At 38.5% G+C, this 72,089-nt stretch overlaps 2 protein-coding genes across 2 annotated transcripts; both read left to right on the forward strand.

The window, feature by feature from the left end:
- Positions 1 to 250: 250 nt before the first annotated feature.
- On the forward strand, positions 251 to 49,786 carry LOC149796583 (uncharacterized). The gene is made up of 3 exons (XM_089961301.1): positions 251 to 292; positions 39,824 to 39,907; positions 45,654 to 49,786. The coding sequence occupies exon 3, from the start codon at positions 45,678 to 45,680 to the stop codon at positions 47,370 to 47,372; it is 1,695 nt and encodes a 564-aa protein (XP_089817427.1). The 5' UTR covers positions 251 to 292; positions 39,824 to 39,907; positions 45,654 to 45,677; the 3' UTR covers positions 47,373 to 49,786.
- On the forward strand, positions 6,656 to 13,109 carry LOC149796584 (uncharacterized). Its single transcript, XM_089961302.1, has 2 exons — positions 6,656 to 10,589; positions 11,253 to 13,109. Exon 1 carries the CDS (start codon positions 8,052 to 8,054, stop codon positions 9,672 to 9,674), a length of 1,623 nt encoding a protein of 540 aa, XP_089817428.1. The 5' UTR covers positions 6,656 to 8,051; the 3' UTR covers positions 9,675 to 10,589; positions 11,253 to 13,109.
- Positions 49,787 to 72,089: the final 22,303 nt, after the last annotated feature.

Below are 72,089 nucleotides of genomic sequence, written 5' to 3' on the forward strand. Positions count from 1 at the left end.
TAAGTCAGCATAAACTACACTCGCTAAATTGTATAAGTTGCTGTATTGCGAAAGCCTAAAATTCCTGACTAAGCTAAAAGCTCCGTGGTAGAATTCTCTGTCTGATGACCTACATAGACCTAGACGATAGTCTGTAAGAAACTATGAAGCCTCACTTTGAGATTCTGGTTTACACAAGAGCTAGGCACATGTTCATATTTGGCTTTGTCCTAAGAAACTGATATAAATAGCCCCAGCCCAAGAGCAATCCAGTTTATTCGCCACAAACTCAAACTGTCTCCTGTCTTTACAGGTAAGATTATCGTCTATGTACAATTTTTCATATAGTATAAGGATTTTAGTGTTATAAGAATTTTTAGTGTTATAAGGACTTATAGTGTTAAGATGTTAATCTAACATCAGTATGTTTAAACATTAGATTATTTAAATATTTCTTTACTATTCTTTAATATAATATATTGGAAAGTTTAATTGTTTGAAGAACTTACATTTACTTGTAATTATATTATCGATAATAGTAAAAAGCAACGTTCGCTACCAACTTCATACTCAGTAATAATTAATTTAGAAATAAAATCCTCTTTAAATAATAGCGTTTAATATGTTGACATTTTAGAATAAATTCAGTAAAATATATTTCAATTACGGTATTAGTCTAAAATATTGAATTTTAGATTCTTTAGCTATCCTGAAATTATTCGATATTTCATTATATTCTAAAAGGCAGAAATTATACAATGTATGATGTTGGTAAGTGAAAGAATATTGTAGTTTTATATGTATCTCTTACTTCCGCAATTTAAGCTTATGTAGACTGATATTGAAATGTAATTTTATATGTTGAGTATTTCAATAAAGTTTGTTCGCCAGAAACTCGAACAGGCTTCTGTCTTTACAGCATCCCGTACTCTCGCAAGCCAAAGATTGTCCAAGCTGTAGTTGTATTTACACCGTTATGAGTAGCACCCTCTTTCCAGAGACCCCATAACTCTTTTCTTCTCTCTCTCTCTCTCTCTCTCTCTCTCTCTCTCTCTCTCTCTCTCTCTCTCTCCATAGGCAAAGACATTTCTTAAATGATGATCATTATACATAACACGTCATGGACGAATATCATGAATAAAGGTGTCACTCCGCATAATGATGCTTGACTCGCACCAAAGCCTTTGCGACCATCAGACGTCACGCCGCCCTGCTACGCTACATCAACTCCGGAACGACTGGACAACTCTTCTGTGATTTTCGTACTTTTCGCACACAAGAAGGGACTGTTCTGACTCATCAGCGCCAGAAACATTACAAAGGCAACGAACATATTACAAGTATACTAAGTATACATCGCCGATGAGAATTCATCTTGCAGTAACACCTGAAATTCCAGACATGTCGAATGCATTCGATACTTAGTCCAGCCCCGAATTCGAGCTACCTGCAATCCAGGCTAGATACATCTTTCCATGCCATAAACAGAGATTTCCATGGGTCCAACAGCGACATCTCCGCCTAGTCCCAAGTCAACGACAGAGGCAACGACAGTTTCCTTTCCAGTGATACTGACTTTAACTTTTACAATTTGAACTCTTTCTATATTAAAGACAATACGTGTATTGTTTACTATTCATTTAATATACAATTCGTTTCATAAAGAGAATATTTCTGGACCGTGGTAATTCTCACACAGGTATGTTTTTGCTGTACCATATTTTGTATCTTGAATTACAAAAAATACAAGGTTAGTGCGTTAATTTCAAAATATTTCCAAACAAAATGATCTAATTTATGCTGTATTTAATTTCTTATTTAGTAACAATAACTTTTTATATACCTACTTCAGTAACATTCATCGCGCTAGCTAAGGTTTCCACTACAGAGAGTGAATGAACCTACCGCCTTTAACTTGCTTTCCAGACTAAGCGTTTACGTCAAACCTGTTCGAACTGAAGTCTGAAACCACCCCATACATGTTTCGCAGCCTACACATATAACAATGTCATACCGTATTCGCCTATCTTAGGGAGAATTGTAATTTCCGCCTAGCTGTCTTGAACATATTGATGCAGATGTTTATTTTCTCAACCCAATGGGGTTCGATAATGTTACTGAGAGTTTTCTCTTATGTTTTCATACGAATCGTATGAATGTATACCTTATGGTATTGTGTCACGGCGATAACGCCATAGAAACGGCTCTAATGCCTTCAAATCAGTCAGAAGAGGTGCTACCTTCCCTGGTTTGGCAACATCGATTGATGTTGTCGTGTTGTTCATATATATATATATATATATATATATATATATATATATATATATATATATATATATATATATATATATATATATGCTAAAATGCTAAATTAGTCAAAGTGTCGGCGCGATTACTCGAAACCGAGTTTTCCGCGTTGCTGGTCTCACTGGATAGTTTCGTATTTTGACACCCCCCTAATTTTTAAGGTAGAAGGCATGAACCTAATTATCACAAGCCTAGCATTTATAAATTCGCACATAAGCTAAATCTATAATGTGGTTCAGATTTACTTTGAGTTAGGCTTGGAAATAGGTTGGCTTGTTGGTGACTGCCTGTCACAGTTAGATTTGCATTGGAGATCAAATGCGTAACTTGGGCTGCAAATGAGCTGTCGACTTGGCTTACGTATTTATGTGTGTCTGCTACAGAGGTAAATATCTAAAAATCTAGATGGTTGAGGGGTGATGAAAAGTATGCTAATTTGTTATAGTACTAGTGAACTTTATTCATGCATAAGGCACATACTGATTCTTTTAGCTGCCTTGTCACAGAAAAATATTCAAAATAGCTATTTCTTGTCAAAAATGAATGTAAAATTTAGGGGTTGGTGGCAGTGTTGGTTCAGTATAAAAACCACCAGTTGCATCAGGAATTAACCTGATTACTGCAGTCAAAATCTCACATGTATGCTTTCTACAAAAATCATTAGTTTGTTTTTATTTGTATCTTCAGTGTAAAATTATTCTCATTTTTCTGTAATTGGTCATCGTCGGATGAAAATTCACCAGATAAACTGTCCAGTGAGACCATAGCTCTCATAAGACATGAGCAGCTATTGGCCTACATACGGCCAACTTCTTCGTCTACTTTGTTTCAGACGATAACGGCGATACATTCTCTTGCTACGTCACATGTAAATTCGGTAATACACGCCCATTTCAAAGTTGTACTAGACCACACCAAAACAGTTTACGATTATAATCATATTTTCACTTTTGCTCTTACGCTAGATGCGATTTCTATTTCATACATAGGCAGTTCAAGGTTTGATTGAAAGTGAATAGACGTTATGTTTATAATGTAGGACATAACACAACACTAAAATTGTTATTTTCCTTACTCTTGGTTAATACCAAATTCTTACGACATTATATTCGCAACCATTTTTACTTCATTGTTGCTGGTATTTCTTTGTTGATATTATCTATGCAATAGGAACATACACTCAGTATCGGCTCACTAGTACTATCCATAAGAACGGGAATTCTTTTCACGACACTTGGCTGAATCAAAATAATAACCGTAGTCATCCATACATGTTATGCTGATGTTATACAAAATACATTTTAAAAAAATAAAAAAAGAGTAAAATAACATACAAAAAGGAAAAATAAAGATAACAAGAACTACATGCTAATATTAGTGTTATACTTATTTCACAAGCCTAGTCGAAGAAGTAGACTGCGTATATATATATGACACCGCTCCGGTGGTCTAGTGGTTAGAGCTTCAGCCTCGGATGCTGGAGGTCGTGGGTTCGATCCCCGGCCGAGTCATACCAATGACTTGCAAAAATGGTACTAACAGCTGCCTCGCTTGGCGCTCAGCATTAGGAGGTTAGTGTTAGGACTGGTCGGCCCGGTGTCAGGATAATGTGACTGGGTGGGACATCATGCTACATGTCTGCGGCATGATGCCCCATTGCTATACATCACTATAAACTGCCACATTGCAGACATCGTAGCGATATGACTGAAATTTTTTTTAAAGCTACGTTAAAAATCCAAATTACATCACATGACACAGACTGCGTATAATTCTACTGAGTATTTTTCAGTGCTTTTTCTCATTGTATTTTTTTTCAATCTTACTGAGTACCTTGCAGTGATTTTTCTCATTGTATTTTCTGTATTTTACTGATTATTTGGCAGTGTTTTTTCTCATTGTACCTTTGATATTTTACTGAATACTTGCATTGTTTTTCTCATTGTATATTTTGTATTTTACTCTGTATTTGCAGTGTTTTTCTTATGTATTTTTCAACTTACAATATGTCTCACAATGTTTTATTATTGTATTTTTTTTATCTTTCACCTTTTACTTTCTTTTTATGAATGTTCTTTTTTTCTCTCGAGCCTCAAGGACTCGGCTCAAATGACCCGGATGGTATTATTAGGACAGAATTTTTTAGTATAAGTAATACGATTGAAATTTTCTCTGAATTATGTTAAAAGTAAGTTTTGATTAAATTATATTAAAAGTAATTTTCTATTAAAATATATTGAGATTAAATCCCTTTGTTTCTTTAGTACAATTATATACTATTTAATAAAGATTGCGCCCCTATGAGCAGAAAGGCAAAACCCTTTTGTACATACATTTCTCCTAGGACAGGCCCCAGGTCTGAATATCTCTAGATTTTGATGCTTGCTTGCCAGTGTTTGCTTTTTTTGTCATTACCTTGTTATCAGCAAGTGTGAATTTCACTCATGTCAAATATAATTGCTTTTAGACTCCCAGCTAACTGTCCAGTTATAATGCCCCTGTTTCAGTTCCCTGTGTTTGAAAGCTATCTTTAAATATGGAATTTCTATATTGTATTGGGCATAATAGATGGTAGGTCTATATTTTGTACCAAAATAAGATTAACTGACAGTTGTTGTGATGTATTTGATTGACAGATGCTTCAAATACATTGTCTAAATAGTTTTGTGACTTTTTACAAGAATACTTACAGTTTTATCTTGAAGACACAGAGTATGTAATATCATCAAGAATTTGAAGAGGAAGAAATGGTAAGAATTCTATATTACTTGCATTCAGTAATTTGTATTATCACTTAGTGTATCACATATATACACTTTCTATTGTGAGTTTCTATTTGAGATACTTATATATATATATATATATATATATATATATATATATATATATATATATATATATATATATATATACAATTTCATATATATATTTCATATATATATATATATATATATATATATATATATATATATATATATATATATATATATATATATATATATATATATATATATATATATATATATATATATATGGAATTGTAGAAATATAATAGCTTTATACCACAGTCGTTTGCAAATGTTTATAGAATTAATGTATCAATTCAGTTTAAGTTCATTGACAGTTCAATAACAATAAGTTAAGTTCAATAAAAGTGCTCTCTCCAAAATCCACAAATCAAGAAACCCAGAGTTCATGTCGCTTTAATTCTCATGTTGGTCGTTTATTTGTCTAATTTCAGCAAGAAGTAATTAAGGCATAACATTGTCTATGTCGGTATATTGGAAGTGTATCATCATTAGATAGTAGTACTTTTTTGCCCAATATATATTATAAGTAGCATAGATAGAGACTATGGTAATTAGCATATATGTTTGTAAATGAACATGGAAGTTTATAAAGCATTTAATCATACATTGGATCATAACTGACACCAGCCTTGTGTAAATAGCATTCAGGCAACAAATTGAAGCAATTGATATAATGGTCATATGTGTTTGTAGTTTATATTTCTATCCATCTCTCATATCATTGATCAGTCATACTTGTAATCTTTTATCTTCCAATACATAAAATCTAGTACCAAAATTCTGACTTTATATTTTATTATCTAGTTTGACAGAATTGTTGACATCAGATAGTTAAATAATTTCATTCTTCAACAGGTTTCCATCTGTATACCATCACTCGAGTCTCTACCTTTCAATAAAATCGAAGATGGAACTTTCATAGCCATAGATGATCTTGTAAAGTTCCTTAAATCTAACCATTCGATTCATGACAAGAAAAAAATTGTGAAGAAAGAAAACATTGTACAAGAATTACAGAGACATGATACTGGGATAATCCAAAGAGAAGAAAAGAATTTGGTTTCGTTGTCGTCTTTCTTTCGATATATGTTCCATCATTATGATGACTTCCAGGTTTGCAAAGTGGTATGTGATGAACTCTTAGAAAAACAAACACAGTCTATATCTTCAAACAAATGGAATAAATCAAGTTGGAACCTTTATCAACAACTAGCGTCTGTTGAAATTTTAAGTTTGGGTCTGTATGAAGAAACAATTAACAAGCTACAACTTGAAGGGCTGCAGATTCCATCTTTAATTATTGATTATAAAACACAGTTCACCGACAGCGAATGGAATAAAATTCAATTGTTTGAATGGCATTATAGTTCCTTTTGTAAGAAAGAAGCGTCAGACTATGAAGATGAGCAGGAAAGTAAATGGGATTTCTTTAGATTATGTAAAGAGTTGGCAGAAAAAGGACAAGAACTCAATCAGTTGTGCTTGAAGGTATGTCAATGGAATGTTGCTCGAAAGTTTGCTGCTGATGCAATAAATGGAATCACTATCCATCTTCAGAGTATCCATCGACCTAAGAAAATAGAAACCGACACAGAAAATGCTCTTAGAGACATACCTCTTCCTCAGTTTCAAAATATCATTTGTTTTCAGTGCACAAATGTGTGTGCACATAAAGCAGGAGTACACATTGGTATCGAATTGCAGGAATTCCAACATAATGTTGAAATGTATGATGATATGTCTCTGATAGTTCGTACCTCTCTGAAGAAAAGTCACAATGTTTATGTGCCTGTCATACTCTTCTTTCCCAAAGGCTGCCTTCCGCCTGGTGAGCGTTTTCTTGCAAGAAGTCATCTAAAATCTGGAAAACTCCAACCCCATTATGTGTCCCTTTCATCTTGTCTGGATGACCAAGATCTCCCAGAGGAATGTAGAATTCTTGACTCCTTTTGCTTCCAATGTTTTTAAGAGGAGAAACATTGGCTTGCTGACCCTTTAGATATGAACCACTTTCAAATAATGAGAGAATGGCGCTTGCACGTTCCTTTACCATTCCAGTGTTTATTAGAACAAACACTACTGAACAAAAACAGCCTCAGGCGTCGATCATCAGATGATTTCTACACATCAAAACTATCCTCTTTATATTGACATTTCGATTCATCACTGAACATACTTAACACAAATTACAGTGGTCTCATACAAGATATTGTCACAGAAGAGTTGTTCATCAACTACTATAAGATCACATCTGTTTTTCCATCACATCAGCTACCAATATGAGTCAAAGTCTGCGAAATGGAGACATATGTCTTAAGAAAGCTGCAGATCCAGAACTTTGTCACTTTAAAACGTATCTGAAACCATATCCACTTTGCTATATAAAAGCATGTGATGTCTCATCTTCTGAACATTTGGTTTGACTGCCATCTTATATTTTTCATGGACAATCTGGTCCAGCTCACCATGAAAACTGACCCACAACCTGGTGAAAGGAGAATAAATCAACTATGCACCCTGCCCATTACAATCAAAGGTATTCCAAAGGATTCAAACGATGTATTAACATGGCATCTTCCACTGTGTGAAGAAAAAGAAAATTATGCATGCAAGGAAGCACCACCGCTGCAAAAAGAAGATCTAGAATGGGTTCTACTAAAGATGACCTCTGATGAAGAGTATGCTTTTGAACGTTTTCAGCAGCAAGCCAAATGGGGCCTGAAATACATATGGACAAGACTTACATCCTTACAGCCCTTCACAAACATTCTAGGCAAAGCGGCTTCGATGGAAAATTCGGAATTTCAGGAAGAAAACATGGATCTAGATGAAAGCTTTATCTCGGTTATCATCACGTTCATCAACTCGCTACCACATTCACATGCAGAGGAGCTGGAAAAAAAATTGTGTGATCAGGAGTTATCCGTCAGCCAGCTTGAATTGAGATGAGGACAAATGTTGAAAGAATTCATTAAGAAAACATCCACTGAGAATAAAACGTTTTCCCTGCATATTGATATAATGAGGCATTGTGACGAAATTGTAGCCATCGCCGTTGCTGAAAGACTAGGAGGAAAAGATGGATACAACTTACTACTGACCGGTGTGAAGTCTTCACTTCCGTTCTCATTCTTAAATGGAGCTTCTAGTTATACTGGATTTTGCACACAGCTTTTGATAGAACATTACAAATCAAGTCACTTTCACAGACAAATGAAACATGCTCTATTCAGTACCTCTCACAATGGTAGTATTGTCAGGTTTGGATTAGACACTGCTCGAGAGATTGACCACAGAGATGCAAAGAAATGTATTCGACCGGGGGCCACACTAAGCAATGTAATGATAAGGATGTCCACAGTAGACAACCAGAGACAAGTCCATAAAATAATCCAGTCTGTCATCACAGGAGAGGATGCTTCGAAAATTAAGCACGATGAGACAAAAGACGAAGAGATAGCATCCAAAATTTCAGAAAGGTACATGGGAAGAAAGGCCAGTGATAATGACTTGGGCCATATTGTAAGAACAGTTGGTCTGATACATCGAAGAAAGGGAATGTCATCAAGTTTTGATCCCATTCTAAGAAATGTATATCACAAGGAGAATCCAGAGGTTCAGCAAGAGATGTTAGATTCAACCACAGAAGAGATAGGAACATTCATGATTCACAGATATGCAGCAAGAGAGTGTCTATTGGGTATGACACTTAGTGATTGTCCTAACATTGAATTGATAAACGGACCCAAACATCTCATTAACAGAATAAAAAGATCAAAAGGGTCAACAATCAAGAGGGCTAAAGGCGTACCAAAAAATACATCATGTAAGAGCATAAAAGAAAAAAGCGAGGAGAAAAGAAAAAGGACCGTAAAGAAGATGACAACGATTTTGGACTGTCTAAGCTCTTCTATGAATATTTGTCAGTCAATCTTTAAGCCAGATGGGACAAAATCATCCACTAATAAATCAGCTGGTGTGAAAAGAGCTCTTCTCGAGTTGATAAAGAAAATATCTGATACTAAAGCTACAAGTGAGCAAAAGGAAGATTTGCCAGACTTAGATGAGTTCATCCTAACAGATTTCAAAGCTGTTCCACAGACCATAAAGGAACAAACGAAAGCTTCAGTTGTAGAATTTGCCGGTGTGAAGTTCAAGACATCAGCTTCGACTGGAGACCAGTACTTAGAGTACATATCAAAGGCAATTCTTCACAAGCTGATAGGACACCTTCCAAATTTACGTCACATTGTTATATGTGAGGAAAAATATTCCTTCACACCAGACACACTAAAAGCATATACAAGAAAAAGGCGGGATTCTAAAGGAAAAATATCTATCTTACATTTGAAGGAAGCAAAAGAGGTGATCAGTGAAGATAAATTTCACAAGCCCTCTGTCGTGGGAACAGCGACTGGCAAGAAACTTGTAAGTTCCTATTTAGGCAATCACATTGATCAGCTTCTTCTTAAGCAACATATTATACTGGATATAGACAGTGAAGAGCTGCTGACAGCATGTCATTGCCATGAGGTCCCCTGCACATGTTGTCCTTTCACAACACCAATGAGAGTTTGATTTACTTCCGAATCAGGAATTGTTGGTACGGAGAAGCTGTCTAACATCAGGCAGAAAAAGGGAGAAGCAGAAATGGCTCAACTTGATTGGATGAAGGAGCTTGATGCTGAGTTGTCTGATGGAGATTCTGTTGTCAACTTTGTATCATCAGCTGATATCGACACAGTTCTAATTCACCTCTTTGGTATCAGTCTCCACTAGAAAAGAAACCAAACTGGAACCTTTACACGCCCTGTTTATGTTTGGTTACAGAAACAAAAGCCTGAGCTGTACAACATCTCCAAAATCATTTTGTGCATGGAAGGAAATGACTTTTTACCACAACAGTATGGAATTTCACACGAAAAGATTTTAATGAAAGCCATTGACAATCAAGGTCTTGAGCTTTTCAAACTCTTTCACATGGAAATCCATGAGACAGATGAGTCAGTTTCATCCATAATGCTAAATATTGATGCATACATTTCCTTTTTAAAGGATTTGTACTGTCCAAATATCTACAATGCAGCTGCATTGTCCTTTGAAGAAGTAAGGCAAATGACGATCAAAATGCCTGGGAAAGAATTCCGACATCCACAAACATGGATGCCCCCGGAAAGTGCCCTGAGGAATTTAGGAAGCATTATTTAAGTTCAGATAGATTATTTATTGACTATATGGTGTCACGAGGTTGCCGGATCTTCTTCGATACTGTTGTATTTCCATGTGTCCAGACGGTGAAGTTTATTACAGTTTTGGAGATGATGTTCATGTATCTGACAAAGAACAATTATTAGCAATACCAGAGGTGCTACTCCAGGAGAAAATTAATTGTGCGAAACAAACTAGAGTATGAACATCAAAGAAACGTGCCTTGCATGATACACCATGCAAACAGAATCCGAGAAAACGACAGCCTCTAATGTCAACTCCAAGGTAAGCATACAAACATTTTTAACTCAACAAATTTCTTTTTTTTCTCTTTCTTTTTGGGTTCTCTATGAACAAGCTGTGCAGCTGAATTTGAATTGTAGTTAAGCGCACCACACATACATACATGTACATTGCCGTTATACACAGTTTAAATTATTCTATTTGATCAAAAAATGCTTCAGTAAGATTTATCATATAGATATTCATAAAATAAACAAAATTATTTTTAGACGATTTTAAATGTATAGCTACTTCTCATAGATTTTTGCTTCTCATTTTTCCTGGCAACATCTTTGAAAGAAAAACTGTTAACTTAGCAGCTAAATATGGGGAAAATTTGTACTGGACTGTTTTGGTCAAACGTCACATATCAAATGGCCAATTGTAGATCAATTTACATTTTGTCAACATCAGTACTTATTTTCCTCAGTAGTTCCGTACTGGTGATTTCCTTGATAAGATACATTCTTCTTGGGACAAAAACTTTGCATGCATCTATGTGTTAATTATCCGCATTAAACTGATTTATATACCTTACCTTGGTGCATCTATATATACATTTTTTGAGGAACCCATAAATCGCATTCCATCAATATCTATTTTTGATCTAAGTTTCATTGTTTACCATATAGCAGTGTACATGGATGAATTTGTGTTCTTTTCCAGAAAGATGTTTTCCTAGTGATCAGCAACCAGACGGTGTAAAACACAACCAATAATATACTACAGGACTTAGAAAGGAATGATGAAAATATTGAATGGCCATTAAAGTCCAGTGCAATTCAGATAGGATAACGACTCGTACCTTCAAAATGAATTCATTTGAAATGGAAATACCACACAATGTGGACAGTGCTCCCTATAGGGCAGCATTTGGAACAGTTGTAAATACTATGCTCAAATAATTCTAGGATCTTGTAATAAGCATGGATAGACGCATAGTTGATATTTTACCATAGATGTTACCTCTGATGTGTTCCGGTTCGGATGTACGAAATGTTTATGTAAACATTGACAATACTTTTAATTTACATATCATCATTTGGAAAATAAACATCAAGTTCGTTCACTGGACTTTATAAATTTACAGTGCAGTCTGCAATAGATGTTTAACATATTTTGCACAAAAGTGTTACAGTGGAAGAGTCATATGTAAAAATGGGGCGTAGCAAATAATTTTTTCATAAGTTCATGTGTTTAACATCTTAGAATTTCTAAAAGTATTATGTGATATTTTTTTTGTTTTTAAAATGCACATTCATTGAAATTAAAAAAGCAGGTGCATTATTCTTTGAGACCAACAAATTACAATGTGGGATGTATCAACATTTTTATGGACTATTCATAAAACTATATAGAATGTTTCTATGTGGCTGGAAGAAAAAAACATATAAAGTAATAAGCCTTTATAGTAATGAAATGCATATAAAACGACACTCATTATATTGTCCAAACACTTGCTTCAATTGCAATATTTGGAGGTTCTGTGAACTAATAACCGGGTGCATACAGTAGTTTACACCAGCCTGGAAGAACTCATCAGGCTTACACAGGCATGGGCTTGGGATGTTAATAGCAGAGGGCCATTCGGCTGGGTTGTCATATTACCTCGGATAGAAACTATCCAAATTTTTGGGGCCTGTCCTATGAGTATTGTTTCATAGAGTCAGCAAAAACTACGCTCGCTAAGTTGTGTAAGTTACCGCATTGCGGAAGCCTAAAATTCCTGACTAAGCTAAAAGCTCCGTGGTAGAATTCTCTGTCTAATGACCTACACAGACCTAGACGATAGTCTGTAAGAACCTATGAAGCCTTACTTTGAGATTCTGGTTTACACAAGAGCTAGGCACATGTCCATATTTGGCTTTGTCCTAAGAAACTGATATAAATAGCCCCAGCCCAAGAGCAATCCAGTTTATTCGCCACAAACTCAAACAGACTTCTGTCTTTACAGGTAAGATTATCGTCTATGTACAATTTTTCATATAGTATAAGGATTTTAGTGTTATAAGAATTTTTAGTGTTAAGATGTTAATCTAACATCAGTATGTTTAAACATTAGATTATTTAAGTATTTCTTTGCTATTCTTTAATATAATATATTGGAAAGTTTAATTGTTTGAAGAACTTACATTTACTTGTAATTATATTATCGATAATAGTAAAAAGCAACGTTCGCTACCAACTTCATACTCAGTAATAATTAATTTAGAAATAAAATCCTCTTTAAATAATAGCGTTTAATATGTTGACATTTTAGAATAAATTCAGTAAAATATAATTCAATTACGGTATTAGTCTAAAATATTGAATTTTAGATTCTTTAGCTATCCTGAAATTATTCAATATTTCATTATATTCTAAAAGGCAGAAATTATACAATGTATGATGTTGGTAAGTGAAAGAATATTGTAGTTATATATGTATCTCTTATATCAGCAATTTAAGCTTATGTAGATTGATATTAAAATGTAATTTTATATGTTGAGTATTTCAATAAAGTTTGTTCGCCAGAAACTCAAACAGTCTTCTGTCTTTACAGCTCGATCCCGTATCTCTCGCAAGCCAAAGATTCTCCAAGATGTAGCTGTATTTACACCGTTATGAGTGGCGTCCTCTTTCAAGACAGCCCATAACTCTTTTCTTCTCTCTCTCTCTCTCTCTCTCTCTCTCTCTCTCTCTCTCTCTCTCTCGCCATGGGCAAATACATTTCTTAAATGATGATCAATTCCTTCTCATAGCAAGAAATGAGAAGAAGGTTATGATAAACAATCATTATACATAACACATAGATACACTATTGTAATTACAGGTCGGTAATGAAATTATTACCTTGGTTACACTATTGTAATTACAAGTGGGAAATGAGTAAGTATCTAGATGACAGTATTGTAACTACAGTATTTAATGAAATGAGTACATTATTATACTATTGTAATTACAGGTCCGTAATGAAACTAGTACATAGATTACACTATTGCAATTACAGGTCGGTAATGGAACTGGTACCTAGATTACAATATTGCAAGTTACAGGTAGGTAATGAAATGAGTACCTGGATTACTCGATTGCAGTTACGGCAAGTAATGAAATCAATTGATTGATTACTCTATTGTAAGTATATGTAGGTAACAATCTTTAATAATCATCTGTTACTCTAAAAGTTCACTAGAAAATGGTATTTGAAAAGATTTTTAAACAAGTTTGAAACAACTCCATGCATGAGAGCACACGCACGTGTCTCTTCATAGAGTGTTAATCCATTCAAACCACATAAGTTACGCTTTACAACTACATTGATACCATATTTAGGAAGTTAATGCGAAATTGAACGTGAATCTTTTGTTGTTATTGTTGTTGTTGTTATAGGGTTTAACGCCATTTTTCAGCACAAGATAGGCTATACATGGCGGCCAGTATAAATGGTGGAGGAAGAACCCGGGAAAACCCCGGAAAGAACCACCGACCCACGAGAAGCTCCTGGCAAGCTTTCTCACATATCCACATTGGCCGAGCCCGAGACTCGAACCTACGCAGACAGAGGTGAGATGGCAGTGATCCGTGACGGAGAGCGCTGTAGACCACTCGGCCACTCGGGGCCCTGAATCTTTTGGACTGTCAGATTCCGGTATTGCTCTGAAAAGTAGACAATTAAATTTGTAGTGTATTATCTATTTATGCCTACTCGTAATTACAATAATATATGCTGGGTACTCCAACTGGTTAAATTTAATTATAATATATAGTTTCTAAAGTGCTCTTTTGAATTCATATGGCCAAAATATAGTCTTGAGACCATGACACTTGCATAAGGGACCGACCATTTAATAAAATAATATGCCAATGCCATTGATCCCTATAAGGTCAGATGATATAAAGATATTGTGCTTGGAAAAGCTAAAGAGAATTTAAGACAAAGTTAACTAATGTAAACATTTATTTGTATTGTATTAAGCAATATTTTGCATCAATATTTAATAAAGCAAATATGGCATGGTATCTTTTTTATAAACCAGATATTAGTAGATCTGAAACACAGATAATCAACTCCAACAGCTGCATAATATATAACATCAACGTGGTAGGTAATAAAAATGAAACTAATTAGCAAAAATTAACTTCCCGAAATTGAATACATTTTACCCAAACATGGACATAAAGAGAAATAAATTAAATTATTATAATAAATGTTTATTAATAACAAGATATAAATGGATTAATATATTCTGAAATAAGCTAAGCATTAATGCCTACTCAGCATTATCACTTTGAAACGCTGCATTGCAATTGGCAAACAATGAAACGAGATCCACTGGAAAGGAGTTGAAATTAACAAAAATATAACGAATTTTAACAGCAAAAACGAATTGAATAGGAACAGAAAATGCAGTCACGTGGGACATGTAAAGGTATGCTATTACAGGAAATAAGAATTAAAGTTTAACTAGATTTATTAGGATAATACTTTTTATGTTTTTCTTTGAATGACGTACTAGGAAATATCAAATGTGAGCAAACTATTATGGTTATGTAGTTTGATATCAAGCAAGCTTTTTTACGTAGGGGATCAGTTGGTCTTTTTGTTGATGTTTTATTTGGGGGGAGGAATGCTGAAAATGCAAATCATATTGCATACAGCATCGACCTCATCCCAGCTGCCTCTGGGCGATCACAGTTGGTGTATAACTAATCGCTGTCTAAATACATGTTTCCAAATGTTTTCAGGATAACTACGTCTACTGTCTCAACAAGGTTCCACCATTTTAGAATGCTAACTTACAAAAACAGCTTCAATAACATATAATTATATTCATTAACAAACTTTATTGACTGTTCTGCAGTATCCTCCAGGATATCCGTATTGAGCAGACTGTCTTCGTATCTGACACAATCTTTGACACATTGTGAATATTATTAATTATGATTATATCAGTGTGTAATGCAATTGATATTAATTAGATAATTAAACTCCAAAGAATGTGTAGTTTTTTTCATAATTTCCCGTTTGTTTATACACCCCCCTTTCAAAAATCAAAATATTTAATATGATAAAAAATACAGAGAACTTAGTTATTTGATTCACTGATTTATAATTCCTTAACCTGACTGTGACCAGAGTGGCCGTAACACTGGCTTCGTCTGCGCGTTTCATGCTGAACGGAGTTTTTGTACTAACACGGCGCCATATTGCGTAAACTATGGGCGAGTCTATTTTACTAAGACAACAGATTGATGTAGTTAATCCTGTTCAATAACTCAATTCTGTCTGGTTCATCTCAATATCCGCTCCAGAAATTTCAAAAAGTTCAAAACACAGCTGCTCGGATCATACTTAGAGTACCACAATCAAAGCACACCTCCCCGCTGCTCTGTACCTTACATTGGCTATCCATTCGATCCAGAATCAAACACAAAATTTGTTTTCTGTGCTACGTTTCACTGTCGGACTCTAGTCCAACATACCTATTCGACCTCACCCACGTGTACACACCAGCAATATACTTACGCTCCTCTTCTGTCAATCGTATACTCATTTTTCCCACTATGAAAACAAAGTCAAATGGACAGCGTTCTTTTGCATACCAAGGCCCAGTATCGTGGAATGAATTGCCCACTGAACTTATACACAAAGACACAGTGATCACATTCAGGAGAGCTCTCAAAACTCACTTATTTTGACTGCAAGAACAAACTTAAAGACCTAATCCATTATGTTTTTTTTTTTTTTTTTTTTTTTTTTTTTTTTTTTTTTTATCTTATAGGTGTTGTCTAATGTTGTAAAGCGCTTAGAGCTTCTAAAGATTAGGCGCTATACAAAGTCCTCATTATTATTATTATTGATATTATTAACATTTGCGTGTTTTTCATACCCGGTACCCTCCCCCCATGCGCCCCTTATTTTGCTGTTTTCGTAACAACTTCATAGCTGCACTGTTTCTCCTTATTCCCATTTCCGCAAAGTATCTGTAGTATTTGACGCCTTGAAAATATGCAACTCAATCACCTATACAGGCAGGGCCGGCACTACCATATAGGCAAACTAGGCAGCCGCCTAAGGCGCTGATTTCAGGGGGCGCATTTGTAAATTTTTTTTTATTGTTTATAAATTTGGAAATTGATATTTTCCGGGGAGGGGGGGGGTCCAGAATCTAACCTTGCCTAGGGCGCCAGATAGTCTGGCTGGGTCTAGCGCCGGCCCTGTATACAGGGAACTATTTTACCTGCGCTACCTCAGGCCATTCAAATCATGCTTTTAAGCCTAGTGTCGCCTATAACCTTCCACCAAATTTACCATTATAACAACAACACAAGACGTCTCCAGACAACGGAACCGTCCCTTCTGAATTACTCTATTGCACAATTTACCATTCACCCATCACGAATGCTGCACATGCCCACACATAATCGTTACATATGTTTAGGTTTTAATACGGCCTACTCATCTCCAGGGACACTTATGGTACTCTGACATGAACTCACTATAAAACTGAACCATCCATCCTGGAATATCATCAACACTGCAATGTTTTGCCCTAGCAATTGGCTAATTAGTCGGGCTGAGGACACTGACTTCCCAAAACTATCCAAGTGATCACTTAAATCTATGAAATCCTTAAAATGGAGAGCTATATGCAAATGGCTGATACTCCAAATTTATTACATTATCAGGGATGGGTCTGTGTAAAAACTGTATAAAGAGGAGACGTATTAACTCAAATGTAAACGTAATATATAGTTTTTCGTCGTGTGTTGTGCTCGACTGACTTTATCTTGGCGAGAATTTCTCGAAATTGGCTCGATGTGTTTTCTTCCAGTTTTGCTTTTTGTTATTTACACAATATCCAAGAGGCGTTGTAATCAAAATCATCTTAGTAGAGGTTCAGTTAGCGCAAAAGTTTGTTACAATCTATGAACATTTTGGTGTTTTTCATAGCCGGTACCCATCGTTGTTTTCTAAGATATTCGTCAAGACTTCCTTCGTGGCTGGACTCTGTCGCACAGAGATAAAATGTCAAGGAAGGTCCATTGTCAGAACTCTCTAAAGAGGAGACGAAGAGGCCCAACTATATACGTAAGGTATAATATTCAGATCGCATGTGTTGTGCTCGACTTCTTTTATTTAACCGCGAATTCGTTGAAATCGTCTCAACTAATCTTCTTCTAAGGTTTCGTACTCTTGGAATTGGTTACTCTTTACCGACTGTCAAAGGTTGAAATAAAAAAGATACTCATAGTAAGGGTTCTAGCATCGCAAAGTTTGGCTGCAGTCTGTTCATAGAGTATAACTGTTTTAAATACTGCTGGTATCCGTAAAGACCCTCTTACGTTTTCCGCTTGCATTAAACAAACATTGTCAAAAATCCTTTTTGAGTCAAATATATCTCTGTTAAGAAGATGTCGTACAATAATAAATGCCAAGATCATTTTGGTGGTGAACTGTAGGAACCATATATGGACTGAAAAGGTAATCTACTAACAGACTTTGTTACAACTATAATTTATTTATCTCCGGATTCCAAGAAATCGGGTCGACGAATGTTTTTTAAACTTTTCCTGCAGTTGGAAAAGATCCCTAACTAGATATTATCAGAGACGCGTTGAAATCGATATATTCAAGTTAGGGGTTCAATAATAACAATCTATTCAATCGATCCAAATTGTGCGTCTTTTTCATACCCGGTGCCCATAGGTTGCCCCTTCTTTCCCGGATTCCTCTCGATGAGATTCATCAGGACTTCTTTCATGGCTCGACACTACCACCTAGAGATAAAATGTCAGTGAAAAGTCCATGTCAAAACCCTTTAAAGAGGAAACGTATTGGCCCACCTGTATGAGTAAGATATTATCTTCTTGCCGCATATGCTGTACCCCCATCCCCTTTTATGTAGCTCCAATTTCTGGAAATCGGTTAAACAAATTCTTTCAATGACTTTGGCTTATGTTGGAACAGATTCCTAAATATAAACTGTCCATAGAAGTTGCAATCGAAATTGTTTAGGTACGGGTTTAATTCGCACTAAATAGTATTAGATTTGACTCGCACTGAGTGTGTTTCATACACCTACCCGTATGCAAGTTTACCCAGATCCTAGGACTTCAAGACAAGAATCGATGTCAACCGAGGGCTTCCTAAACGCGTAGATACTTGAAATAATTCTTCTCTAAGCACATTATGACCACATAAGAGAAATCTTCAATTTCACACTTGTATGTTGTTGTTTTTTTTTTGTGTGTGGCTTCACGTTTATTTGAGCCATTAGTAAGCTTTTCGAACACAAATACTAATATTTCGCGCCATGCACAACAGGACGCAACCCCAACATCTAACACAACTAATTAATCCTATTTCAAATTACTAATTATGTATACCCACCAATATCCTAACCCCTTCCTCCACATAGTATGTGATTTCTCTCTAGTCAGCTATATATAATAGTTGGCACCAAAGAACACTTATTTCTCTAACTGGGTTAGAATAACACCAATGCATGCCCTGAAGGGCTTTTAATCTTCAATAAGTAAGTTATAACCAATTACTTATGGAACTGTGAATAAAGAATGAATACACAACTGGATGTCAATAAAAAATCAGTAACCAAATGTATGTAGAAATAGTTGAATCGGGAATAAGTAACTGATTACTTATTCCTTATTCAACTGGTAACTGGTTACTTATTCCTTATTCAATTGGGAATAAGGAATAAGTAACCAACTTTACGTCAATCCTTATGTGGCGTGATGACATAAATCTGATGACTATCTCAATAACAAAAAAATTCGCCAAACAAGAGCACAGTTTACTTATGCTCGTAGATTATGTATAATGGAAGAAATAAAACATACCGCAGACTCGCTAGTCCAAAAATTTGAAAAGTTTGACCAACATGAATTATGGCAGAGTTAAAGAAAATATTACAACTTCCAATAGGCTACCAATTTGTATTGATGGGAACCATGGTCAAAATGACATGCAACATGCGGAAAAATCATTTTGAAGTCAATAGCGTTAGAAACAAATCAAATAAGAAGTGTGTTCTTTGAACCTTGTATACCCCTTATACTTGTATTAGTGTAATCGAACTGTTTGAGATCCAACGTGCAATAGCAAGAAAAAGAGGCGGTAAATGACCAGGAACATTTTACATTTTCCGGTGTAACATGCAATAGAATACCCCCAGTCCAGAATATACCTGGGGTTAAAGCGTCCTAGGCTAGATTATACCCGGGTATATTATGGCCTGGGCCAATTTATACCCCTGGGGTATATTATGGCCTAGGCCAATTCATACCCCTCAGGCCAAATTATACCCCCATGATATCAATAGTGTTGAGCGATATACACAAGAATTACTTAATTTTTCAACATTTCATTGAGGATTCAGCTTTGTCAGGTAAGTTAAGTGACATGTTTCAGTCGTACGCGTAGTCTGTCAAGGTATATACATACAAGATAAGATATACATACATACTCTTCATGTCCAGAGACAGTGTTAATCATGTGGTAAACTATCGTGGTAGTGTCAATGCACAACATTTCGAGCTTTTTGTGGAAAACTTGAAGAAGGAATCAAGAATCATGATACAATATATACCTCACATTCTTCTAGTCCAATTGTATTGATTAACTATTATATTTCCAACACTCCCATCAATATGTTCTAGTTTTTAAATCACAATGATATTCTTATTTCTTTAAGCTGAAGCTAAAACATACCTCAATAAACTCAGAAAAGGCGGTGATGATTGTTGTTCATGTTTTCCTGCTACAAGCAAAGACCAGAACGATAAGTAAATATTCATTTAACATACAAGTGGGGCATATTTCGGCCTGAAGGGGTATGGTCTGGCCCAGGCTATTTTACACCCTGGGCATAGTTTAGCCTCGGACACTTTATCCCCCGGAGTATACTCTGGCCTGTGCCAAACTATACACGGGTTTAATCTGGGCAGGGGTTAATTTGGCCTGCTACGCGGGGATCTGTAATTAACTTCTCTAGCAGCAGAGGGGCTGTACAGACCGAAACTTTTTGCACAATAAACCCCTCCAGGAAACTATTCCTCGATAGAGGGCTTATTTCGACGAAATAAACCCTTCTATTCAGAATACAGGACAAAAAAAAATGTCCCCCGAAAACTCGAAGAGTTTCCAGGGACAAACTCGTTGAGTTTGCACTGACAACTTGGGTTACTTCAATAAATCTGAAACAGTTTCCGTGGCGGGGTCGTTATTGAAAAATCCATGGGTCGGGTCCATCCCCTCTGCTGCTCTGGGAAATGAGTTTCCAAGGAAAAACATTTTTATGTTGCAAATAGTGTATCAAGTCCAATACGGTATCTTGTTCTGGGATCGTGTAAATTTATTGTCACAAATCCGTGAGGTTTTCTTTGAGCATGACTGAAGAAATTTTTAAATTTATTTAAATCCATATCGCCACCACACCAGGTTTGATGAATATTTCTCAGTGTATGTGTATCAACTCCATTGAATATCGCAAGAAGATTACAATTATCCCTGATTACTTTAGGAATTTGTGTATAACGCTGAGTAACATAAATCACATCAGTGTTTTTGTGACGTCCCCGGGAAAATATTCTTGCGGGATTTTTTTGCTTGTCCAACATAACATCATCATACACTACTAGGTTGTTAATTGATTCATCAAGATCCTCGACGCTGGGGGCTTCTTCGATATCAGTGATAAATTCAACAACATCCTCACCGTCTTTACTCAGCGCGCTTGCACTCTCATTAAAATCTTTTATAACGTTATAGCATCGTTGATCATCTACAGATGGAGCTATCAAATACAGTTTATCCCATTTCATCCACTTCATTATCAAGTTCAGCAACAGCTGTGTTTTACCTGAACCGGATGGCCCAATTATAATCGCGCGGATAGAGTTTGGTAGCACTGAATTATGCTTAACTGGCTCTTTCTTTTTTGTCGCAGAAAAATCTGTAATTTCCATTTGTATATAAAGAATAATAATTATGGATCTATATTGTGTGAAGTGTAAGGCACGAACCCCTACGAATGATCTAACAACCATTACAACAAAAAATAACAGACAAGCACTTTCTGGTAAGTGTACGCGATGTGGCACAAAAAAATTTAGATTTCAAAAAAAAAGCGAGAATTTAGCGGAGGTGACATTGCAGCCAAACTTGGAAAGCTCCCCGGAACTCCCTGGGCAAAGTATCCCGGAGAAAAACATCTCCCAGGATACAATTACTGCGGTCCAGGGACCCGACTAGATATCAGACTTGATGAACAATCTAAACCAAAACCGGGAGAGTATCCGATAAACGCTATCGACGCAGCGTGTCACATACATGATGTTGCTTATCGAAGTAAAGATCTACAAGACAGGCATATCGCGGATGTGAAATTAATTCATGCACTAAGCGCCATAAAAAATAAATCATTTAAGGAGTCACTCGCTAATTGGTTAGTAAGATCAGCGATGAAATCTAAATTAGTATTAGGCGCTGGATAATTAAATAAAAATGCAAGCGATTTATTATTCCCCAATCGGATACTGGAGAGGTAACTCAGCAATTAATAAACTCGCCAACGCGGCATCAGTAACACGCGAGGTTGCCAAAAATTGGCTATCAAAACAAGCAATATGGCAAATCTACTTACCACCACCTCGACAAATCAACTTTGCACATTTTGATGTTAGTGTGCCCAATGAAGTTCATCAGGCTGACATACTATTCCTGCCTCATGATACTGTCCGTAGAAAAATATACAAATACGCGCTAACAGTAGTTGATGTTGCCAGTAGATACAAAGAAGCAGAACCGTTAGCGACTAAAACAGCGTCCGAAGTCGCCTCTGCGTTTAAACGAATTTATCAACGAGGACCTCTAAACTGGCCACGATTATTACAAGTTGATCCTGGCAAGGAATTTCAGGGCGCGGTGTCATCACTGACAAAGCAGCATAACGTTACCATACGACGAGGACATACTGAAATTCATCGGGATCAGGCAATTGTTGAGCGATTTAATAGAACACTCGCTGAGAGATTATTCGGATACCAGTACGCGAGGGAATTCATTTACGATACGAGATCTCGTGAATGGGTTGCAAGACTGCCAAACGTGATAGCCGCACTGAATAATGAAATTACCAGAACAACAAACATGAGACCTGTAAATGCAATCACAAAAAAATATATACCCCGCGTCAGTGAACGCGGACAACAGCAACAAAATGTTTCAACGCAGCCAGGGACGCTAGCGTCCCCACTGCTGGGTAATGTCACCGTTAGGTATTTATACGAACCAGGCGAACTAGAAGGAGGAAAAAAAAGAGCAACCGATCCCACATGGAGTGTTACTACACATAAGATATCCAGCATAACCAGATCAACTGGGAGAAACGCAATCTACAGATTAGATTCGACTGCTCCTCAACGCGGATTTAAACGCGAGCAACTTCAGGTGATTCCCGAGGATACACAATTACCACCCCGATCACTAAAGTGATCCGCACTGAAGTGATTCAATCATGCAGTTATTTAAACTGCAGCAACACCTCTGCGTCGGTTACACTCAAGACAGGTCAACATCACATTTTCACGTGTATGACCGCGACTGCTATCTATTCTATCTACGGTGAATTGCCTTGGGTCGTTTTTCGAATACTGCCACAGCAATAAACAATTACAACTCGCACAGTGATTATTCTGCTGTTGTTGTAATTGTATTACAAATTCAACATCCAAACTTTGTTTGGGATCAAACTCTCTACCATTTTTTTTGTCGCTCTGTTTGTAACCGGCTAATTTCTTTCTTATTGTGTCATCAGCGATTGAGCTGTCGTTGACAACATCATCTAATACAATTCTTCGTAACTGACCTATCCTTCTTACTCTTGACACGGCTAAATAAACTAAATTTGACCACTCGATGCGATCATCAACAATCCAAACTGTTGTATCTGAAATAGTTAGTCCCTGCGAACTGTGGATGGTCATAGCGTATCCTAGCGTCCACGGGGATTTGCTCATTTTCAGTGCCTGTTCAACAGCATCAACATCAACTGTGACAATATCATTTAATACTAAATTCTGTTTCTCCGGACCCGACGCAGTCAGGCGCCCTGGAATATCAACATCAATATTCTGCAATCGCGTATCAGCTGGTCTATAACACAACGGCACTGGCAACATGGGAAATTTCTTCTGATGTAACTGAAATAACCGCTGCTGAAGTGTGTCCCTGACTATCTTTCTACTTGCCACAATTAAATCACCTGGTTTCCACGTTTCCCAAAAGTCGCTCAGCGAAGTCTCTGGAATTATTTCACGCATTATCTCACACTGGACTTTATTGGTTTGTAGCCTGATCAGTGTCTTAAACTCTTTCAGCGTTTCATCGAGTGCTCTGTGATCGTTAGTTATTTCCTCATAATAATCTACAAAAGTTTTCAGCCACTCGTGTGGAGATTCACCTGTAAATGGCGGTGGTTGACCATGATCGCCGCACATCACCACTGCGGTATTTTTCTTTAGCAACCAATCCAGAAACTGTTTTAATATATCTAACGGCACAGTGTCTATCTCATCCCAGATTATTTTCTCGGGAATATATTTCTTACCCATTCGTTCAGGTGTCCACGTGCCGCCGCTGTATTTGAAAAAACTGTGATACGTGCAAGCGTTAACATCCCGTTGTCTCATCTCCCTGGCAAGTCTGTGTGTGGGAGTCAGCACGACCAAGTCAGAACCGCGAAATAATTCAATCGCCCGAGTTGTCTTACCAGAACCACCAGGGCCGTTCAGATAAACTGTTTTGTGTCTTGTAACAGGATCGTGCACCGGCGGAGACAACGAAACCGTCGAAGACATTTCTGCGCTGCGATACTCATCCTTAATTTCAACGTCAGCTGATTCACAATATCCTTGTAACATTTCATTCTTTATTCTCCACGAGCCCCACGATGGATCATCCGATATAACATTATCCAACAGCGCTGAGTGTTTTTTATCAATATAAAATGAATCCGTTGCAACTCTCACTGCGACAACAGGGAATCTATTAATCATCGACAACAAATTTATGGATACATAAGCTAGCATCGAAGATCTCAAATGTGTGTACTGAGATGATTCTCCGTCGATATAACTAAAAACAGTCCCTAGTTTTTCCCCGTTTGACAGAAACACATCTTCGCGGTTACAGAACATGTTGTTCGTGGCTGCATCAGCGACAACAAGATCCAATTCAGTCTTGTCCATGATTAATCGACTGTGATGTTGTTTATGATCATACGCTCCACCTTGAGTGAATTTCCCTATTATTCTTCGTCCTAGATCTTTTGCTGTACTTTCGTCATTTCTGAGTTTGTTTTTAAGTACTTCAGGAGCTTTCTTGATGATAGCGTCGATAGAAGTTTCTGGATATTCTCGTGACCAATCTTCGATGACTTCTTCTAACGTAACCGGCGTTGGAGTTGGCAACCAAACTTCGGTTTGACGACAATAACATATAATCGCTTCGCTGACCGTCAGCGACAACAGTATTCGACTGTCAAGCATGTATCGCAATAACACTATCGGTGCCCATCGCTTCTCAACGAAATGTCTGCCAAACCAAACATAACACACAGGATGTAAATCCTTAGCGAATTTAAACGACGACACACAAGCAAATCCGGTCAAGTCAAAATCGGGTAAAACACCGTTGACAGCTACTCTTGTCATGGTATTGCCAGCGTGGCCAAACCGTTTAAAATATTCGCTGCATTCTCCACGCCCAAGGAAACTTCCTGGATAACACGCCGTCATGTCCACGGATATCATACCGCGGTGATCATACTGAGTATTCCACAAACCGCCGTGTCCGTATTCGACACAGCTCTGCTGGATATCAGCAAGAAAACTTTTCGGAGTTGGTCTCCATGAATTTCGTTCCCGGGCTACATGCGCGACAACACCCGGGACAGTAAAACAGTGTGTCAGTAACGTATCAGTGTTGCCAGCATGATATTTTTCTGCGAGTTTTTTCATTTCCTGCTGTAACGCCATTGTTCTGTATATTTCCCCGTTGGGTCTCACAAACTGATCATATTCTCCATCTTCGCTACTTCTGAATAACCACACAGACACTGGATCGGTTTTACTTATCTGATAAATAAAATCAAACATGCTCCCAGAATTGCTTTGCAATTCCGGATAATACTTCACAACACGGTCTTGCGGAAATATCCTAACCGAGTCAGTCCAGGCGTGACTGTTATGATCGATAATAGTTATTGGTGTTCCACGGGAATTGTATTTACACTCATACAATACCTCACCGGTTAACGATGAAACCGTTATAGGAAATTTTAGTAATCGCTCTAGCTCAGCAACATCATTTATTGACGCTCCTTTATCCGCTACTCGTGTCGCCCACGCTGTTATTTTAGTTTGTCTTAGCGGTGTTAGGCCGTTTCCTCGCATTGCATTTTTAAAATGTTCCATTACTCGCTCAGCTACACAATTCAACACCGACACCTTCATCGGTTTGAGTTTATCAACGCGTGGTTTCTTCATCGGATAAATTCCATAAACAACTGCGGTCACAGGATACGCTCTGGCATAATATGGTATATCAATCCCAACAAGTACTCCCGGTTTTGAGTCTTTACTTAACAGAACGGTTTTTCCACGAACGCCTCTGGCATCAAGAACAGGGTCTAGTTTGTCTCTGATAATCCACGTTCCCTCGCCGACTCCAACAATAAATTTTATCTGTACGAAATATCTTCTATCGTCGAGATACCCAATTATGTTACGCGCGATTGTATCGTTCATGGTAGCATCAATGATACGGTCACGAGAAATGCTTTGCATTTCCCGAGAAACGCTCGCGTTTCCGAGGATAATTTTATACGAAGACCACGTGTGTGCGGCACCATCACGACGAAACTCTTCTTTGGCATTCTTGATAACACCAATTACCTCTGCTAACTCTCTTCGTCGTGGATCAGCGGTTAACCGGTCAAGATCGAATCTAGAACCTGATATGGGTTTTATTCTGGATAGTCTTTCAAAACCCATTATTATAATTAAGACAAATATTTAAATAGACAAATATATTATATGATGAACCAATGCAAGTGGATCAAACTAAATTCATCAGCGCCGTGTAGCAAACCCTGCAGAGGCGAATACTGTGGACAACATGCTCAACAGGTCCGCGGTGGGAGTCTAGGACCGATACCGTGTATCAGATGCGGCATTGGAGTACGAGGAAAAACGCAATTATGTTCAGTGTGTGGTGGAAAACGCTATCGAGAACTAAAACGGTATTATGATAAAAAAAATCCAGACTGTGATAACGCTCTCAAATGCGAGCGTGATTACATAAATAAGTTTTCAGACAAATTATGAATTAGACAATGATTTGCTTATAGTATAATGAATCAAGAATTCGTCCGACATCCAACTATTCCAAATTATGAGGCAAACCGAGATGGCATAGTGAGAAACTACAGGCTGAGGAAACAAGTTGGTACAGTTGATAATGCTGGTTATTTAAGATTTACTGTTAGGAAAGGGAGGTATTTATGTCATCGTTTCGTCTATGAGGTTTTTAACGGAGAGATCCCTAAAGGCCTTGTCATTGATCATATTAACGGGAACAGACTTGATAACAGTATTGAAAACCTTCAAGCGATCACTCAGAGCAAGAATACCATACGAGGAAGAGTTAAATGTAAAACAGCTATAAGAAGAGCAGTGAAATCTGTGAATGTTGAGACTCGTGAAGAAATAATATTTCAATCAATGAGCGCAGCCGGTAGGTATTTCGGTATTTGTCCACCTTCTGTACAGCATGTCGCAGATGGGATCTACAAAACAGCATTTTCAAAGAAGCTCAAACAGAAGATTTCATTCTGTTATATAACTCTTATCGTTGACACAAACGACGATAACTCCTCCGAGAGTGTGTAACGCTTTGCAGAGTTGTCGTTGCTGGTCAGAGGATTTGCTCCCCCTAAGAAAGCCACCTTGATAAAATATTTTATCGAGTTCATAACATGTAATCATTTATTTACCGTAGAATATATATTTTTTTTACAAACAATATCCTCGTTTTACTGAATATATCCGACTGTTTTGCTCTTCTGTGCTTGTTATATGACCGCGCTTAAGAAAACATACAATTAAAATATTTTAAACAAGTCCCGCCCACTGCTAGAGCGAATTTCCAACTCGCAAGTAACAGTTGGGTTATATACGAAATCGCTCCCTAAGACCTTTGGGTCGATCGAAAGTCAGCACGCGCAAGCAAAACCATAAATTTAATCCGCCAATGGCGGGTGTCTTTTGTGCACCATCCAATGGTCGATTCAATGGATGGTTTTGCTCTGCTGCTGACCGTAGAAAATGACCCACCTGTGTATGTTTGTGTCGTCATAGGATAAGGTCTTAGGATAAGTTAGGATAAGATTACATGTTCATTGTGCCTTTACTTGCTGTCATACTCGAATCAGAGGTTAAAGGTTGTCTGTTCTGTACCGTCTCTTAGGATAAGATTACATGTTCATTGTACCTTTGCTTGCTGTGATACTCGAATCAGAGGTAAAGGTTGTCTGTTCTGTACCGTCTCTTAGGATAAGATTACATGTTCATTGTACCTTTGCTTGCTGTGATACTCGAATCAGAGGTAAAGGTTGTTTGTGTTGTCAAATAAATGTTTGCCGGGCCTGCTAGAGAACTCGATCCTAGAAGCCAGGGCTGTCTCGTCTTGTAAATAAATGTGCCTCTGAGTCACTTGGCAGTCAGAGGGGTCCGTCCTTAGGATAAGTTACGTGTTATATGTTTGTCCTTGTCAATTCACTAAACACGTCCTCTTGAGCCTATAGAACGTTATTTGACGATCTAGAGGCTCTTGCAGGGGATAAAGTGTTTCGTGTTACATGTTGTATTGTCATGTCGGAAGCAGTCCTCGTGGGGTTCTAGAACGTTATTTGACGATCTAGGCCCTTGCAGGGGATAAATGTTTCCGACTGTCTCGTTTTGTTTTGGAAAGCTAGCGTTTCTCATGCAAAGTGTTTCTATTAAAAATATAAAAATATATAATAATATGAATCACGAAAATATAAATACCATACTTGTTGAAATTAAAGAATTACAACAGCGAGGTTTTAATATTTTACTAGACACTGAAACAATTATGTCAGATTTTGAATCCTTGAATGAGCTATCACGCTTGGGGAAGAACAATCTCCCTGCTCGTTATAGGTTCATTAAGGGTTTGCAAGATCGTGTTTACAGATCACTTGCCGGGATAACTGAAAATCAGGTATCTGAATTTATTCCACTGTGCCGTGCAGTTGAGAAGATTCGTCTTGGATTGTCACAAGAGTATGAGACTCGAAAATTAATTAGCACCAGGGTGAGACGGTTAAAAGGTTATATAAAGAATCTAGACACGGAAATGCCTTGCATTTCTGACAAAAATACTAGTGTTTCTGACTACGAGGCCGACAAGGAAGTATAAACCGCATAGCGTGTGACTCACAGCACAAAGTGAAAGTAGAACCTGAGAACGCTAGCGCCCCCCCCCCCGCTTGGAGTGTAAAGCACATTTCCACGGGTAAAAAAAAAAGTGTATTATTTTTTTTGCCCTTGGAAACTCAAAGAGTTTCTCAAGTGAAGGGCGCTTTCAGATTTTCAGGATTTGCTTAAGCGTTTCAACATCAATACAGGAATGAGAATAGTTCATAATCTGTTCTCGTTGACACCAAACTATGATCATATGATTTTGCTGTAGCTCTGTTAATTGTGACGGAGTTAACAAGAAGTCTTCGTCACCATACACGTCAATAACTATTTTAACGGGGAAATACTGTTCTGGGAATGTCTGTATTTGAAATGCGGTTTTTATTGCCTCGTAAAGAATTTGCTTATCATGAATATGAACTCGTGCATGAATGTACTCGGGTTGATACATTATACACAACCGTTTTTTTTTAAATGCGTGCTAGCACTTTCAACGATAACTTATGCTGGTTTTGATAGGGTATTTGCACGATAAAATGACGAAAATGGATCAGTGCAGAAAAAAAAACTATTATAAATATTATGGATCCCTTGACTTAGGACTTCACCAGTAAGTTTATACTAACAGTCTCGTCACGCAGGTCCAACAAATTCCCCCTCTGGTCGGTGAGTTTGAAATTTATCGTTGACAACCACGGGTTATGACACCGTAGATAGACCGGATTGATTGGTTCTTGCACAATCAGAAAACCAGGGGGGTCTCTTGGTGTGAACGTATACAGGATAAACCCCTGTTGTGCCGTCGTAGTATCTGATGCGCTGTAACTGCCATCGATGACGTCACATACAAGATTGACCGCAATAACATCTGATATTTACGATCCCGGGTGAGATGTGTCTGCCATCGGATGCTGTACTGTTGTCGTGCTTGAGAATAACAGGTTGTGGTTTTATTCGTTCGTACGCGGCAAGAATATCTTCGAAAGATTGATCGATGAGATCAGAGACTGATTTTCTCAGCTCGGGCACGTTATATCCAGGAAATTTAAAATCTGAAATATCATTCACTTGAATACCATATTTAATTGCAAAATCTGCTCTGGCTATCTGTCTATAATTATCATCGATATAGTCTTTAAGATCCAGTAAAGCCTGAATTATTCTTAGATTTATAGTTTCCATGGCCGATGCGAGTTTGTTTAGTTTTTCTATGGTTGTGATAATATTATCACGCGGACTTGTTAAATCAGAAATATAATCTTGGAAATATACTCGCAGGAGTTGTAGCTGTTGTTTATGTACTAGATTGATCGGAATAAATAATTCAGATTCTATATCATCTAGACGGTAAACACGGAGCTCCTGCCCCCCCTTAACACGTGGAGCTTCTATACTCCAAGTATCGGGCATTAAAGTACTTTTTCTTGCTAGTAATTGATCTGCAAGGAGTAAATAATAATTGTACTCGAGGTCGTGTAGTGCTTCTTTATAGGTCATAAAATCCGATTTTTCAGGTTTTGGTGGACGAGGTTTAACCTCGGGGGCCTTTGGCCATCCTAATAATGTTCGGATTGAGCTGTTATAAATATCCACGGCGTATCCTGGCGTTGAGATTTCAATGACCGCAGACAGCGTTGGTTCATGAGCTGTTATAGATATTTTGGCTTCCTTGCCGGTGATTCGTTTTATTTGGCGTTGTATCTCATTCTTGATTTCTTCGATCTGATAACTCCCAGTGGGAAGTGTAATTGTATTCCAGTCAAGTTCACCCTGTTCGCCGGAGTCGGCTTTGCTTTTCCCGAACACGAATGAATTATTTGGCTGCAGACCACCAAATGATGCCGACCTAACATTGGGCCAGCTGTGATACACACTGAGCTTTGCTAACGCGATTTCACTCACTGGAATTGGAGTTCGAAAATTAATACCGAATTCTGGTGTCGTCGAGGACACTGAGATCATTGTGGTCCTTACCGGTGTTGTGTTTGTGACTATTTGTTGAAGCAGTTCTATTGACATTATTTATTTGTTTAGTTTTCAAATAGTCATTGTACGCATCTGACATTAGTTTGAATTCAGAATCTGATATCGTAGCGTCGCTACTTTGCACGTCTAACGATGATGATATCAGCGATGATAATTTCTGATATGCGGTCGTGGCTGTATTTAATTTTGTCGTGTAATCGTGTAATTTTGTGTTAGCACATGATGATATTTTTTTTGCTATGATGCCGAAAACTCCAGCTGTTGTTGTGGCCGCGGAAACACAGATCGTGGCGGCGACTGCTGCAGTTACCGGAGTGACCGCTGATAGTATTGCTCCGGCAGATGCAACAACGGCAGATACTGAATAAACCATAATATCCAGCACTGTTATGCGGCGCTTGTATTTTTTTACTTTTTGACTAGTTACTTCGATGACAGTTTTTAACTCAGATTGCCACTCACGGACTTGATTGTATCGATATTGTTGAGCATCTGGCGTCGTTGACATTATTCAATTACGCGGTAACCAATTGAGGCGTTGCAGCGACGAATTCCAAACAAAACCAGTAAGATGTTGCTGTTAAACTATCGTCCTCGGCTTCAAGCATAAATGTTTCCTCGGTTCCGCTGTTTAGTATTACAGTGCAAACCCCGGAATACTTATCGGTGCAATGTCTCCAAGGATATGTTGTGAAGATTTCAAATTTAGCGGCTGAAAACACAGACAACCTGTAAACACCGGTGGCTGTTGCTGTATATTTGATAGTGTTATTTTGTCGTGACCATGTTGCGAATCCCGATGATACCGTGAATACGATGTTGGTGATATGCCCCGGAGTAACTCCAGTGGGAACTTTAATCAAACTGGTTTTGTTAACGATATCAGGAATACCCGATACGATATCCTGCTGTGTTTGTTTGATCGTGTTAATGTCGGTCTTTACATCAGCGAGTTTTACATCGACGACTGGAGGAGTCCCAAAGAACTTATCCACGACCTCATCAGTTTTTACGAAGTTTCTTCGAAATCTTGTAAACGCGCCCACGTGAACATCATGCTCTGCACGCAGCGTATTTAGTTTACCGTTGACGATGTCCACGTATTGTTTGTTTGACGCATCCTGGTCGGATTCGGGATTCGCTAACGCGGTTATTTTGTTGCCGCTCATGCTGAGTTCGCCTGTCATCGTGTCACCGGCTTTTTTCACACATTTATCAACACCTTTATCAATACTGTCTTTGATGCTTGCGATTGATATATTCGAGTCCTTGATCCGGCCGCCATCACTAAATGCAACGAAGTTATCCTTGGTAGCTCCAAGAACTCTGCGAATTATATCATTCCACTTAATGTTGCTCGTTCTTAGTTTTCCTTGCCTGTCTTGGAAAATAGCAACTTCATCTGGGTCAACTCCAGATATATTCAAAAGATTATCGACTTCATCTTTGGTCGCATATTTTGAGAGATCAGCATCTGTGCTTGGTTTACCTCCTCGTGTGAAAGGTCTTCCGTAAATATCCACCATTATTCTTATTGCTGTTTTTCAAATGCTAGCATTTCTCGATGCGGTATATTCATACACTACTTTATGAGGAGGAGTTGCTGGATTTCTTGAGATTGCATCAAGAACATTTAAAACCTCCCTCCCACAAATGGGCGGATCAATTAATGTTTGTGTTGGTAACGTCGACTGCCACACTGGAACATTAGAAAATCTGCTGACATACTTGAGAAACTCAACTGGCGGTGCTAAACCGTACGAATCAAAATAGATAATTCCACGTGGATCGATCGCGTAAGCAACCCAGTGAGTTCCCGGACCATCTTTGTTGTCGAGATTGATAATGCCAGTTTCTGGATTATTCGGTCGTTGCGGTAATTGATCTCGCATAAATACGCCTCTGAAATGTTTTACACGCAATTTTTTAACAGCATCGAGTAAATCAAAATTGCTCAACGGCGTTAGAATTTTTTTGGATACCATGATGGTGGAGTTCCTGGTAGTCTTAGACCGCGTCCCTTTTTTTTCTTGTATCCTTTTCCCGTTGCCTTTTTTAGTGCCATTCCAGCTGCAGTTCCAACTGCACCGAGTGCTGCGGCTTTTGCTACGGCTGGTGCTGCCGCGGCAATCAACGCCGGTATTGCTGCGAGAAGAGGAAATATTCCACCGGTTTTAGTCATGTCCTTGATAGCTGCAGCAGAGAAATCAAGTCGGACACCGGTTTTTGCTGTTAGTGCCTTATTAAAATGTTTAAGCTGAGTATTAGTCAACGACAATTTGTTTGGACCACCAGTAATCTGATCTCGTTTTAGTGTTATTGATGTCCCGCACGTGCTTGCGTTCTTTGATTGCAATTTCTTCGTTTGACCGGAAGTCAAGGTGACATTAACATGACTGTATGACATTATATCCTAAGTTTGATTTTAATTGCGTTACATATTCTCGATTGGAGCGTCGATGACCCTCATTCGTCCGCCAACACCTTCAAGCAGCATTGCTTTATCGGAGAGTATGACAGCAATCGCTCTGTAACCACCAGCAGGAACACCTACACGAGCTCGGAAATGTAGGTCGACAACAGATTGTTTAACCAGATCAAGATGTTCCAGCGAAAAGTAATAAATCGGATATAAACTCATAAAGTCTCGCTGTGATATTTGCAGGCCAGTGTCTACATTAAGGTCGCGCCCCATAAATGACATCAGACGATGATACGCGCGTGCGACACGATGATGTTCGAAATCTATTAATATATCCTCAGATGGCTCCTGATGCCCATTTATTCTCAACGAAACTTCAGAAACTCCAAGTGTATCAAATACCATTGGATTTCTTTCCTGGCTATCTGTTCTAGCACGGTATTGAAATGCAATGAAAATATGTCGTGGTGCTGATACTCCTTGTTGCGATGATATATGCCATGTAAACAACCCACCATTATCACCCTGAATAACGTCTGTGGTTGTTGTTTTCCAGGATAGCAGTGATTTACCGCCCGTGTCCATGAAAGACAACAGTCGTTGTTCTTCGGTGATTGACGGAGACAACACTGGCATCCACAACCACAGTTTAGTTAGTATTACCTGACCAGGGGCAACAGCAGCATCTCGCCAGATAGCGTCATTATCATCAGGTTTTCGCACAAGTACAACTGTGTGTTTGGCACCGAATATGACCTTGTGGACATCTCTGCAGAATCCAAAGATGTGAGACAATGGAATCACACCTGAGAACTCTTCATCTCCACTTAACATCGATCTACGTGTTGCAAAACCCAAATTAAAATTTTCGTTCATCGATGCAACTGCGTCACCGGCATTATTCATTGTTACATTCCTGTTCTCGGGGCTGTCGGTTATATCCTTTGCAAACATCATTGATGGTCCGGCTGATCTGGTGTAATCATCCGAGTATCTCGCCAACCCGAGAATTGTTGTGGCAACGTCGACGTTATCATGAATTGTTTCAATTTCTTTTCCATCTATCATGTAAATAGCGGATTTAAATAACGCCATGATGCCGTTGTTAACAAATCCAACTCGGTCGCCGATTCCGTAGTTAGTGTTATCATTCTTTAAAAGCCTACCTTCAACTTCGATGAAGGCCTCAGCGGGCAAGAAGTATCTACTTGTATCCTGGACCTGTAGTTCAATTCTTCCGCGTTGGTTAGGATCACGTGCTTCATAAGAATAATATTGAAAATCACGTACAGAATCATCTTTAAGTACTGGTTTGGACATATCAAACGCGTCATTGGATTTTCGTGCAAACATTATTATTATTTGTGATGATCTAATTAAAATGTTATCGTCACCGGAAACCACTACCAGCTATCAAATTAGCAGTTACACTATCTTGCAACGCTTTGGAGGTAATTCCTGCTGTTGCGATCTCAGCTAATTTCTGATTTACGGCCTTATTTACTACGCTACTAACATTTGCCGGCATAGCTTCAGTGGATGGTAGTTTTACTGGCACCAACCTCTCGACTGGGTTTTTTTTTCGTATCAGCTGTGCTAGTCGATCCTTGATTGATTGAAATGCTTTCCCGGCAAGACTACCAACAGTGCCAATGGCTTTATCCTTGACAACATCAGCGGCTTTCATCGCGAATTGTTTTGCTAACGGTCCAGCTTTCGGAGCGATTCTTGTGACTAAATCCCTAACAACATCACCGACTCCATCTCCGTAAACAACCTCGTATACTGGTAATCGTGAGTTTACTACTCTGACACTTCTTGGTCTGCGAAAAGAATCGTGTAGTATCATTTTATTTAATTATTGTTTATCTAACTGAATTTGCTAGCAAATTTAATTATTAGTCGCTGTGGTAACCGTCTGCGAGTTCATCAATGAGCCCCCGGTAGATGCTGATATCCATGATGCCACGCTGAAATAGTCTCTGACAGATATCTGCGGCTTCATTTATAATTTCCGGAGAATTGTTTCCGGCACGTCTTCCTCCGATGAGAACTTCCAACCGTGATACATCATCGATGATATTATTAGGGCAGGCAATAAAACCGGATCCTAAACCCTCCCCTGTTGATGGTACAATTCTTGGGGATAAAATGTCTTGAGGCAAACTTTCAGAAGATGTTGTTAAGCTAATTATCGGCGACCTAGTTTGTTTGAATTTTTGGCCCCGCGGACTTCCTTCAGAAGCAGCCTCGTATTCACTTAACGGAGTTAGGTCAGGATCTATTGCTCTTCGCCGTGAAGGATATTGTTGTCGTTCTGTGTGTTGCAACGGTGATTTTTCTTCTTGAGGTTGCGATGGTGGAATTTCAAGTTTACGTATAGCATCTACAAGTCTATCGTATTTTGTATCGTCCCTGCTGATTTGTTTTTTATTTTCACGTATACGATACGAATATTTGATAAAATTATCATCTGTCATAGAACCGTGTTCTGGGTTTAAAGACACATCTCTTCTAATCAATCCTAACAGTATTGTCTCAGGTAATTTCTCTTCTGGTACATTTTTAAGAAGTTCAATATAATCCGGCGTAAATCTTTTGGCGGGGTCAGTAATTCTCCCTGTTACTCGCTTACCAGCAGGTACTGACACAACAACTTCATCGGGTGGAGGCGGGGGTTTAAGTCCAGCTGAAATATCCTGTAAAATTTTCCTTTGCTCTATTAAAGCCTCTTTGGTAACAGCTGCGGATTTTTCAGTAGCTTTGGTCACGGGTTTAAATAATTCCTCCGTAGTCTCTGCAAAGCCTTCCCGTGCTTGCTGTCTTAGTTGTAATTTTTGTCTGACACTATCACGGACAGGAAGAAATTTCTGAATTGCTTCGAGACGTTCTCGAGCTAATCTAGTCGTATGTGCTTCTCCAATATTTGCCATTATTTATTTGTCAATGATTTAATTCCGCTAACATAAAAATGTTTTTCCTTGGAAACTCATTTCCCAGAGCAGCAGAGGGGATGGACCCGACCCATGGATTTTTCAATAACGACCCCGCCACGGAAACTGTTTCAGATTTATTGAAGTAACCCAAGTTGTCAGTGCAAACTCAACGAGTTTGTCCCTGGAAACTCTTCGAGTTTTCGGGGGACATTTTTTTTTGTCCTGTATTCTGAATAGAAGGGTTTATTTCGTCGAAATAAGCCCTCTATCGAGGAATAGTTTCCTGGAGGGGTTTATTGTGCAAAAAGTTTCGGTCTGTACAGCCCCTCTGCTGCTTCTCTTGTCGCGTCACGTTATGTATAAGTTCTGTATCATTCTCTTTTTCATATTCACCATTGTTTTTTCCAAATGCAGAATAATTCACCAACTTCAAGAAAAATTTAACTCAAATTCATATGTGACAGGTGCTCTGTGGGGTGTGTTAAAAACAATATAACATTTCCGCCAAGTTTCTTGTCTGAATTTCACCAAGCGGGGAAGTTTTATCAGACACATTCCTGAGTTTTGGTTCTGTCTCTGATTTGTGTAGTGAACTATGTAGAGTGTCATATGAAGCAGATTAATAATCTATTTTAGCATTCTAAAACTGCCAACACCAAGTTTTGTCTTAAGCGCAGCGAAACACAGATTTGGAATCGCGTCATATTCATTCGTGATTTCTGGTGCCAACGGTTAGTCGTTGTGAGCGTCATTATCCTAAAAAAAAATAAACGAGAAAACATTCTAAAGAACGTATCCTATTTCGTCGTAACTACGTAATATTTATTCTGTAAACGTTTCTGGCTTAATCCAAGTGAAATTGCCCTCAGTAAGCTTCTACAATAGTACCCAACCACTAAAATTAATGTGCCAATATACGTAACATATTTTGTTTCTTGCGTTTTTTGCTAGAGGAAGAGACAATAAAGCCTTGGAAATGTAAAATAAGAACTATTACTGGGAACAGTAAGACACTCAAAACAAATGTCACCTTAACAAGATACCTTTTTTTGGGCTTAGGTGCATATATTATCGTTGTACCCACACTGATGTACGTAATGGTTATAACTTCAAGTAGGTAACTGTCATCTGTCATGGAAGTACTGATGTTTAATATATGTACCACATTTCAAGAGCCTTATATTTCGAGTGAGTCTGCCTCGACAACCAGATTGAGTCTGCCTCAACAACCATGTTTTCTGTGCATTTTGGTTTCTCTCCCACCAATTACAAGGTTGCACTGAATGGAATCATAAAACAAAGATGGTTTTGTATTGGTTTCTCGCGTGAGTAGACCTATTTTTCAGTAAGATTCCATATGTTGGAGTCTCTCGTCTGAATCATGCTGGAGTGAAAGAAGTAGATTGTAGCGGACCAGACGCTAGCAAAAACGCTTCATGGTTTGACATGATTAGTAGGTTGAACTATCTGTACCATTAAAATATCATGTCATCATATTGTGTCATATTCACGTCTGTCCAAGTGGAATAGGCCTTATGCAACTGCGTTATCTACCTATGTGGGCCAGTGGTTTATAAAGGACCTGTATTTGACCTATAACCCAATTAGTTTCAGACCATTAACAGCGTCATTTACTCCTACTGTGTGCTCTTTGTTCAGATCAAGTTTATTCAATGCTGTTTGAGATTGTCAGTAGAGCCACCGGGGTATACATTAATGTTATAAAAAGTACGTAGATATCGGACATGATTATAGACTTAGCACCATTTGCTGAAACTGCCAGTGAGGCAACTGACTAAACCTGTTTATCATAGCATAAATGGGAAATATTCATACCAAAAATTCTGTTTTCGTCACTTTCTCGGGAACGCATTTTGTAAGTTACAACAATTGTTCAATGATTATGCTTAACTATTTACATTCCCTATCATTCCGCCAGATCTGGATTTCCGACGACTTAATATGGGATAAGGCGAGCAGTGGCGCATATATATATATATATATATATATATATATATATATATATATATATATATATATATATATAATGTCTGTGAAAAATTGTTAAAGCTATGTTAAAAAGCCAAAACACACACGTTGATTCATGTCATGTATGTTGCCAGATCGTTTAAGCAGTACTTCCCGCAGCTTGTTTTGGTGACATGATGGAATCGATTCGAATCAATTTGATAGTTTATTTTTAAATGCAGCCTGTAGTAGTGTTCCAAATGAGAAGTTTCGGACTTTAAAAATCATTGCGACTTATAGTTTAACAAACTGAACTTGCGTTTCGATGAATTTATATGTTTTAACAAAATCTTTATATCTGTTATCTTTTGTCATACAGTGGATACCTGTATATCTGTTATCTTTTGTCATACAGTGGATACCTGTATATCTGTTATCTTTTGTCGTACGGTGGATATTTAAATTTGGTCGGAGTGATTTGTCTTCCTATGGATTATGTCAAGGTCTTTAATTTGATAATACGATTTTGATCAGCACTATATAGTCATAATTGTGCTGATTTGCAATATATTTCAATTGTCCAGTTTCCTGTTTTGAACCTAACACAATGTACCAAACCACGCGATAATTCCCGCGGACATTCTGACAAGGAGTCTCATGGTTACATGCATACCGAGGAGTCTATTAGAGTACATATAATTACTACTTTATATGCATATTTACTCCGACAACGTATCCTTGCAGTGATCTCAGGGGTTTAGTACTGAATACAGAATTCTTCTGTAACGGTACAGTATTTAAGCGCATAAAGCCCACTCTTTCTATTAAACTAACATTACAACCAGCTATTACCGGACTGCTTATTTATTTATTGATGTATTTACAGTAGAAAATCTCATTAGTTATAACATGGTTTCCTCGAACCCGTTTGTTTTGTACCCCCCTACCGATTTAAATAACGAAAACCTTTAATGTGATAAAAAGTGCAAGGAACTTAGTCAATTCATTCATTGATTTATAGTTTCTAACCTGACTGTGTGTAGAGTGGCCGTAACACCGTCATCTTATGCGCGTTTCATGCTTAACACATTAACCCTGGAGCTTTTTGTCATTTTGGCCTGAAAATCGAGTAGGAAACACATTTTGAAAGCTATTTCTAAATAGACTCGAAAACACCAAATCCCCGGTCATCTTTCAATAACATACTGCCTAGTTGTGTTAGAAACATCGTTTTTCATTGGCTATTTGACTCGCGCATGAGCAGAAGGGTAAAAAGTTGGAGTTCTTTTTGTTTTGTTTTGTTTTGGGGTTTTTTTTGTGCTAAACGGAGCCATTATTTTTGTATGGAGACCACTCTTTATTCCAAATGTCCATCTTATCCTACTTTTTCCAAAGGCTCATCTGTCTCTTTGCAGTTCATACCGGTTTGCCTTAGAGCTGAGACCAAAAAGTCTAAAATCCGGACACAAAATCGGATTCCGGTCACGGGCGAATTTTGGGTAAGTTGTCGCAAGGAGTTAATGTGTTAATGGAAGTTTTCAGTGTAATAGACGGACATGCTCGGATCCATTTCCAGTTTCTGGACAAGTCCATTTTCAGCAAAGGGGTGAATCACGACTACAGATGTCGTCTGCTTCCGATATTTACAATGTCGAATCAGGCAAAGGAAAATAGTGACAACTACAAATTTGCTTTTCATGTGGATTTAACAAACGGTTTAATTTCTATGTTGATATATGCAAAGGAATATAATTCCAAACTCTCAACGTTATGTAATTTACGGAATTATCTGGCAGTTGCCGAACATAATGAACTACGTCTTTATGTTGTCTGATGGAAATAAACTAGCCTATAGTGTACGCAATATGGCGCCCTGTTAGTATGGAAAGTCCATTAAGCATGAAAGGGTGCAGGGGATGCCAGCATTATTGGTCAAAGTCAGGTTAGAAATTATAAATCAATGATTCAATTGACTTAGTTCTGTGCACTTTTTATCACATTAAACATTTTCGTTTTTGAAATCGGCAGGGGGTACAAACAAACGGGGATGTAGTGAGGCTATAGTGTCTTTCGCTCGACGCATTCTTTCTGTTTAGCTAAATTTACGAACTGCTGCTGCTGGAGTGCATATCTTATTTATTTTTCATTCATTTACAGCAGAATCTCTTTAGGACCCAAAGCAATATCTTTCACTCCAACAATTATCCATCGGAATGGATTTCTCTATATCATGGAAGTTCCAAATGTCTTATTATCTCATTGATTTATGTGTTGGTAGATATTGCAAAATTCGAACCCGAAAATGGCATCACACATGTTGAGTTATCTTCAGAGGCCTCTTCGGAATGGACATTTATACCAGAGAGTCCCAGGAAAACTGAAGTATATTGCTAACAGATTTCCGTATAAGGAAGCCTATCCATTTCTATATCCTGGGAAACAGAGGGTTTCCATAACCGGAATACAAATACTGGAGAAAAGTCAAGCAATGGCTAACGCGCTTGTAGCGAGTGGCATCAAAAAAGGGCGATATTGTTGGCATCTCCCAGCCAAACAATACAGAGGGTCTTCTTGGCAACTTCGAAGTGATGGCATCGGAAGCCACAGCCTTAAGTATTGTATTCACACTGCCAGTCGGAAGCGATGTGAGGGCAATATTGGATAACGCCAGGAACTATTCAACTCTTACAATTCATCCCGGCTACAATAACACAACGTTTAAGGCGTTTCAAAATTTCATCGACGATATTTCCGATGATGTAAAATTATGACCAAATCGTTCCCATCCATTCACGCTCTTGTTTTGTTGGCAAATGGAAACACTGAAGGCCGGAATTTAGAGATACTTGCAAAACGCACAAACGAACAAAGTAGCATTTCCTGACCAACACTTGACACAGATGAATTAAACCTACCGTTTGCAACATCTGGATTAGCTTGCTGCTCATTCACAAAGAACAGTATTCGTTTGAGTTGTTTACCTACTGGAACGTGGATAAAGTTTCAATATCTTTATTTAAATTAGAGTTAGACATTTAATAATGATAGTTATATAAAATGCAAACGAAGTACGCAAGTTGTCTTACCTACAAGAAAATGTGCCGTCTACTGAAACAGAGTGAAGGATCTAACTGGAAATGTTAAAAAGATCGCGAGTTATATATACACTTTTTTCCCCGACTTGTCTAGTTATCATATCCTCGGGTATGGATTTGGAACTTGTTGATATAAGGGAGGGGGGAGCGTCATATATATGTGAACTGAAAGGGCATGCTAATCACTTCCTACTGCAGGTAATTTTAAATATGAAATCAATTTTAAAAGTATCCAACAATTGTAGAGAGCTTCCCGTCTAAATAGCCCAAATGACTTTCCACCCATTTTTGCAGTTTAAATGAATTAGTTTCTTTAAATAAATATGATATTTCTGTCTTAATGAAATTTCTACATCTGGCGGCCTGTAAACGCATCAGTTCTTGTCTTACTTCCCATGTGAATACGGATATGCAAAATAGACACACTTCTCCAAGTTGTCACAAAAGTCAGCTAATGAAGGTAACCTGTTTGCTTTTGAATGCATCCTGCTATGGAATTACAAATGAGAAGGTTTTTGACTTTGAGAAAATATTGCGAATTATATCTTGAAAAATGACCTTTCATTTTTTATGACTGTACCTGTTTTTGCCACATTTTTATCTTTTGTCTCATAGGGGTCTATATAATTTTGATCGGATTGGTTGGCATTTCTCGTGATTCTGTCAGGGTTTTTAACTTGCGAACTAGCTTTTGACTGGCACCATGTAGCAGGAATTGTGCTGAAGTGCCATATACATATATAGCCCAGTGTAGTGGTTTTACGTCCCACTGTTTCGACGCATGATTGCAAGTTCCCGGGTCTCAGTACAACACACCTTTAAATAAAGACATAAAACTTGTAACATTAATCCAGTTGTACATAAAAATATTTGGAAATTACTGAAACAAAGTTGCATGGAATCAAAAGAACTCCACCCAATTGTCTTTTCTCAACGAGCAATTTCTCCTAAAGATCCTTACTAAATAAACTGACGGGTCAAACCAATTTCCCTCCGTAATAATCATTCATAGTAATCATTCAATCCTCTACTGAACATGTGGTATGAAGGTGGCTCACAGTGGACAACTACACCAGAAACAATTAAAATTGGTGTAATGAATAATAAAGCATGAAGCTTTATTATTGGTCAGTAGTGACTAATGTTCAAGAGTGGCTCTTTCTTATTTTAAATAAAACGTTGGAAAAAAAACACATATTTTCCATATAGTGTATGGCTAATACTGTGTCTCCTAACTTTTATTTGATTTCTATCCACGTTTCAGTTATTTATATATGATGCCAAATTGGCAAGTTTATTTGATTTTCCAGACAAACCTTTGTGACACTGCTATTGACATGCCATAAATATTTGCCGGAAATCATTTGTATGAAAGTGGCATTGGTTCAAATAGATTCATGGGAAGTCTACCAAAACACGTCACGTTGCCCACTGACCTTACTGTCAAAAAGTCATGTGTTTTAAAACATGACAATATTGGAGAACATATACTTTCAATTGTATATTCTTACTTTACTGTATTACGAAATATCTGCTATGAAGCGTCTAATTTGCCTAGACAAACAAATAACTGAAAACACGCATTTGGTACACGGGAGGTTTTTATTTCGTAAATGAACTCTTCTTTTAATGTGCGCGTGTAAACAAAGTCGCTTTAGTCGTCCACGCGGCAAGTGCGAGGTAAAGAACCTGGCAGACACTACAGGGGAGGGTCATTTACGCCCAGCTGTCAGATTGTGACTGTCTTAATAGTGGACGTCTTTCTTCTAGTTTGAGCCAGCAAGTTGGCTACCTAGACGGGACTAGGAGTAGCTAAACTGAGAGGGGCAGTGAGAAACAACTAGGAGTGAATGCATTTACAGTAAACTTGGCGCTTTAGCCACGTCGTATTGGACCTGAGGTAGACGGGTGAATGGTGACTAGGTATAGCAGCCGTACCGGTTTACAGGAGAGGCCTGATCCACCAATCGGATCCAGGCAGTGGACTATCATGTTTAGGGCAACATAATAATAATGTTGTTGTTGTTGTAGGGTTTAACGCCATTTTTCAGCACACGATAGGCTATATATGGCGACCAGTATTAATGGTGGAGGAAGAACCCTGGAAACCCCCTGAAAGAACCAGCGACCCACGAGAAGCTACTAGCAAGCTTTCTCACATACTGAATCCGAGACTCGAACCACGCAGACAGAGGTGAGATGGCAGTGATCGGTAACGGACAGCGCTTTAGACCACTCGGCCACTCGGGGCCCCCCGTAATAATAATAATAATACTGACTTTCATGTGATATGACATTTTCAGCACAGTAGTATTTGACCACTCAGGTTTAGCAAAGTAGTGACTGACTATTTAAATTTGCCCATTATTGTTTGACTACTTAAGTTTAGCACGGTAATGTTTGACTACTTGAGTTTAGTAAAATAGTGTTTAACTACTTAGATAGGTCCACAAATAACTTTCATATCAGTCTTATCCTTTGGGTGAACTAGCATTTTTTTTAGGGTCCGGTATGGTTTAAAACACACATTAATTTTGTGTCCCTGAAAATGGCGCTTGAGGCATTTGGAAATCCATTTCATATATAGTACAATGATGTTACATGTCATATATAGTACGATTATATTACCTCTCGTATATAGTACGATGATATTATCTGTCATATATAGTACAATGATATTACCTGTCATCTATAGTACGATGATATTACTTGTCATATATAGCACATTGATATTACCTGTCATATATAGTATGAAGATATTACCTGTCATATATAGTACGATCATATTACCTGTCGTATATAGTACAATGATATTACCTGTCTGCACAGTTGTAGGCAATAGGGCCCCATACTGCTGAGAATCGTTCATAACGGCATATTCTGTTTTTGGATCTTTGGTAAACTATGGAACTTCGGAGGTGTTTAAATGGTTGGATATCGTTGTTTACTAAGTGACAAATCAATCACTCCAAATTAATGTTTCTGTCGAAGAATATTATCCAAGAGCAATATGTATTCATATTAAATAATATTTAAATAAATAACTACACCCAAATCAAAATCTGAATAAAACAATATCATTGACTCTGTTACAAGTTGTTTGGGCAAGAATGAATGTGAGTAATTTCTCAAGTCAACAAGAACATAAACCCCTCTACCTGACATAGGTCATACTTAGCATGCTTTGAATATACTATGTCTTTTTAGTGGAATTTTCCATTCTAGAACCCTCTGGGTTGTTTGAAAAATAAAATCTGTTACTAAACTTATGATAAAGAATGTGGTAAACAACAGGATATTATATGGGGAATACCAATGTCCTGGAACCAGACCCAAATAAATATGTTTCTCTCTAGTTATAATGATCATAATATATAACCCACAGCAAGTGAGAAAATATTACCTAAGTATTATTTGTTTACAAAACTAAACGTTACTGTTATGGTAGACAATAAACGTTTGGAAAATATTAAGTTCAAATTACAACTATACAGATCATATAATCAGGAGGAAAAATAACAAACAATACAAATTAAATATACATAACACTACTAGAACTAATCATGGTAGCACTTGACTAACAAACTCTGACACATTGATATATAATTACTAAAGTTAATCATTGCAGTTCCGACTGCTATGTATCGCATGGGATATTTCAGTGCTATGCTCATTTTATTTCGTTGTCACTGATGTGAGAATAGGAGAACAGACATAAACGCTTAAATATAATTCATTTCATTGTATGTGTAAGTTTTGTGTTTTTCTTTGAACACATTTCGGTGACAAAGGATTGCAATCTCATCTTCGTTACATACTAAGATAACAGATTTTTGAAGTGAAATAAGAGGACTAATTAAAAATGGAGTATACTTCTGGAAAGTATAGGTAAGTCTTTCAATGCGTCAAATCTGATCACTCAAGGGCACACGCTATCCATTAACCTAACATTAAAGGCAGCTATTACCGGACTGTACATTTTTATATTTATTCGGTTACAGAAGAATCTCGTAAGTTTGAGCATGGTTACTTCGAAAATTTTGGGATCAGTCAAACTGGCGTTAAAGACTCAGTACAACTATCCATCGAAGTACTTTTCTCTATAAGTTCGACCTATCGAATTTTAACTTATATGTTTATTTTCAGATAGATATTACAACAGTTGGACCCAAGAATGGCATCACACATATCGAGTTATCTTCAGAGGCCTCTTCAGAATGGATATATATTCGAGACAGTCTCTGGACGACTGGAGCATATTGCTAGCAGATTTCCAGAAAAGGAAGCCTATGTGTTTTTATCTCCTGGGAAACCAAGGGTGTCCATTACAGGGACAGAATTACTGGAGAAAAGCCGGGCAATTGCTAAGGGACTTGTTAGAAGGGGTATCAAAAGAGGCGACATTGTTGGCATTTCCCAGCCGAACAATATAGACAGTCTACTTTGCAACTTCGGAGTGATGGCATCGGGAGCCATAGCCCTCAATCTGGTGTTTAGACGAACGGACGCAAGTGATGTCAGGGCAATATTGGAGAAAACCAGGAACTGTTCAGCTCTTATAATTCATCCAGGTCAAAATAATATGACAATTAAGGCGTGTCTTAATTTCATCGACGCTATTTCTGATGATGGAAAAGTTGAGAGCAAATCTTACCCAACCATTCACACCCTTGTTTTGTCAACGAATGGCAATATTGATGGTCAGAAGTTTGAGACACTTACAGAACTCACGAACGAACGAAGTGACAGTTCCTTACCTACATTAGACCCAGATGACATAGCCCTATTGATTGCAACGTCTGGATCAACCGGTGAGCCAAAGCTTGCCGCCCATTCACACAGAACAATGCTCATGTGCGGGGTTCACCTTCAAGATTCCATGGGATACACATCTCATGATGTCGTGTGGAACGAGCGTAAGATGTCATGCATTGGAGGGTTTCCATTTCAATACCTTCTGAACGGAGTGACAACGGTTACGACAGAATACTGTTTTGAAAGCTTAAAGGAACACTGTTTGTTTACGTTTTCAGCATTGCAACAGGAGAAATGCAATATTGCTTGCCTTCTTCCAGTTACGCTAAATGGACTTGCCGATATTGCTCGTGAGAATAAATCCAACTTCATTTTGGATAACATTCACACCGGTGGAGTGCCTGTTGCCAAAGCTTGTCTTGGAGTTTTAGGCATCATAACAAAGAAAGTTACAGTATGTTATGGACTTTCCGAGGCAGGATTTCTAACTTCCAAAACCGTTTCCAATAAATGGGAATATGTTGACTACTCCTCTGGTTTCCCGCATCAAGGAGTTGAGGTGAAGATCATCGGCACAAAAGGTAATATTGTTGAACGAGGACAAGATGGCGAGATATATGTTCGAACACCTGCTATGTACAGGGGATATTTCAATGATTTGGAGAAAACCAAGAAATCAATGACCGAGTCAGGATGGTTAAAGACGGATGACGTAGGCCATATTACACCAGAGGGAGACCTCATAGCACATGGCAGACTTTCCGAGCTTATTATCAGTGGTACTGCGAAAGTGTCGCCATCGAAGCTGGAATCTCTCATTAAGAATCACCCGGATGTGCAAGATGTCGTTGTGATTCCGATTCCGGATCCAATCAAATACCAGATTCCATGCGCCTGCATAATATTTAAACCCGGTGTAAAGACGAGAACAGAGGACGTCCGGGAGTTTTGCGACCAATCAAGCAATCCTGATAATGCTTGCTTAAATGTTCTGTACCCTTCTCTACCAGAACATTATCTGGAATTCGTTGCTTTTCCGAAGACATACACTGGAAAGACAAACAAATCTGAATTGGGACGAGAGGCAACCAAGCGTCTTACCAGGAATATGTGAAAGTTACGCCAGTTCCTTTATTGGAAATGCAGTGATGAAATACTTAATTATCAAGGGTAAAAACTAAATTTTTCGTTCTTTTGAAAACTGACGAATAATATTCCATTTTAATCAAAGTCTCATTTGCCAAGCGGACATAGCATATGGCCTGCGGAATGTATTTTTTAAAAAGAAGTTATATATACATGTATTTTAAATATATGTGTCATTTTGCAAATTAGATGTATCAGTCAGTTATGGAGACATCAATCTATCGAGAATCGTACACTACGCAAACTTGTTTTTAAAACTAACTTTTATCTTGTGCACGTAATTGTCCTTACTTTTTCAAATGATGGCCTTATAACCTTCATACTGGTCGCATAGCTTTCATATTGGTCGTATAACTCATAGTGAGTATATACGTTCCAGATTTATTTATGAAGAGGTATTAACATGTTAGATTCTAAATGCACACATTTGCCAGTATGTTTTAGTATCAATATTGATTTTTCCGTGCCATGTGCAGCTATGTCTATATTACTGATTTTATTGTCCTTGCGATATTTGGCTTTTCGGGTTTCGAGTACTTGCTATCTGTGTAAACAGACGATTATATATGTGAATTCCAGTACTTTATTTTATGCGTAAACAGAGGATTGTACTGGCGAATTTCCATGCTTTATACCTCTGTAAACAGTAGAGTTATGTACCACTAAATAAATTGTACCACGGTTTATCGCCGTATTTATAACATATCTCAAAACGTGCCACTGAATACGGCAATCATATTAGTGACCAACAACTTGATGTTCAGAGACACGGGCCTGACACGATTTTAACGAAAAAATCCGCATGTTCAATAGCTGCAAAAAACAAACAAACAGCATACCATATCCATTATGTTATTTGTAAAAAAAAATACTTATCTTGAGATAAAAGACAGAAAATATCTCACCTCAAAATCCACCCACTCCACAAGTTTCAATGAGAAGTTGTTATATAGGTGTTAATTGTTTTATAAAATATAAAATAAAAACTGTCTCGAAATCGAGCTGATCAAGCTTACACTAGACCTGACACTGTTAAAGACATTGTGCTGACATCAAAAATTAGGTTGATAAAAAAAGGAAATGTTGACACCAACAACTATAATTTGATAGATATACTGTTGACACAATAGGCAGGAACACAATGAATGGGATGCCAACATCCAGCCAAGATTTTTATCGGAGATGGCCCATAAACATAATACACACTGGCTGAACAAATGAAAAAATATTTAGAGGACGTGATATATTACGCAAACGTCAAGCATCTTAGGATGGTTTGTTATCTTATAAGAAGTACACACATTCATATAAGCAAATAGATACCGACAAAATTACGTTAATTTTTGTTTTCAAATCCATAAATTTTCCTTCCCACCCTTACCCCCAACCCCCAAATGGATTTGAACATTGTATCCTTCCCAATATTCCATTGTGCTACCACGTTCACATGCGTACTAGGTATCATACATGTGATTAAGTGATAATGACTTTAATTATTAGTTCCGACCTGTCAATCAAACTGGGCACATTGACTAATCAAAGCTAGGCATCAATTTCGCCGTGTAGATATGCTTTGATATCACATCTGCCCACAAACATAATACCACGCCTGATTCCTATCTTATTGCATTGCGGGCGAATTTTTAAGTGTACGCAGAAAATAACTGAAAATGTATCAGAAAAAAATGGTTCGCCGTTGTGCTTCGGGCACATGCAATACAGACTTTGTTATTATGAATGAATTTAAAAGTATATTTTCACCAAAATTCCCAACACAAACAAAAAGATTGAAAAATATATGGAAAAATGTTTACGATGGAAGTGATGCGTTATTTAAAATCATATTTAAAATATAAATACACAAATCTGTTTTTAAATATGATACTAATTTAGATAGATTTGAGTCATAATTTCAATGAAATAAAACAAAGGTGTGTATACATGTTATTAATTTTTGCCTTTTTGTCAACTTGTTAGATTCTAAAAATTAAATTGGAATATTGGAATCCTGCATCATGCTTCAAGAGTGCTGATTTTATTAAAACTTTCACAATTGAGTATTTACTTATACTGGTGTCCTCTTAAAAATACACCATCCTATACTTAAAATTAAGGACTGACCCTAATGTTATTTCTATATATATTTGCAAAATTGGATTTTGAAATCAATTATTTCAAAATGTTAAATTTAATTATTTTGAATACAATTTTTATTATAGAAGTATTTTAGCAAAATATTTTCATTTTATGAAGAGGTGAAACTGTAATAAATTATGTATTTTGTCTTAGTTAGACTTGAGACAATAAGCAACAGCAAGCTGTGTACTGCCATATATTTAAATTTTTGTCGTGCTGACTCGAATAAAACTGATTTCTTGCAAATTACTGATTTTATAACACTTGCAAACTGTTATGGCATCGATGAAGTAAGCTGAAATGAGTCACAATAATTAGTGAACAAAGGTAAAAGCGGATGCAAATATATCTCCTGTTAACGTGCATGTAGCGGAATAGCACGGGGGGTGGGGGTGGGTGGGGGGTGAACCGCCTTCGCTTATTTGATTGGGAAAGATCTACTTTAAAAGTTCCTCTGGGAAACGACCAATGGCTAAATAAATAGGGGTAGATGAAGCGCTCGAGAAAATCTGTAAAAACAAATTCCCATAGGAAACGACTAAGACTGAATAAACAGGGGAAGTGTTGACCGACACCCGCCTCCTGACTTTCTAACGGTTTATTCCAAAAAACCGAACATTCCATCAAATATTACGAAAGCCTCCACAGTAAAGATCCCGGAGTAAACAAATAGTAGGCGGTGGTGCAGTATATTTTAGTATATAATCTGTGTGATACTCAGCCAAAGACCTTATCGAGACCAATACTATATAGCGTTGATGGCTCGTGTAAATGGATCACAATAAGTCCGTGCGGGTTTTCTTGGGCATGTGAGAAGAAGTTTTGAACTTATTCGTGTCTAAATCCCCCGGGCACCAAGTCTGTTGAATATTTCGCAGCGTATGTGTATCGATGACGTTAAAGAAAACAGAAAATTACAACTATCTCCGATCACTTTGGGGACCAGAGCGTATCGCTGCGTAACGCGAATGACATCTGTTCTTGTATGCCTACCTCGTGAAAATATCCTGGCTTGATTTGTTTGTTTGTACAGCATGACATCGTCATAAACCGCAATATTATTAAAGTTATCATCAAGATCTTCGACCGACGGTGCGTCATTGATGTCAGTGATAAATTCAACGACGTCCGACGATAAATCGTCGCCGATGAAATCTTTTGCGGCATCAATGAATTCCTTGAGGACATAACATCACTGGTCGTCCGCTGATGGCGTTACTAAATAAAGTTTGTTTTATTTAAGCCATCTCATTATCATGTTGAGTAGCAACTGAGATGTATCAGACCCAGATGGGCCAATGATAATGGCGCAAACAGAATTTGGTAACGCTGATGATGCACGATGAGCGCTTGTTCATTTATCGCTGAAAAGTCAATTACGTTCATGTTGTATAAATATATTATATTTTAATCATGCGTCTGTATTATGGTCGATGTAAGATGGTCACTGATACCATCGGATTAGGAATAACAACGACGAAAATTCGTAGGCAAGTACTTACAGGTAAGTGCGTACATTGCGGCACACAAAACATAAGGTTGTTATCTACCCAAGGCAGTAAGAAATGTGGTGATTTTGCTTCGACTCTCGAGAAATTACCAGGAACTCCGTAGACTAATTATCCGGGCGAAAAGCATCTTCCGGGATATAGTTATTGTGACCCCTAAACCCGACTTGATACCAGACTTGACGAGAGAGATCAACCAAAACGGATAGCGAATTTCCAGTGAATGCGATTGATCAAGAGTGCCAAATATCGGCAGCAAAGACAAATATCCAATGTGAAGTTGATTCACACGCTGAAGTCGATTAAAAATAAAAATATTAGGGAGTCACTGGCTATCTGTTTGAAAAGAATAGCGATGAGTGGTAAACTAGCGGTTGGGGTGGGTAATTAATTGTCTGATAATTAATAATGGAGTCGATTTATTTTAGTCCAAGAGGATAACAGAAAAGCACAGCGGCGATTAGCAAACTATTGTAAACAAAAACAGCAACTGAAGTAGCAGCCGCTTTTGAACGAATTTATTAACGTGGGCATTTACATTAGCCACAGTTGCTACAGGTTGATCACGCAAAGAATTTCTTGGTGCAGTATCATTGCTGATGCAAAAACATAATGTTATAATCAGACGTGGTCACACCGCAATACATCGTGATCAGGGAATCGTTGAAGGATTTAATCGAACACTATTGAGCGATTGTTTGAACATCAATATGCTCATGATTTACTGGTGTAGGACACTCGATCTCGCGAAAGGATTGCAAAACTATCAAGAGTTAAAGCCGCTTTAAAAAACGAAGTCACGATAGTAATTTCTATGAAACCCAACGATGTTATAGCGAAGCGAGTCGCTCACAGAAACCAGTGCTGGGCAGCAAAAGTAACAGTTGGGTAATTGTGTGAACCTAGTGAACTTGAAGGCGGCATAATTACTACTGACAATTTTATTTATGCAAACCGTGACCAAGTTGCTCTTCCATGTACTTTCTCATAACATCATCTTTATCCTTGGGCTCCTCTCAATTAGCAAATGTCATTGTACAATATGTTAATATACATAATAGCTATCTTGCAAATTTGTTCTGGCAAATAAATTCGTCAAATCCACGAAGATACAACTGATGCACTTCATCTGCATCTTGAAGAAATGCCATAATATGTATGTTTGTTATTGGTCTCTCGGTGACATTACTTGCAATTTTGTTCTTATCCTGGCATGGATTACGCACATAAATAATCACATTTTCAAAGCTAAGTCCATAATGCGCATTTTTATACGCAGTCTATATTTAATGACTCACTATACATCTTGTGATACCTTCAGAAGCAACTCAAGTACAGTGTAAACAATTTCTGATCCAGATCTTAATAGGTCTGTGCTGACATCTGGCGGTACCATGACAAGATCAGTTAATATGTCGGCACAAAATATTCAAACTGCAGCTGCGCCGACAGATAACGCACATACAGCCAACATAGAAAACTCGAACAAATATGTTAGCATGCAAGTGATGCTGACTGAAGCCAACACTATTGTTTTGACAAGGGAGCATACTTGCTACTGGACAAAATTTAGTTTCAGCGGTCGTTGGTCATCAAATACTGCTTTCTGCTCCAAGTGTGTCTCTTCTGTTTAGCTGGACTATGACAGATGAAAGCAATATGAGAAGCAAACACGTCACAGAGTTCGGTCGCGGCTACTGTTAATACAGAAGCGAGAGATAAGAAAGATGATTTTATTTTGCCTAAACGACCAAAGGGCTTGGTTTTTTTGGAATTAACTAAGAACTAAATAAAGAGACTGCAATGACATTTTGTAACACACTCACAATATCAATAGTATGCAGAAGGCGAGCAGATAGTACCTACTCTTCTGTAGAAAGAATTTTTGATTACTGGCTCTGGAATAAGGTCACAAATTAATAAAATTAAAAACTTGCTTCTGGCAACGATATATTAATCAATAATCCAGCAGCAACGAACATCTATGTAGGAATAACTTCAGAGCTTACTGAAAGAAAAACATTGTTTTACTTTTGGATCACAAACAAGGCGATTATTTTTACAGAGAACATATGTGGTGGTTTATGGTCCAATAATTAATTAAGAGCCGCAAGGACCTAAAATTTTGAATCATTTTAATCCGACTATATTTAAAGTTAGCGCTGCCGATTTGGACGTAAATTACCCCCCAATAAAATCTGTACCCGTTACAACTGACAATGGAAATTAGACAGCATATCAAGCGCATGAAATATTTTATTGGCTATGTTCCAACTCTGTTATAAAATATCAAATACAGAAGCGGACTTCAGGTAAATGATTCATCAAAATACTTGTAAACCATTTTACGTATTTACCCACAAAGTTACCAAAGGCGAGCGGACGACATGTTAGATAGATAGATAATGTGTCCCACTGCAGTCACAAAATTTCGATTTAAAATGTTTTGTCAAGCACGAGGGGTGGGGGACAAATTTATAAATATCTGGCGTAGGGTCAAATGACGCCACAAAGTGGACCACTCTTCATGCTAGCACAAGTACAATACAATACAATACAATACCTACCGATTGCAAATTCTGGCATAGTAAAAAAATTATTTCAGGTTTTTTTGTGCTTGTGCACTGCCAACAAACCCTGGCCTAAATTTCTTTCACATACTAACCCTCAGTGATATTTTGTTTACAACATGTATAATATATATTAGGTAAGAATTTGAACGTAATGCGCGCGAGCTTAATAAGCTGATGTTTGAGGAGGCGCATGATGAGACGGAAATTCAGGGCAAACTTGCCAAAGCATATTATGACAGCATAAGCTCTGCACAAAACTTATACAAACTATTTCTTCTGAATCCAGCTGATATCAGCGTGGATTTATATGATAGCAAATAATCTGCATGATGGTCTTAATAATTATGAAAGGGTAAACATTATGTAACAATAAAGGGTCAGCTAACCTCAACAAGCAGATTTAGAGGCGCCAGTAAGGTGTAAAAAAAAGCAAGCTAGATAATGAAACAATCATTTGGAATAAAAACATTAGAGGCGGAAAATGAACACAACACAAGCAAACTATCACAATGATAACCACGCCCAGATGGACAAGCAAGTCATACGAGGAAATCTGAATCTGTGAAAAAGACGACTCCGAGGAAGACGATTGTACAGATAACATGGCCTAGCTTACGATGACGTAGAAAAAACATTGTAGGTGATAAATCTGTCTAATAAATAAAATAAGAAACTTATTATCGTGATGAAGAAGAGACTGAAAATGAAGTTATACAGCCAGAGCGACCAGAGCTCGATGATATTCCAGAATATCTAGTAAGGACCGCAGAAGTTTATTATCACAACATGTAGCATAAAGACTACGACGAACACGTTCTTGCAAAAGCTCTTTAGCACAGTGGAATCTTTACCGTAAAGTACAATTAGCGTTTGCAGCATTTGACAGCAAAATACAACTATGCCAATGACATACTGAAGTATCCAGACATTTATTGTTGCACAATTTAAATAAAACCTCCTGAAGAATTTCTTCAGTAAAATGCAAACTAAATTCGTATTAAGCTCATTGTGGACAATATCGATGCTGAGCTATGGTCTATTTTGCTATGAGCTATCGTATAATACATCTCAGTTAAATACAAACGCAAATATAAATATGGCGCAAGCTGTTGTGGATTTTACTAAAGTAAAATTTGAGGGCGGAAAAAGTATGCTTATAGATAGAACAGATACCGCGAGGAAACGTTGCTTAGAGCTCTACAAGTATCAGAATCTGATGAAGATCTGGTTAGACTACACTAGAAGCAGACGACGCATGTGCACTATTACGTGCTGAGAGAAGAAGTGCTATATTTTTTATTCAGATGTCATTGGAAAACCAGTTGTAGAATATCCACTACATCCACCTTCAACCCGAGACCAAAATCAACATTAAGCCAAAACCTATACGGCAATATAATCCCCTTAAATGTTGTCGTACGAAACAAATTAAAACAATTTAATAACCAATATTCACACTTGTGCCAGTAACTGACCCGTATGTGTATATGAACTTCAGATCAACCATTGGACCGGGGAGAGACAGCTAGAAACCAACTATTGTACGTTCCAGCGTACATCATGGTGGAAATATTCCACCAAGTTTTATGATTTTTCTCGTACAATTAAAGGAGGAGTGAACCGGAAGGACGGTCTGACTTGCAGACATAACCATTCAGTTTCTTAAATCACGGGGATATCAATTGCTAATTTACAATTATTCCAGTTCTAAAATCCAAAATGACAACCACTCTGAGTTTGTGTTCATTAGGAGAAAATGATATACTTCTACTATTATCATTCCTCCACCCACATAACTTCATATGCATCTATATACACTGCAAATACTACGACATCTCCGACCACTGTCTTCATCCTCATTTGATGTATGTATTCAGTATGCATTTATATTCTAGACCGTATTTTTCTGTCATCATGTAAATTAGATCCTGCGTTCATAAACAAGTTAATTACTGGCTCATCTCTAAATGAATTAAGAGTTGTGGCAACGGTTTGAACAAATAAAGTGTGATTTTTCTTCTTGTACTGCTAGTGCGACATTTGATAACAAGAAGCATATTATGCAATAAAAATATCAAGATGCTGGCCATTGACCAAGCTACGCTTGTTCAATATAGACCCCATGAAATCAATTTCATACAAAGATTAGAACCGATTACAGGTCTTGAGAAACACTTGCTGAAATTTATATTTGCTTTGTGTTGAATAGTTAAATTAAAATGATACGATTTATACTATCATTTCTACCATTTTATATTCGCAGGAATATGAGTTACTGTGTTCTTTTGCATATCAGGTGCCAGTCACCAGTACATTTATTAGCAGATAATAGTGCTTGTAAATCATGGGAACATTTTTCAGTCTCCCGCTAGTACGTATAGAAATCAACGACACATAAACATAATACATATCTATGCTTTCAAGTATTGCAATATAACGATTTAGTACGGAAATTGCTTCTTTGCAGTAACTCGCCTTTCGCTGTTTCTAAGACAGCTTACACAAGAGCTGTGCATATCAACATGTCGTATTACAATAGGTATTATGACACATACGCACCGATAACGTAAGTGTCAAAATGTATCTCTTGTAATAATTCCGTAATAAGAGCTTATATTAATGAGACCTGGAAAGTATTCTCCTCAGCAGAACATATCCGCTCTTTTCTGGGGCGATCAATAATTATATTTCTGTCCCTGTAAAACAATTTTATAGTATCGATGCAGTTAATAACACATACCTGACTGTAAACTTTGCGATACAATAGATTGATACTTAGTAGTTTCGAAATGGCGGCTTTCTTGGTTACTGGCATACCGCTGTGCAACATAAATGACATATGTGTTTTATGTCTGCCTCCTGATAATATTCTGGCTGGATTTGTTTGTTTGTCAAACATGACATCATCGTAAACCACTAGATTATTAAAACTAACATCAATTGATAAATTCTACAACACCCACATTCTAAGGAATCATTCGCAACTTCATTAAATTCATTGAGGACATCATAACATCGCTAGTCGTCTGCGGATGGGGCTACTAAATAATGTTTGCCCCATTTGAGCCAACTAATTATCAGGTTGAGCCGCCATTGCGTTTTACCAGACCCAGACCGTCGAATGATAATTGCTCGAATTTAATTTGTAATACAGGACGGTGCTTGACGAGCGCTTGAGTTTGTGTCGCTGAAAAGTATATCACACTCATATTGTAAGTATAAGTATTATATATAATCATGAGTCTATATTGTGTTGGATGCAAGGCGGTCACGGATGCAACTGAGCTAAGAGCCACAACGACAAGGAATATCAGGTGAGCGCCTACAGGCAAGTTTATAAAATGTGGCACAAAAATATAAGTTTACGGCGTCTCGCGAGACGTCAAGCGGTGGTGATATTGCTACGGCGCTCGGGAGATTACCAAAACAATATGGGATAAGTACCGTGGAAAAACATCTTCCGGGATATAAGTATTCTGGTCCTGGATGCCGACTTGATATTAGACTTGACGAAAAAGATCAACCCAAACCAGACCAATTTCCAGTAAATGTGATTGATCATCTTTACGACGTCGCGTAAAAATATAACGATCTGTTAAAACGACATGCCAAGTCGATTCACACGTTGAAGTCGATAAAAATAAAAACATGTGAGAATCGCTCGTCAACAGATTGATAAAATCGTGGGTGCATGCAACTAACTGTCTGATAATTAATAATGGATTAAATTTATTATAGTCCAAGAAGATACTGGAAAGGTACACCAGCGATTACCAAACTCGCCGATGACGCACGTGTCTTGCATGGTGCTGAAGCAGGTTGGTTGTCCCGACAGGCAATATGGCAAATCTATATACCGCCACTTAAAATGATTCAACTAGGACGGTTTGATGTCAGGTCTCCAAATGAAATTCATCAGGTACATATCTTTCTTTTTACACCATGACGTTATAACGGCACATCACGTAAACGCGAACGTCAGAGTCTCACATACAAATACACGTTGACGGTCGTCGATGTTGCAAGTAGATACAAGGAGGCGGAACCGCTATCGACAAAAACAGCAACTGAAGTCACAACAAGGTTTGAACGAATTTATACACTTGGACCTTTACGCTGGTCACGATTGCGACAGGTTGATCATGACAAAGAATTTCTTAGCACAGCATCATCGCTGATGCAACAACATAATGTTGAAATCTGACAAGTTCACCCCGCCATACATTTTGATCAGGCAATCGTTGAACGATTTATTCAAATGCTTGCTAGCGATTGCTTGGACATCAGTATGCCCAGGAATTACTGAGCAAGCACAAATCTCTCGAATGGGTTGCAAGACTACCAAGGGTAATAGCCCCGTTAAACGTCAGAGTAACGCGTTAAATTGCCATGAAACCCGTCAATGCAATCGTGAAGAAACACATAAGGAGTAAACGGCGTGACTTGTCAGCGAGACCAGTCCTGGGCAGCAACAAGACAGTCAGATATTTATATAAGCCTGGTGAACTTGAAGGTGGTAAAAAAGAACAACCGATCTTATCTGAAGCGTAACCACACATAACATTTCCGGTGTGGTAAGACCTACGGACAGGCCAGCAATCTCCAGACTGGATTAGGCAGCTCCTCAGTGCGTATTTTTCCGTGAACAATTACAAGTAATTCCTGAAAATACACAATAACCATCAGCATGGTTACACTCAACACATGTCAGCGCGACCTTTCTGCGTGCATAATCAAAACTACTGTCGCTTCTGTCCAAGGTAAATTGTCGTACGTCATTAGGAAAATATTCCCACAAAATTATTGTTACAGCAGTTGCAGTGATTATTTTGTCTTTTTTTCAGCTTCACTATAAATTCAGCATCGCGATCAAATTCGCGTTTACTTTTTTGTCATCTCGTTTATATCAGCTAATTTTTTTTTTTACCGTGCCTGGAAGTGGCACGCAGGGAATTCCAGTGGTGGATCCGTTGATGGATCTGCTAGCAGATCCAACCTGAAGTTGATTATAACCTATACTAGAATTGTCGTGGACAATTCTCTGCAGCTGAGACATGTTATAACTCTTGATACTGCCAGGTACACTAAATATGACCATTCGACGCGATCATCGACAATCCCAATATTGATATCTGAGTTTGTTAACCCCTGCTATTAATGAACAGTTATTGCATATCCTAGAGTTCAGCATGATGGTTGTATCAGAGCCTGATCAAGCACCTCCACGGGAGCATCAACTGTATCATTACGAACGAGACTTTCCTGGATCGCCGAACCTAGAATAGCCACTAGAATATTCTGGCGACGAGTATCTGCTGAACGATAAAAAAGTGGAACTGCCAACGTGGTAACTGTTTCCTTATAAAGCTCAAATAATCTACGCTGAAGTGAATCGCGAGCTATTTTCCTGAAAGCGTTTTTTTTTTTAATACCAGAACAACCAGTATCACTAAGATAAACCGCTTTATGTCGCGTGATAGGATCATTCACTGATGGCGCCATTGGCCATTCTCATAATTTTTCGTTGCAGTAATGCACACGATGTGGTTTGTAAGTGGTTTATAATCTTCAAGTTCAGAATAATTACGTGTTCGTTCTTATTTTAATCTCCAATAACACCATGGAGCAGAAGCGCAGTCAGTATTCATCATTGGGAGACTTTTTAAATGATATCGTCATTTGGAAATCGGTTAATCATCGATAACAGGTATATTAATGCATATGCAAGCATCGAGGATCTGAGATGAGTAAACTGGGGATCCGGGACGAGTAAACTGGGGATCTGAGATGAGTAAACTGGGGTGAATCACCGTTGTAGTAGCTGAAAATAGTACCGATCGTTGTTCCATTTGATACGTTTGCACGCTCCCTGGTGACTAATAGATAGTATCTGCGATTATGCAATCAGGTTAATCTCGGTTTCTAATTAACTTTATACAGCGGCGCTTGTTATCATATGAGGTTATATAGATAAATTGGCCAGTAATTTTACGGCTTTTACATTTTACAGCCAGACCTTTTGTTACCGACTATATGAAATTATTCCGTACTCACCGTCAACAATGTCAACATCCCCGTATCAAGCATATATCTCAAGAGCAGTATTGGAGCCCAACTCGGGTCATTTCATGTGTTGGATTACCCAATCGTGGGAAATACAACTCACATTCAACTACTCCAAGAAAACTAGCGTTGTAACAAGCCACTATTTCAAATTACATCAACGGGATTATATTTTGTGTTCCAAAGGCCGCTGTGTCATAATTCAATACATCAACGCGATATATCTTTGAGAAATCCCCTGTTTTGATTTTTTTATTCGTGATTCTGTCAGTCCATTTCCTGTTATATGAACCGCTAAACCACATAATTTAGAGCGCCAGTGGGTGCGCTTGCACCTCGCTTTGGTTGAAGGGCATTAATATCGGCCTAGTTCGAACGATAAAGTGCGTATAAACAACAGGAGTCACAGGATATGATTTTTCATGATATGGCCTGTCAATACCCGTCAGTATTCCCGGTGAAGATTAGTTACCTGTAACGGCGATATGCACGCCACGTGCTCGTGATTGTTGACCAGTGTCAAGTTTATCCCAGATAATCCATGTTGGAACATCACCATCATCATCTTCGACAATAAATTTAATTTTAAAAGCAAAATACTTTTTATTACTAGCCAAACGATCAATAACCATCACCCCGTGCTGGTGATTCTTTGTAGCATCAATGCAAATACCGTCGTGATCTATCCGGAACGATGACCAAACATGAGCTACACCGTCCGGCTTGAACTCCTCTTTGGTCATTCTGATATATTCGTGTAATTTTAAATTAAACAATGGGAGATTTTTCTTATCGTCTGCTCTATCAAAATTAAACCTGACCACGGGGGTTTTAATCACGGATAGTCTGGCAAACTCTTCTCTCTTAGTTTCTAACGATTTAATCTGATTTCGCAAATTTTCTTGGTCAACTTTTGACTAAACAATGGCTGATCTAAATTCTAATACTGTTCTCGCAATTGGTGTTCTACAGTCCACCTACCCATTATATATTTAAAGCAAGTGCTTTTCTAACTGAACTTTATCACAGAATATTATATAATAATGTCACGAGTAAGAAACACACAAAAGTGCCTAATGATTGAAACGACATCCCCATGTGGACAAAATTGTTCTAATGAGTCTTATGGTTCCATTTAGCGAGTGTCGGGCGTGTAAGTTTAGGGCCCAAACCATGTCTAAAGTGCAAAATAGGGGTGAGGGCAATGTCCGAACTTGGTTGGAACATAGAGCGCTAAAATAATACTGTGAACGACGAGTTGATGTCGTGGGTGCCGCAATAAAAGACACTATAGAATATCTCTGTAGAAAATCGATGATTCTCTACTGATATAATCTTTATCGTCTTTTATTTCCATGATTAGAAACCAAAATTATTGAGTGGAGAAAAAATAAGATTTCAATATATATAGTAATGTGTCGTATTTTATTTACCCAATAATGACCCACCTCAACCCTTGCGAGGAAATGCTTCTCATTCCGCAAACAATATGAAATTCCCCAGCGACGTACCTCTCTTTCAATGGCCAACTCACTGCTAAAAACAAAACATGTCATTCTTAGCAGCGTACAGACACTTCACTGAACCGTACATGTAACGCTGCTGTCCATTAAACATAAGGGAATGCATGCACACGTCGTATAACAAGCATTATAGAAGGGTTAAGATTATACTGTTGTTTTTGCCCTAACAAGCGTACGTTTATAAAAAAATCCATCAGTGCAATTCAGAATGTAAATTATGTGTGCGGTTTGATTTCAGTACATGACCCCCTTTTTATGTAGGGGAGGGTATCAGCTAGTGTTACTGATTTGTAGTCAACAACATGCAGGCATATTTATACATCAACTTTCAGATATATTTCTACAGCGAATTCAAAGTGTAGAGGCTATCACAGTTGAAGTTTGTTCAGCAACCAGATTCGAATCACACGACGGACTATTTGTCAGCGCTTGCAGAAAAAAATAGTATTATAATGGGGGGGGGGGGGACAGCTGCAAATGGCTGAGAAGATGTTGAAATATCAATCAATGGGTAATTATAATGAAAATAAAATGACCAAGGTGAACGTGCCTGCACCACCCCACCGAACCCACTAGGTATTCTTTTTGCCCCTATGGGTTCACATTGGGGGAGTGCCTGATGACAAATTAATAATCATTAATAATCATGACAATAAATATTACATTACTCGTGAACATCATTCATATGAAACATCATTCAGCTGGGTGTGGGCATCTCCTTTTCCTAATTAATTGCATTTGTATGGCACCAAGAAACTGAATCTGGGCCTTAACTGTTTTCGTGCTTCAGTGAAATGGATTTCATCTTGCCAGCCAGGCTTACATACAAGGCTCGGATTGGCTTTCAGCAACAAAGAAATCAATATTTCTCCAAGGCCCAGATTGTATAATCGGGGCCTTGGCGGGGTGGAGGTCGTAGCCGCCCCCCCCTCCAATAAAGGTCGCTGTCCCCCTCCCCACCTCCATCCCGCTGCTGCTTTCAAGCCATAACAGAAATTACAAAACCTTCAGGCAAGTAATATAAGGTAAGGCAGCACTGAGCACACTCGTACCTTTGTAGAGCTAGCTTTTTCAGATATAGCGAGAGATGACAGTGTTTTACAGGTCAGTGTCATAAGCTACGTAATGGAAAGACGCAAAACAACAAGTTTTGTAAAACCTAAGTTAATTATTACAGTTAAAAATGAAAACTTAGATAAACTAATATTATAAGAAATTAATCCAAAATACTCCTGATAAAGTCTTGAAGACCAAAAGAATGAAATAGTCTCGTACAAATACCAGATCCAAGAATATACTGGTCCGCTAACAGTTCTGTCGTGTCAAAATGGCGTTGTCCAGAACTCCTCTAAATAATTCAAAACAGTCATAAAATATTATAGTCCAATGAGCACTTTCTGTTTCTAATGAATAATCCAAACAAAATATTTCCTCCCAAATAACATCTAAATACATGACACAAATACGTCTGCGGACTTGATGTTACAATAACAAAAGAAATAGGTATGAGAAAATTGTCCAAATACGTTTACGCGACTTTGCTCGACTAAATCCATATATTTGAATTCAGAAACAATATGAAGCAAACTTCATTCTGAGCGTCCGTCAGAGAACACCATATAGCCAAGACGATATTGCACACAGGGTTTTCTGCATCACTAAAAGCATTACATATGGCAGTAAGAATCTGCGCCTGTATTGGCCTCGATTAGCCAAACCATAACCTATATAAGAACCTCATCATCTTAATAAGGAAACATTGCATGATCTCGAGATAATAATTGTTTTAATAGATCAGAGAAATAAAAAAACACCCCCAGCAACCTCATAAAAGACAACATCAACAAGGTAGGCAAGGACAGAATTTGCTGGTTTTAAAAGATCTATCGTTTTAATATATACAGTAAATGTATTTCCTAGTTATGATCGTCGGGATATATCAAACATATCAGCACACAAATGTCGGATTGTTTAGATTATTCGACACCCGATTAGGAAGTAAAATTGCAAAATAGCTCTTTTATTAAGGAAACGGTAAAACTGATTGGAATGGATACTTAGTATTCCACCACCCTAAGGCTCTAGATGATTTTACAGGACAATAACTAAGGATGACTCCTTTGCGAAAGTCCCCTTTATAGAACTGCAGTTCACGTGGTGGCGGTGGTAGTTTCGCCTTTGTCACATACCAATACACTTTTCCTATAGCATATGCGGTTTCATATTTTGGATATGACCGTATGTTAAAATAGCACTTGATATGATTAGCATATGTCCAAATGAAATTCTTGCGACTTATTAACTTGTACTGTCTGGCTGAGACCGTGGTGAACTTTTAAAACACTGCCTTCTGAAACTTTCGACTTCGCTGTTATTATGAACATCTTGGTGGCCATTTTCCAACTCGATACCAGAAAGGAAATTGAGGGAAAATGGTCACGTCTGTCAGAATATGGCCAATTTGCCCACACAGGTGATCGTTTCGTAATGTAGAGCATACAATGCTATGGCAGATGGTGTAAAACCCCAAGACCAGAGCAAAAACAAGTACAACTAAGGATATTATTCATTTAATAGCCAGTGGGATACATCAGTAGTGATTGGGGGCGATTCAGGGACAATGGGACTTACCATTAAAAACCACCCTGGGGCGATATAGGGACTATGTAAATTTAACATGGGGAAAACCAGCAAGGCATTTATAGGGACAATGGGAATTTAACATGGGAATATAGTGTGGACCTGTCTAGGGACAAGGGGAATTGAACATGGGAATATAGTGTGGGCCTGTCTAGGGAAAAGGGAAATGGAACAGGGTCGGGACCATATTTTAATATGGTCCCTACCTGATGGGTCTATGGAAATGGAACAGGGGAGAGGGATAGAACACACACACACACACACACACACGACAACAGACATTTTTTTAAAAAAAGGGGTAGGCAATGAAAGTCAAGGTCTTTTCGAGACCTATGAGTGCCCTGAAAATGGCCTTTGGGTTTATGTTAACATACCCTATTGTTAACACAGAGGGCACCGCATCGGTCTTCTTGTCCTCAAACTACGCCTGATTTCAGGTCCGTAAATCAGAACTCTCTTGAGGCATCCTTGCCTCTCCATATATATTCTTCGTATCCACAGGCTGGTGTCTGTCCTGTAGACAACTGTCCACTTGGATCGGACATACATCGGTATGTCCGTCCGGAACATCATGGAAGATACAAGAGTTGATGATTGCACGTTGGTCCACATGATGCGGGTGCCGAGAACAGGTGAAGGAATGCGGTGAACTGCGCTTATTTATAGGGAGAGAAAGGATTGAAACGGATTGAGTTCATTGACCAATCATAACACGCGTTACATAATTCAGTCAGCCCACGTCCAATCCGAAGAGAGCGGTCTGTGACGTCACATGTCCTATATAGATTCGCTAGTGCCTGTGCGCAGTCAATCCATGCGATAGTTTTTCAACATGACGGAAACAGAAAAAAATAAATTGGGGTGCACCAGCCGTGGAGACTATCCAACGGAACCCGGACTTACTTTCAGAAGAGGTGAACTGGGATTTTGTCGATTTTCTTACCTCGCAAGAATTTGTTCCGGAACCTTCGTCACCTTCTCCTTCATTACCACACGTGGAAAATTTTAAACAGAGACAGAAAGAAGAATTGGAGAAATTTATACAACAGCAAAAGGAAGCAGAACAAGCTTTTCTCGTACAGCAACAGCAGCAAGAAGAAGAGGTAAGAAAGAAACAACAAGAAGAAGCAGCAGCAAGGAAACAAGGGTGTGAAAGTCAAACGGTCACGGTACTGTTGGACATTTTAGCAGAGTTAAGAAGTCTGAAACAAATGTATCAGACTTCTTTATTACGACCGAAGAGAATACGACCTTCCCGAGCTAAACACTCCAACCCTGTGACTAAGCCTACCGTACCACCCTTAGTGATTTCAACCAAATCATCATCATGATCAACAGTACGCAGTCCAGAAGTAGGCCTTGGCCGTGGCAAAGGCTTAAGGCAGTTAAAGTTGATTGCTTAAACTCACCCCTACACCCAAAAAGGTCCTTTTCAGGGCCACCCATGTCTCTCGAAAAGAGATAGACTTTCAATTGCCAATAGCTAAAAAAAAAAAAAAAAAATTTTACCCTATAGTACGTGTCTGTGTATGAGTGCGTGAGTGTAGGTTCTTATTTTAAAATCAAAACACAAAGACACTTTCCTTTAATAATTAATTTATTCTTTTATAAATATTTACAATTCAATTCACAATTCACAACAAAGCACTTTAAAAAAGTTCATACACTCTTCTGTCTCTTTTTTTATTCCCTCTGTTTTTTCAATTTCTTCACAGTCTTTTCCTCCTCTTCCTCTTCACTTTCTTCCCTTCTTTTCTCCTCTTGTTTCTTTTTCTTCACCTGTCTGCTTTCTTCTTCTTTTTTTCATCTCTATCACTCTCCTCTTCTTCTTCTTGCTCCTCTTGTTTCTTAGAGCAATCTGGAGACCAGTGTCCTTTTTCTTGACAATGATAATAGGTATCTTGACTTTTGTCTCTTTTAACCCTTGTTTTGCTTTTTGACGGCCTGGACACTCTGAAGACCAATGCCCTTTCTTCTGACAGATATAGCAAGTATCTTGACTTTTATCTCGAAAGGAAGGAGAGTAGTCCGACGGCTGGTCTGAAGAAAATTTTGTAATGACCCCTCGCAAAGCTCTGACGAAACGTTCGATCTGGGTAGTCTCTTGCATCGTTCTACTCGGTTTGAGAGTGAAATGAATAGTGAAAGGATCTATCGCCTCGTACCATCACTGAAGTCTTGGCACAAATTCATGCCAGTGATTTTGAAGAGGACATGAGTGAACCAGAATCCAAGCCCAGAGAGATTTCCTCTAAACAAAGTTCACCACCCTTAGTCAACCCTGAAAAATACTATTCTATTCGAGAGACAGAAAAGCGCTCCTCTAGAAAATTTAGAACCACGGCTTACAAATACACGGTGAAGTTTAAAGATTTCAAGTCTTAAGTACCGTTAGAGAAAGCAGAGGGTTTAATCAACGAGGTGTGGGATTCTTTTCTTAGCACATTCAAGCGACAATGTCAACCCAAAGAATACGATCGCTTGAGACTTTCCATACAACACGACGGCTTGAAATCCCCTGTTTGGATCGAGTTTAGCAGCCCTGCAGAATTGACCGCTTCCAAAGTCATGGACAAGATTCAACACGTGCAACAATACAATGACCAGTTTGACATCACCGATGGAAAAGCCACACTGGACATGACCCACGTCTCTCCTCCTCAAGGGAGAGGACAACGCAGAAAGACCTTATTGGTCAACAACCTTCGCGTTACCAAAAAGAGCCTGGTTCAAATTAACAATTTTCAAGAAAACATGTGCTTAGCCAGGGCTTACGTGGTGGGACGAACCTATGCCAACAAGAACGACACGGTAGAATGGAAAAGAGACTGTGAGAACATTCGAAAATCGAACCGAGCCAAACAACGAAATGAAGCAGAACTTCTATTACAACAAGCAGGCCTGTCCAAAGACACAACCTGTGGCATTCCTGAAATGCAAAAACTGCAAGAGGCCCTATCTCCACGCTACACATTGAAAGTGCACCCTCAAGAAGTGCGCGGGCCTCTGTTGTTTCGAGGGACAGACTTTAAGGATGGAAAATACATTCACCTCTATCATCACAATGAACATTTCGATGCCATTACCAGTATCACTGCATTCCTGGGATACAGTTATTACTGTGAGAAATGTGACTATGTCTATAACAATCGAGAGCAACACAAGCATTGCGGATCGATATGCTCGGGATGTTTGGCCTCTCAACCCTGTCTGGAGGAAGGACAAGAACGAGTGCATTGTCCTACTTGTCAGCGCATGTTTGTCAGCCCTGCCTGTTACCAACAACATCTGAAGACGCAAGGTTCACAGCAGAAATATGCATGTCAACTCCTGAGATTGTGCCTTACGTGTGGACACGGCATACGTACCAATAGTGCCAAGTTTCACGTATGTCGAGGAAAGAAAAAATGTCCCATTTGTCACCACATCGGGGACTTCGAACACCAATGCTACATGCAAAAATACCAACCCCAACCAGAGAAAGAGGATGGTCACAAGAAGAAAGGCAATTTCATGTTTTTTCGATTTCGAATGCATGTAAGACACCGGCATTCACATTCCTAATTTCTGCGTGGCTCATCGAGCGTGTGAGAAGTGCATTCAAGAACCTATCTTCAGTCATTGCCCTCACTGCAGTAAGATTCCTGGAGGGCGTGAAAAAATCTTTCGAGGACCGAACACGCTAGCCAATTTTGCCCGATGGGTCCTAGACCCCATCGACGAAACATGAAGCCAAGAGGACATCGAACGTTACGGAGATTGTCATCGTCATGCCACGGTGATGGCTCAAAATTTCTCCGGATACGATGGACAGTTTCTTTTGAGATACTATACGGAACATGGTATCGAGCGTCCTAAAGTCACTTTGAACGGAGTCAAAATCATTTTCATGCAAGTGGGACAAGTGCAGTTTAAATATTCGATGAGCTATTTGGCCATGCCTTTGAGTCGAATGTCTAAAACGTTTGGAATGACAGAAATGGCTAAAGGGTATTTTCCACACTTTTTCAATACCGAAGCCAATCAACACGCCGTTCTACCCATTTGCCTGAGTCTAAAGACTACGACCCTGACAACATGCGTACCGAACAACGAGAAGCTTTCTACGCTTGGTATCAGGCTCACGCCTCAGACCCTTTTGACTTTCAGGAAGAAATGCTAAAGTACTGTCGTTCCGACGTGGACATTTTACGGCGTTGCTGTGGAAAATTTCGAGAACTGTTCATGGAACCCGGAGGGGCAGATCCTTTGAGAGAAGCTTGCACCATTGCCAAAGCGTGTTCCTTAGTGTACCGGCAACGATTTATGCCTGAAAACACAGTGGCCGTCATCAGTCCTCAAACGACCAACTATGTCAAACGTCAATACTCGGTCAAAGCCCTACACTGGTTACATTACTTGTGCGACAAGGAAGACAAATGGATTCAGCATGCCCGCAACGGAGGAGGCGAAAAGACCATCGAAACGCATTCGGTCGATGGCTAGGTCTTAGAAAACCCCTAGACCGTGTACGAGTTTAACGGTTACTTATTTCACGGATGTCCCGTCTGTTACCCTGACCGTGGCACTAAAAATCAGTTTACACAACGAACCATGGAAGACTTGTACCAGGACACTTGTCAGCGACGCCTAAAGTTAGAACAGGAAGGATACCAAGTGGTGGAAATGTGGGAACACGAGTACGATCACCGTTTGAAAACCGGTCCCGAGTTTAAACGCCTCTTGAAAGTTAACAGTTCATGGATCTCCTGAACCCGAGGGATAGTTTGTACGGAGGAAAGACCAATGCTACCTGTTTGCTGTACCAAGCCGACGAAGAGAAAGGATAAGAAATCAAATACTTGGACGTGTGTTCGCTGTATCCCTACGTGTGCAAATATTGTCTCTTTCCTGCAGGGCACCCACAATTGTTAACGGAACACATCGACCTGAAAAACATTCGACAATACGAAGGCTTGATCAAGTGCAAAGTTTTGCCTCCCACGGACTTGTACCATCCCGTGTTACCTCAGCATTGCCAAGACAAACTGATGTTTCCTTTGTGCCGTACTTGTGCCGAACCGTGCAACCAAGACCAACCATGTCAGCACACCCAGGAAGAACGGGCCTTGACGGGGACGTGAGTCAGCGTAGAATTGTTCAAAGCTCTGGACATGGGATACCAACTGTTAGAAGTGTACGAAATTTGTCACTTTCCCAAGACAGATCAATACCACAAAGGTGACCCCATGCAGAAAGACATTTTCGCCGACTACGTGGATGCCTTTTTGAAACTAAAGCAAGAAGCCAGCGGCTATCCTTCCTGGTGTCACACTCCCGAAGACCAAAAGACATTCAAAGAGAAATACTGGGCAGAAGAAGGCATTACTTTAGATAACATCGAGAAAAACGAAGGCAGGCGATCGTTTGCCAAAGTGATGTTAAATTGCTTGTGGGGTAAAATGGCACAACGACCGTGTTTACCCAAGACGGAATATTTGACAGAACCTTCCCGCTACTTCCAGATGATTCACGACAAAACCAAATTCATGAAACACGTGGACGTCGTTCGCTTGATCTTAGTCAATTATGAAGAAGATCTGGACTTTGTAGAAGCTGACCCCTTTGGAAATGTCATTATTGCGGCTTACATGACAGCTCATGCTCGCTTAAAACTGTACGAAGCCTTAGAACTTTAGTACTTTGACACGGACAGTTGCATTTACATCTATCACCCGAGTCAACAACACTCTGACATCGAAGGAGGCCGTTTAGGAGCCTGGACAGACGAGCATCCCGACGACAAGATTCTAAGTTTCGTCAGTGGCGGTCCAAAAAATTACGGCTACGAATACCGGGACAAAGAAGGAGAAGTGCACACGAAGTGTAAAGTGAAAGGATTGACTTTGAACTATCTTACCAGTCGAGTGGTGAACTTTGGCGTATTGAAAGAAGCCTTACACTCTGGAAAAGTTGACCACTTTAAAGTGACCACCTATCAACCCAACAAGATTGTGCGTTTACCAACTCACCACATCGTCAGTCGACCCTTGGAAAAGGTCTATCAAATCGTATACCAGAAGCGAGTACGGCTTCCCAACCACTTTACTTTGCCTTATGGACATATCGGTATAAAACACTGGTTGTAAGAGGATAGCCACCCACCACAAGCATGACTTCGCCACAGCAAGAATCGAGTGAGAAACCTAATGAGAAGTTCAGACCCTACCATTTTCCAGTCTTCTTTCCTGACTATTGTGATTGTGCCCGTCGATTGGACACGTTTCAAAAATGGCCTACCGATAGGGAAGGATTACCTTCTTCGCATGTTTTAGCTAGAACAGGATTTGTCTACTTGGGACCTGAGTCAGGATTGGAATACGAAGTACAGTGTTTCGCTTGCGGACTGAAGTGACGAATGGATCTATGTATCTATAAAGATTCAGCTATTCTGGAACACACTCGATGGTCTCCGCACTGCCCTTACCTTTCTATGGCCTTTCCACCCATTACACTACGGTACAATTATGACGGTACCTTAGAGACGGTACCTTCCAAAACTAGATATAAAAAAGGAACGATGTACAAGCTTGAGACTGCATTGCGACTAGTATAAAAAGGGGCTATGGTCAAGATCGATAGTTCATTGTGACTACAAACCTGAGGGATGCAAAATCGATGTCCCAAGTCATCGTGGACACTTCATTGGGTTTCATTTTAAAGGTTGATGTCAACCTTCACGTCTACCCCCCTACTGATGTCATTCAGACCTGAGCAAACTCTTGTCCATGTCACCCTTCCCTCATCGAAACGATCCTGTGAAAGACGAATGTTCGTTTCCTGTGCGTTTGTCGGAATACTGTGACTTTGAAAATCGTCTTCAATCGTTCAAAGGAAAATGGCCTAAGTATCTGGGAGGACCGACCCCCGAAGAATTAGCCAGAGCCGGACTTTTCTACTTGGGTGAAGGGGATAAAGTCAAGTGCTTCAGTTGCGGTGTGTCACTTCATCACTGGGAACCACAATATTCTGCCGACCTAGAACGTGCTCGATGGTCACCGAATTGTCATTACTTACCCTTAGTGCGACCGAGACATTGAAGTAACTTACCATGTCATTGAAGAAGAAACCAGATTGGTTAGGAGTCAAATGTTGGACATAACCGAGACCAGAATTTAAACTTCATTTCAAAAACGATATTGAATCATTACCTAAAGAACTGCAAGAGAAGATTTACAAGGACGTTTGGCAGGGACTTGCCAGAGTGAAAGCTCAATGGGTAACTGTAGAGCTTTTGTGTCAAGAAATTCACAAGAGGAAAGTGAAAAAAGTCAACCAGTGTGTTAGATTTCTCTGGGTCAAGTGTGCATTCATCCTATTATGTCACTCTAGACCGTTTACATCAAAAGAGTTCCATGAGATTTTTGGACGTTACCCTGAATGGCAGTGGTCAGAAATTACTCACTATGTGGATTACTTTTGCTCTAGGAGAAGATTGTGAATTGTACGGACTGGCCTATTAATGGATACCTTACAAGAGAACATTCGTGCTTTGCCTGTGGAGTTGAGAGAACGCATTTACCGAGAGCTGGTCAAAATACAAGTGAAACGTAAAGAACAATTGCATCCGTTACGTCACCAGATGTTTAACCACTGGTACCTGAATGGTATAAAAGAACTGATTCGTCAGAAATTGTTTCAGTGGTCAGACCTTGTTCAACACTTTGAGTTAGTGAATGGTCGAAATGTTTGTGATTTTGGTTACTTCGAGATTCACCTAGAGCAACGCATTGAGGAAGACAAGTTAAAGGATTACCAACATATTTTACGTGGACTCTGCTTAGCGGAAGAGGAAACTTCTAAACGAACTCTGAAGTGTAAGTTACAGTATGCAAGATTTAGATTCCCAACTGGAGAACGAAGATCTCTAGTTAGAAAGTACCTTTATTGCTTCCGAAATAAAGAGACTATAAAAACAGGAATCCATGCCACGGCTTATGTCACAAGTGATTGAACAGATTCCGTGGAAGGAACTCAATGACCATATTCAAACCGTGGATCATTACCATCACTTATTATAAGAACTGTATCCGTTCAATTTGGGTCGACAAGTGGTGTGCGGTGTGTGTCTTAGTGACTTGTTTTCTAGGATTTCGTTTACCAGCCGATTCCTTGTGGACTCTTTACGAACAGTAATTACCACCCCATTCAACATGAAAGTGGTGCCTTTAAATGGTCACGAAAGACTCCTTTTGCTCAAGAC

This window comes from Sinohyriopsis cumingii, chromosome 6, assembly GCF_028554795.1.
Source record: "Sinohyriopsis cumingii isolate HCF-2022 chromosome 6, ASM2855479v2, whole genome shotgun sequence".
In the NCBI taxonomy this organism is placed as follows: Eukaryota; Metazoa; Mollusca; class Bivalvia; order Unionida; family Unionidae; genus Sinohyriopsis; species Sinohyriopsis cumingii.

What these genes read in the sequence shown, in the direction of transcription:
- LOC149796584 (XM_089961302.1), top strand. Translation starts at nt 8,052, where the DNA reads ATGTTGAAAGAATTCATTAAGAAAACATCCACTGAGAATAAAACGTTT.
- LOC149796583 (XM_089961301.1), top strand. Translation starts at nt 45,678, where the DNA reads ATGGCATCACACATATCGAGTTATCTTCAGAGGCCTCTTCAGAATGGA.